Source organism: Micropterus salmoides, unplaced genomic scaffold (assembly GCF_014851395.1).
Source record: "Micropterus salmoides isolate LMB-PRFRI ecotype aquatic unplaced genomic scaffold, ASM1485139v1 Ms_hic_scaffold_4, whole genome shotgun sequence".
Lineage (NCBI taxonomy): Eukaryota > Metazoa > Chordata > Actinopteri > Centrarchiformes > Centrarchidae > Micropterus > Micropterus salmoides.
In genome coordinates this window covers 5,065,508-5,124,652 of record NW_024043372.1, presented here as the reverse complement: position 1 = coordinate 5,124,652, position 59,145 = coordinate 5,065,508, and the positions used below count along the sequence as shown (strand labels likewise).

At 39.5% G+C, this 59,145-nt stretch overlaps 3 protein-coding genes across 6 annotated transcripts; 1 reads left to right on the top strand and 2 right to left on the bottom strand.

The window, feature by feature from the left end:
• Nucleotides 1-70: 70 nt before the first annotated feature.
• LOC119885797 (odorant receptor 131-2-like) lies at nucleotides 71-2,769 on the bottom strand. Its single transcript, XM_038696024.1, has 2 exons — nucleotides 2,620-2,769; nucleotides 71-838 (listed from the first exon to the last, which is right to left on the bottom strand). The coding sequence occupies exons 1-2, from the start codon at nucleotides 2,767-2,769 to the stop codon at nucleotides 71-73; spliced, it is 918 nt and encodes a 305-aa protein (XP_038551952.1).
• An 8,707-nt stretch (nucleotides 2,770-11,476) lies between these two features.
• matn4 (matrilin 4) lies at nucleotides 11,477-40,094 on the bottom strand. Of its 4 annotated transcripts, XM_038697208.1 has the most exons (17): nucleotides 39,805-40,093; nucleotides 26,517-26,639; nucleotides 24,735-24,910; nucleotides 23,641-23,799; nucleotides 23,326-23,557; nucleotides 21,748-21,870; nucleotides 20,972-21,094; nucleotides 20,362-20,484; nucleotides 18,294-18,416; nucleotides 17,559-17,681; nucleotides 16,971-17,093; nucleotides 15,673-15,770; nucleotides 15,310-15,441; nucleotides 14,989-15,172; nucleotides 14,681-14,833; nucleotides 13,481-13,585; nucleotides 11,477-12,604 (listed from the first exon to the last, which is right to left on the bottom strand). In XM_038697208.1, exons 2-17 carry the CDS (start codon nucleotides 26,590-26,592, stop codon nucleotides 12,546-12,548), a joined length of 2,112 nt encoding a protein of 703 aa, XP_038553136.1. In that variant the 5' UTR covers nucleotides 26,593-26,639; nucleotides 39,805-40,093; the 3' UTR covers nucleotides 11,477-12,545. The 4 variants fall into 4 exon arrangements, with proteins under 4 accessions (XP_038553136.1, XP_038553138.1, XP_038553137.1 ...); XM_038697210.1 differs by lacking the exon at nucleotides 20,362-20,484 and having other exon boundaries at nucleotides 39,805-40,094; XM_038697209.1 differs by lacking the exon at nucleotides 18,294-18,416.
• rbpjl (recombination signal binding protein for immunoglobulin kappa J region-like) lies at nucleotides 34,744-58,877 on the top strand. The gene is made up of 12 exons (XM_038697212.1): nucleotides 34,744-35,200; nucleotides 39,710-39,857; nucleotides 44,902-45,036; nucleotides 45,329-45,399; nucleotides 45,575-45,690; nucleotides 47,343-47,517; nucleotides 48,061-48,198; nucleotides 50,016-50,128; nucleotides 52,919-53,059; nucleotides 53,257-53,412; nucleotides 53,847-53,950; nucleotides 58,195-58,877. Exons 1-12 carry the CDS (start codon nucleotides 35,140-35,142, stop codon nucleotides 58,493-58,495), a joined length of 1,659 nt encoding a protein of 552 aa, XP_038553140.1. The 5' UTR covers nucleotides 34,744-35,139; the 3' UTR covers nucleotides 58,496-58,877.
• The last annotated feature ends 268 nt before the right edge of the window (nucleotides 58,878-59,145 follow it).

Here is a 59,145-nt window from a genome sequence, read left to right as displayed (position 1 = left end):
CCAAAAATGCAGTTTTTAACTTAATGGAACTGAGTGAAAGCCGACTGTATTGTAATCCGTGAACTGATGCTCACTGTGGGCTGAATTTACATAACAGATACCTTTTCAAGTACCTCCTGAAAGTCTTGTCTCGTATGCCATAGATGATTGGACTAATGGATCGTGGCAGGATCTGTATAATAATATAACAAGCAAAGAGGGAGTCTGGGTAATTCTTAGGGAACCATTGCTGTAGCCCATATTTTAACAGGGGTTCTGCATAAGTTGCCATACACAACAGCACCTGAAAACCATGGAGGAGGATTGTGTTTCTGGCCTTTTTAGCGTCTTTGCTAGCTGTTTTTGCAGTGAACAGGATATTGAAGTAAGTGTAAAAGATAACAAACCAAACTATCACTAGATACACAATATAGGTAATATCTCTTTTCTTGATTATGAGGGGATTTGGAAAGGCAGTTTCCCTGAGGCAGAACACTTTGGAATTAAAAAAGTCCAGTGGCTCTATGGCCAAAGTGATGAACAGATCAGGAAGAACAGATAACATGCTTGTCGCCCAGATTAAACCAATCAGCATTATCGTTCTCTTGACAGTGCAGATCTGCACGTGGCGAAGGGGGACGCAGATGGCGATGTAGCACTCCACCGCCATGCAGGCCAGGTTCAGAGGGGTGTTTTCAGTGGCGAAAAGAGCAATCAGGATGAAGGTGCAACAGATGGAGACATTTATTTTGTAGAGGATGTAGCTGATGATGAACAGGATGATGGTCAGCGTCACTTGGATCATGTCGTTGACCACCAAGTGAAAAAACAGGATATACCGAGGATTCATGTAGAAGATCTGAAAGGGTGAGAAGAAAAGCACTCAGGACTGCAAATGTTCATGTTTCCAAATATCAGCTTGATAACATGACATTGTATATTGCTATTGTGTTTTAAAATGATAGATAGTGTGGTAGTTGTTACAGAATATTCTTGGGGGGCTTAATTGATGTAACAGGAAAAGTTAGGACAGCTTAGAGTCATTAACTGACCCTACAAGTTTTCACTGACCTTCCAGTTCTAGTTATTTCTCTCATGTAAGTGTCCTTGTTAGGGAGACAACAGTTAGACTGATAAGGCAGAGACAGTAGATCAGGCATCAGGCTAGCAGATATCAATGTTCTCTGGGAATCTTACAAGGTTGAGTCTTATAAGAATGTTTACAAGAACTTACTGACTCCACAGATTAGAGTACAACTCATGAATAGTAATAGATTCCAATATGACGAAGCAATGGCGTCTAAACATCAGATAGATGTGTTGTTTTGGTTAAGGCTAGCTAAAGATGACCTAAGAGGGAAAACCTACAGGCACTAGGGGGAAGACGGAAACATAAAAGGGACCAAAAGATGTCATGCTTCAGATTTTTTGGCCCATACTGTAGTACTGAGCAGTTCATTTCAAAGTTGAATTGCTTCAGATTTTTGTGCATCACATGGTTATAATAAAATATATTCTTTAAAGTAAAATTTAAAAGAAATAAGATACAGTTACAGTAACTTGGTAGTGAGTTTTTGAGTTTGCAGAAATTTGTTCCTCTTTTCAATTTAAATAAAAAAGTAACACACAACACTGCTAATACTGGCAATAATGTGTGTGTTCGTTCTGGTTGGAGAAGCAGCAGTGGGTGATGCAACATATCCTAGATAAATTTTTCTGCCGTCCTTTTTTCCAGGGATCAGTATCAATATGATAGATCATATTGCCTAAAACAAACTCAATCAAATTCACTGCACTGTTTCACTGTACTGTATTTTGTCTAGCTCAACCTGCTAGTGTTGCGAAGCTGCTCTCCTTCATCAGCAGGCCTCTACAGTGCGAGAATCTTACCACAAATGTCAGTGAAAGTAAGACTGTTTGTGCATGTCAAAGATTATTTTGCATTGGCATAATACACAGATATATTAAGCTCAGATGCCAACAAATCTGTTATCGAATCTGTCTTCTCACTTTCTTAATAGAAAAGAGCCGAACACAAAACATTCAGCTAGCAGCTTCTCATTGTAGCTGGCGCTCATCGTCGCTTTCGCCATTAAAAAAGAGAAATGTCAGTGGTAGCAGATCACATCAGCTTTCACTAATTAATCTTTTACATTTCTTCAGTAACTGACGCTTTTATCCAAAGCGACTTACAATTACTATATAAATGTCAGAGGTCGCACGCCTCTGGAGCAACTAGGGGTTAAGTGTCTTGCTCAGGGAGACATTGGTAGATGTGTCACAGTGGGAAGTTGAACACGGGTCTCTCACACCAAAGACATGCATCTTATCCACTGCACCATCACCACCAAAGATTATTTAGTGAATCTAATTCACCTAGTTAAACTTTCACTTATAGCATAAGACCTCCACTATTTGGATTAAGTAGTTGTTAAAATTTAGGTTATTCAAATGTGCCAGCTATATATATATATATATATATAATTTAGCAGTAAATATCTTCTGCTATGTAAATATGAGTATTGAGCCGGATCGGGAACAGACCAAAACAAACTGGACATCACTAATTTAAATATTTCTTTCTATTTCTTTTTTTAAATGCATTATACGTGTTTGCCGGCAATTTAAGGGATGTCATACCTGGTGTTTGCGGAAGGTGTGAATGAGGCCTGCATTAATGTAGTTGATGGAGATCCCGAGAACCACAACAATCACATTCTTGGTCACAGCTTTTGTGAAGGAGTCTCGATACTGTATAACCATCGTCACATTGGCCGATGAGTCGTTCATCTTTTGAAGATCTAACAAAGCAGAAATTGTTGGCAGTAATTATTGAGTATATGGAACTGCTTTATTGATCCACATATAAGACAGTCATGTGCAGTCCTCAAATTTAAGGCCAGAAAGTTATTATTAAAACTAATACATTCACCTGATACGTTTAACCAAAGCGATTTACAAGTGCTAAATATATCAAAGGACACAGGTCTCCCATACATATGTAATGTCTATGTAACTATTGTTATAAATATTTTATTTTATGAACAATATTATGATAAAAACAACACATAGCGTCTCTTAAATGGACAAAAAAGTTTTAGTTTTAATTTGTTCCTCTTAAACAGGGAAAAATTGTGCATTTAAAAATTGTTGTTTAAACATATACAAACACATAATCATAATTATATTCCCTTAAAGCATCACTTCACATTACTGTGCATTATGATTTGTGGCACAGGGCCCCAGCAGTGAGTCTGAGATGAACACTATTTAAACTGGATCGTGACAATTTAGACAGTTTTTTTTTTGTCTACTCATTTACAGTATTTCTATTTGTATTAACTATAAATATTCAAATTGACCTACTATATATTTGTACTACCAAAACATCTAAAGCAGCTGTTGTGGTGAGCTGAAGGTGGTGAATGTTCATTTCTTTCCAACAGTAGGAAAAAGAAGCACTAAACTCAGGATTGGGGCGTCAACTTAATAGATAAAAATCAATGTATTGTTATTTGAAATTGAAGTGAATGCGTTTAAAATCATGTAGCATGTATGTAACATGTAGGATGAAAAAGAACATGAGGTGTACTCATTAAATCCTATTCACTGTGTCTGCGTCCTTTCTAAACAAAAAACAAGCTGATTAAGAATTTAAAAGTATATCATATTTACATTTGGTAAAAGTTTATTATTTAATTAGATGATCAGGCTTAAATATAATCATCAGTTGTGGCATTCAATGTCCTTTAAACAGCTTGTACATTTCTGTAGAATTAGCTTTAATTTGTTTATGATTCATCCAAACTTGTTATTGCTTTATCCAGCAGACTCAAAATGTTCTGGGAATCTGCATGAGAGAATTAGTATATAACTATATAAGTACTCTACGTCTGACTCACATGTTTAAGTAATCAAAATATAAGGCTTGAGTTGCTCATTTCCTTCAATTATTTATTTAAAACAAAACAAAGAACAACAAGGCTGTCAAACTAAACGTGAGGTCAAAGACTGAGAGAGTCAGTCCTCTCTCGTTAGTGTCCGCCTGTAGGTTTAGACAAAGAGGACCTCTTCGGACACACCTCTTCCTCTTTCCACAGCTGACCAAAATCTAAGTTAATCAGAACAGCTAAATACATAAACAATTAATAAATCCAAATGACCATTCTCAAAATAAATCAAACTAAATTATAAAATAATTAAATAGAAGAAATTGGCTCCAACATTCCGGCCCCTAATTGCTTAAATCTTAAACGTAGCAATTACAACTCAAATACAGCCAATTTTAAAAGCATTTAAGTAATTTTTTATACTAACTGAAATCACAATTTTTGTTTTCATAATACAGTACCAAGAACAGTAAAATGCAAAGCTTTCAAATAACATAAGCGAGCTGATTAAAAGGTAACGTCATCGTTTCAGTACTGCATAAGTTTCTACTGTGACACATTTTAAGCCATATGACTGCACAGTACTTACCGTAGTTCCTGCATTTAGACCACAGGGAGAGAGAGAGCAAAGACTTTATATGTGGTTTGGCTGGCAATAACTCAAGGACTCAGAGGTGTGCGTATGCGGACATCATTTAGATAATGTGTGTATTTGTGTATGTACATGCGTTTAGAAGTATGAATTAGTTAACGTACAAACCTGCAAAAATTATCATCATTAACGTTATTGTCCACAATGTAAAAATTTGCCCTCAGTTTCACCATTAGACATGCCATGAAAACATACATATGATAATGCATACGTAAAAGAGTAAAGACATAATGCAAGAAACATGTCTTAATTATACATTCATTAAAAACTACAGCAAAGTCTCGTGCACATTGCCCTGTACATAGTAGGATTGTAGTTTTATTTAGAATCAGAATCAGCTTTATTTGCCAGGTATGTGTACACATAGAAGGAATTTGAATCTGGATTGCTCAGGATGTGCTTACTTATACAACAATACAATAATAAAATCAAACACAGGCTACAGTATAGAGAACACATATATACATACTATAAACAAAAACGATATAGACAGATTGAGACAATAGTGCAATGAACCGAGTGCAGGTGGATGAGATATACAGGTACACATACACATACATGTACACAGTGCAATGGAGCATAGTTTTGGTTTACTGTTGGACGGTCGATTGGTCCACCACTTTGGTTCAGACTGATACTTTTATTTCAAATGTGTGATTTTGTGACTTACTTAAAAATAGAGTAATAGAAACGGTAAGCTCTTACCATTCTTGTAAAATTTTGTTTTAAACACCTATTCAAGGCATATCCAAAGTTAATTAAATGCAGTTCTTGAACCATTTGGAGTAAATGCATGGTTTTCCAAAAGATAACACTCTGATGTGTCTAACCCAAAAGTCAGAATCACTGTAAGTGCTACTGGAATTGATTAATATAAGTTTAAACACACTAAAACTAATTTATTTTTCATTTCCCTGCAGACAACTATAGCTGGGACTTATTAGCTGGAAAACACTGTGGGGCCACAGCATAAAGCCTTGCCTAGTCCAATTTAAAATTTTATACCAATACCATGAAAAGTGATTATTTTACACAGGTTTTTCTAAGGGTATGTCTTTGCGTATTTTTTTCAAAAACAGCTCCGCCCCTTGGCGGCAAGCGGGTGCTGCTGCGTCACGCCATAGATTGGCACAGATGTGTTTTTTTGTTAGTAGATCGTGAACTTCCTACTTAAAGCTAAAGTTATTTTCAGAATTTCATTGGCTACACGAATGGCCAGTCATAGGCACAATTGATTACAAGTAGCTCGGCCTACCCACAAAATAATAGGGGCTGGTCCTTTCTTACAGCATGGGCTCTCGTTGGCTAGTCATAGTTTTCAATCACGTGACATGCAAGTTGACCTGGAGGGCAAAACAACGGACCAACATAGTGGCTCAAAAGCAGTCAAAATTTATTTGGATCACCTTTCAACTTAAGAAAAAGAAAGATATGAACACAAACTGCAAGTGTTGGGCATATCCGATCCGTATAACGTTACAGCATCAGCTGCCACATTTCTACCGTTAAAAATCGCCAGGTCCCTCCCGCCGCTTGACTGCAGTAATGTTTATTTTTACCTTGTGGGGAATCCCTCACAGGCCTCGATTAGTGCATCCGAAATCACAACAACCATCCAGCATTTCCAGCAACTCAAAGTAACAGTATATCACTTGCTTTTTGGTTGGCGGGCAGCGGAAACGTCTTTTTAGCCCTCCAAGGAAACGTTTTCCTTGGAATGTGACGTCACATTCCAAGGAAACGTTTTCCTTGGAATGTGACGTCACGTGAAAAATTTGGTAGGCTGTGAAAGGGACATGTGAGCTCCTATTGGGTCGAATTAGCTGTCAGTCAACAGGTCAGATTTCATTTGTTTACATTCAAATTGGAGTTATTAAGGTTATAATGACATATTAGCCGCACGATGACGCAGCAGTCCCTGGGTATTTATTGATGGAATAATGTGTTTTAGACTAAATACAGATTGGATCATCTGGACCTTTGACAATGTAACAAGACTATTTTTGTTGGAATATAATCGATCGGTGGATTAAGTTTCTATGAGGCTTCATAGGTGAGTCGCGGCAATTTTGATTGTACTGGTTGGCCTGACAGAATCGCTGATTGTACCCGCTGTGGTGATTATATACTGAAATGGTTTGCACTGGTCGAATCACAAGGATTTTAGCTTTCAAATGGTGTATCATATGACGTTAGAAGTTGTGGGCACATAACGAGAGCTGTCATGAGGACCTCTTACCACCAGCAATGTTAAGAGGTTTTCACGTAAAGTTACGTTACAACAGCACCAAACTGCAGCCAAACAACTGGGTGTAGCTTAAACTGAACGCTTGCTTTCTATGCGTTCTACTGGCCTATAATTTAGCTAAAAATGGTGGTAGTGTCACTGATTTTTGCGCTGCAGACCTTGCACACCGCTGTTCTTTTCTTCCTACCGTCATCGACAACAATTGTTGAAGGTCTGTGTTGTACTACACGTAACTGTCTTTTTCTAGTATTTATTTAAAAAATCAGGTCATTTTCAAGTCATCTGTCTCAAGTCTAAGTCAAGTCTCAAGTCATAAACACGAAATCAAAGTCCAGTCGAGTCTTTTGTCTGTTTTAGTCAAGCAAGTCTCAAGTCTTCAAATTTGCGACTCAAGTCTGACCTCTCCTATATAATAATGTCTTTATCAGTGGTTAAATGTTTAACAGCTCATATTGTACAATATGCTATCGCCCCCAAATTAAAACAACCAGGTTTTATAGTATAAGATGGACAGAGATTATGCCTCTCTCTCTAGACTTGGCTCTGTCTGGTAAAATATTTTGTTATGACTGCTCTGCTTCCTGGAACTCTTTTTTTTTTTTCTGTTAAGAAACTGAAATTGTGACTTTCTCAGTTTAGCAGATCAACCCCACACTTCCTACAAGATTGCACTTGCTTAGAAAAACTCACTGTAAGCAAGACATTGCACTTTCCACAGGAAGGACTTTTGGGACCTTCTGACATTTTCAATAATCCTCCGTGTATTCAGGAGGTGAGTCATGCTGCAGGACACAGAATGAGCAACCATCTCATCAAAGCCTCATTAGGGCCTATAAGTAAAGGTCACACACACTGGGGGTAGCTTGTTGTGTAGCATCCAGCATGCAGGTACACACACAAACACACAGCATCAAAGGGATTTATTAGATATGTCTTCTGAGAGAGTTTCTCATCATTGTTATTAAAATAATCTGCTATTAGAAGGAGCTAGAGCTGTAATATTAAAGATTATTTACTTGAAATGACACTTTAGTAAATGAAAACAAGTTGCAGTATACTCAATGGAGAAAAGGTGATTAAGTTCACTGACATTAACAAGGTTCTTTTTAAAAACAAAAAATATTCTCTGTGGACAGATTAACTGGCAATGCTTAAGGAGAATAGCTTTGTTCCAACCGTGTCTGACTTGGTTGCTCTTTTATAACCTTTTACAATGAAAACTGATTCAAAGTTTGTTTGTGATGATTACACAACTTTACCGTGAAGTTGTTGCATCACTTAAAGCCACAAGGAAAGATTTCTGTTTGAAACATTTATAGCAACATAAATTTAATCAAACTTACAATTGAATTAGTTTATCTGTTCTCTAAACCCATCTATTATTTAAAGCTAATACAATTAGCTGGTTAATCAGTAGTCATTTGGTAGAAAGTAATTTACATTGTTTAAGTAACATGAGGAAAAACTCACTTGTTCCACTTTGTTCAATATTGTCAGGTTTTCTCAGTCTTCTATGATTGTAAACAGAATATATTTAAGTTTTAGGTTCTAAATATCAACTTAGGCTCTGGGAAATTGCGCCTTTTTTTATTTTTTTAAATGATTTAATGGATATACACTATATTGACAAAACTTTTAGGACACCAGATTATTGAATTCAGGTGTTCCAATCACTTCCATGGCCACATGTGTATAAGATCAAGAACCTAGACAAGCAGATTGCTTCTACAAACATTTGTGAAAGAATGGGTCGCTCTCAGGAGTTCAGTGAATAACTGGTACTGTGATAGGTTGCCACCTGTGCAAATCCATTCGTGAAATTTCCTTACTACTAAATATTGTGTGCAGAAGTCTCCAACTTTCTGCAGAGTCAATAGCTACAGACCTCCAAACGTTGCGTGGCCTTCGGATTAGCTCAAGAACAGTGCGTAGAGCGCTTCATGGAATGGGTTTCCATGGCCGAGCAGCTGCATCCAAGCCTTACATCACCAAGTGCAATGCAAAGCGTCGGATGCAGGGGTGTAAAGCATGTCGCCACTGGACACTAGTGCGGTGGAGTCGTGTTCTCTGGAGTGACGAATCACGCTTCTCTGTCTGGCAATTTGATGGACATGTCTGGGTTTGGCTGTTGCCAGGGGAACAGTACTTGCCTGACTGCATTGTGACAAGTGTAAAGTTTGGTGGAGGGGGCATCATGGTGTGGGGTTGTTTTTCAGGGGTTGGGCTTGGCCCCTTGGTTCCAGTGACAGGAACTGTTGATGCTTTAGCATACCAAGACATTTTGGACAATTTCATGTCCCCAACTAATTGGAAACAGTTTGGGGACGCCTCTTCCTGTTCCAACACGACTGCGCACCAGTGCACAAAGCGAGCTCCATAAAGACCTGGATGAGCGAGTTTGGTGTGTCCTGACCCCAACCCAATAGAACACCTTCATATTAAACCCTACAGATTAAGAATGGGATGTCAGTAACCTTCATGCGCATGTAAAGGCAGGCGTCCCAAAACTTTTTGCAATATAGTGCATATAACTGAAAACTGAATTTTTACGACATAGATAAAGAAACTGTATTTTACCCAATACCCAATGTGCTTAAAAAAGTCAGTATCGGCTGATAATGATCTGATGTATCTGATCAGTGAATAACAAAAATGCAGCTTAATCATAATGAAGATACTGATAAATTGCAGCCCATTTACCAGTTTGAGTAAACATTGTTAAACTTGTCATGTTTGTTCAAAAGAAAGAAAGAAACCACTGGAACAAACATGTTTTGCATCAGTCTACTGAGAAAATGTGCAGAAGGTCACTGTCAGTAATGACGCTCTTTGTTTGAAGGCAGTAACTGATCCCCATGGAGCTGCTCTTTAATCACAGAGAATGGAAATCCACAAGGAATTAGCTTTGTTCCTCCTTGTATGTCTGCTTAACCTTTCAAAAACAAAACTTACTGTTGATTCACTGAGAGCAAACTTTTGTCATCAGGGTGTTATAAGCCTAACAAAGAAAAGTTTAGTGAAAATGTTTTGAATTCCTCACAGCTGCTCAGCCAGTAACTCCTGTTTTTAAATCCCTTTACACCGAGTTAAATGAAAGCCTGAACACCCCTCTCATAGGCAGACCTAGTTGATGAAATAATATGTGTGCTCTTTAGTGTTATTATTAGACATTCTGTGGACTTTTGTAAGAAATAAATTATAGCGTATTGTTGGTAATACTTAATTATGCAAATATCTCATGGTGTAGCTTACTGTTGTAAACACTCTTCCAGTTTGAAGGTACTCTTTGGTAGTAAAAAGGTTTAGAGTTTGTTTTTCAGAAAGCAGTTGTATGGAACACTTCAGACCCAATATTTTCTGACTGCGCTTTGTGGGTATTGATGGATTACTATTATGCACAGGACCAGAGCTTGAAATTTACAGTCTTTTTTTGGAAAGTCACACAGTTCAGTAGCAGGGATGTGCTGATCATGTTTTTATTTATTTTGCTCCTGAACATTGCCTTTTAACATTCAGTATGTGCCAAATCCAATTTTTTCTTCTTTTTTTTTAACAACATATAACTTTTTTTAGGGGTTCATAATTTACAAAGCCATTTCCTGAAATTGACTAAGTAATGTGGTCACAATGGGCTATAATAACTATGGAATATAGAGAAAATTAGAGTCGGTGGACAACAATGTAAAATTTGTCTACCAGAAAACCTTCAGCTCAATATATATATATATATATATATATATATATATATATATATATATATATATATATATATATATATATATAAGTTTCCAACTATGTATGAACATTGAATTAATATTTACTTGAGATTAAATGTTGCTTTTCATTTAAGAACATCCCTAGGAAACTTATTTGAAATTATTATTACTCCATTCATGTTTTATCATATTTCTGACTCTCCTGTGTTTGTGAATTAAGCTTGTCTCAGTGAATCATGATGGTAGACAAGTTTTCCACACTATAGCAACAGATCAATCATCAATAGAAATATTACACTGTTGTGGTGTCTCAAAATTAAGAATGCACAAAAATTAAGTTTTTCTTCCCCTGGATTCACTATCCGATACCAGCGCTCTCTTTTTCCCACATTTATAATCTAACTGTGTGGAACTTTTTGAAATCCTTTCGATGTAAGTAAAGCCAGCTGTGCGCCATGACTTAATAAAAACATAGAATTTTGTAATGACATTAATGAGAAAAAAGTTTCAATTGTGGATTTGTCGTGTCTGGTCTATACCTGAGCTGCTTATTAAGATCAACTTTGACCCAATATCGATCCAGCAGATTGGATTGCTGCTAAATAAATAGTTAAAAAGTGGCTCCCGATGGTCTTGGGGTTAAGCACATTGGGTATCGGATGTGGGAAGATCCACATAAAATACAGTTCCTTCATCAATGTCTGTCAAAAATTCAGTTTTCAGTTATGTATATCCATTAAGGCGCTCAGCATGAACCACAAAGTCCAGCCAGGAACATTTGTTCGATTGTCATTTCCCACCTCTCTCTCTCCCCTCATTTCCAATCATCTCTCTCTCTCTACTGTTGAAGCTTCTAATAAAGGCATAAAATTAGGCCCCAACTATTACTATGGTAACTATTTATTTGAATATTCCAACTGAAAACAAATCGAAAAAAGGAAACCGGAAATGTAAAACACTCTTTTCCCAAAAACAACCCGTCACTCACAAGTGAAAAGTTCACTGTTTTATTGCCTTCTGTGATGTACTACAGGGATTCATCAGACAAATACAAAAAGCTATTAGAAAATATACAAAAACATACAGGCATTCAAATATGAAGGGGTTTACATTTGTGGTGGTCTTTTTTTATTTTTTATACGAAACTATCAGAGTAAGACGATCTACCATAATTAAGGTGATCATTGTTTGACATACAGTGCCCTGTGAGGCCTCTTGTTCTGTATTAGTCTAATGTAAGTAGATTTTAACAAACTGGTCAGGGAAAGCTGATGATTTAACTGACCACTTTCAGATAGACGGAAGGATTTCCTGCCAAAAATATCATGTGAACTACTTGTTTTTTTTTTTACTGTATGTACAGTCAGCCATGTTAAGGGCACTGTAAGAAAAAATCCACAAAGTGCAGAGTGAAGAACAAATTAGATTTACGAACGTGAGGCCAATTCATCACATTTTCTCTTTCAACAACAGACCACAGCTTTAGTGAACAGTGGAACTTCTTATCTTCCCTTTTTTTTTCAACAATATACTCAACACTGTAATCAAAACTAGTTTCTACAAGCAAGCAAGTAATTATTTTGTATGAAAATGACCCAAGCCAATTTTATATTGGGAGTGGTAATAACACTTTATTTATTTGCTATTCTACTGTGGTACTTAAAAAAAACAAACCCCTCTGCTATAAATACATCATATTTAACAAACCGTACAAAACTGATCAAGTATAAACAGGGCGCTAAGACGAATGGTGTGTGACTATGAATGAACACTGTGTGATGAAAACTGCTACTCATGTTCTCACTGAATAATATTGTGTGTTAATATCTACAGTACACTGATTACGTCTAGTTTACAAAGTTTGTTGGCACATGTACACTGTAGTTACACACCCAGGCGTAAAATGTAGAATCCTTCTGTTTTATAAAAGGCTGCTTTATTGAAGGCTGCAAAGGCTTTGTGAAAAGACACTTTGGTTTTGTCCTTTGATTGGAAGGGTTTCCTCCTCACTCTGTTATTCTTTCTCTGCGGCGTCCTGCTCGCTCACTGTGACGACCAGATCACTTCCGGGAGAGGAGCTGGTTCTCCAACTGCTCCAGGCGAGCAGTCATACCAGACAGTAGACAGTTGATTAAGGAATAATGATGATATGCATGTATTAATAAATACAGGTCAGAAATACATCCATCAGAATTTTGTGTCAAATATTTGTTGTTGTTGTTTTTGAATCGATGTTTTAAAGTAATATCTGATAGATTAACAAAGTTTTTATTAAAGGATGAGGTTTCCACATTTTTCTGCTTGTGAGCAAATTACATAAATATACCAAAATTAATAACTGTTTACCCTGCGGCTCTCAGCTGCAAGCTCATTGGTACCTAACGAAGACATAAATCTTTATAAATAAAAATAAAAATATATAGTTTTTTTTTTTAAAAAGCTCACTTATTTATTGGTCGCTGTAGTTTTTAACAAACATTACTCAAACAGGAAGATATAGTGTTTGTTGGGGACTATTTTCAGTGGCGGATGAATCTACATTTAGTGCTCTAGTGAGCATCTGGAGCAGCAGGAAACATGTGGGATTGAGTCAGATTAAACGGTGTGCGTGTTCATGGTGATGATCGATCATATCACTAAGTACAACAATGGAGCTCTGTGGCTCACAGGGAGAGGAAATATCAGATTTTTAGAGACATTCACTGCTGGTTTCAAGGGTTTTGTTGACAATTAGACAAATCTTGAATATTGGTGGCTTTATCCTTTAAGTTTTCCCTTATTTGTTTGTTATGTGGAGGCTCTTGGAACAGATGTAGGGAGAATTTGGGACTAATCTAAGCTATGGGTTTTCAACGTACCTTGCTTGACAGACTGACTCCAGTCAAAAGTTCGATCTAACCCTATAGTTACACATCTGTAACATACATTCTCTTTGCCTTAAAGCTGAATTAATCATGTATATTTTTTTTAAATATTACCACTTCATTAAGGATATGTTTCAGTGCGAGCTGCTCCAGGCTGTTCATGGTGGCCTGCTGGAACTCCACCAGACTCTCGCAGGCACATGGGTCCTTCACCTCGATCTCCCCCTGACTCTCCTCTGCAAAAGGACGCAGAGAGAGGAGAACATCAGTAAACAAACACCTTCACTTTATCTGTTTATATTGTGTGACATTTTCCCACAACAGGCTTTAAACATACAGTTATTACTTAAAGGAGAAATATATTTAAGGCTTATAAAACAGCCCATCAACAGTATTTGAAATATTTAGCTTTAGTTTCCTTGGACCACCTAAAAACTTTAAAATTCATGCTTTTAAAACAACAAACTAAACCTCTAGCTGTTTCACTTCTTTGTTAATGGTTTGTTATATTTTTGCTATTATATTTTATTAATGCTTTAGATTTAACATTCTTTAACTGTCATGTCTAAACATGGAGAAGCCGCGTTTTTATGCACCATATATCTAGAAACTACTCCAACCAAACTGCCTATAATTGAACCAAATTGGAGGCTTTTGATTTAAATCTTACACTGCACTGTAACTTTTAATGTCCAGTTTTGTCCTGTTTTTTTTTTTATTATTTAAATACTTTTTATATTGCCCTATGTAGCTTTTATGTTTTATGTAAAGCACTATGAATTAGTTTGTGGTTGAAATGTGCTACACAAATAAACTTGCCTTGCATTTTGTCAGCAGATGGAGCCAAAGACATCATTACAGTGTCTTGACAGCACACACATGCTGAACACACTCTAGTTTTACTGACTCATCTTTGAAATGTTACTTTGTGTTAAGTCTGTTAAAAACACCCTCCTGTAGGTCATAGCCATGGACCTGCACAGTGTGGTGCAGTAAGATCAATATTCAATTAATCAGAATTTAATAAATCATGATGTATTTTTAATCCAATCGTAATTTTATTGCAAAATCTTTATCTGCACGCTAACTAGTATCTAAGTTGTAGACTTTAAAGTTGCACAAATATGAAATTCCCCATGTTTCTTTAATAATGCAGTATTTGAGAAATAAAATTGTTAATTGAAAAAAATGCCGTTTCCATTACACAGACAAGAAAACTAGGGTCTGCTGGTCAAACATTAAGCTGAGGATGAACTGTGTGGCGTACAGCAACTGTGACCTGCAGACAAAGTCCTGTACTTTATTTAATGTCGGGTCCAGAGTGTTTGTACCTGGGCAGACATTGAGTTTGAGGTTCTCTGCGATGGTGCTGATGGCAGTGAAGTCGGTGGTGTAATAGAAATGCTTCTCCACAGGCTCAGATGAAATCTCACGGAGCTCATCTTCCACAGCTTTTCCAACACCCACAGCGTACATGGTGATGCCTGCATGCATGCACAGAAACATACATCACAAATGCATTAAATGTCAGCTTTAGTCTACATGGACTGTAATCAGAAGCCATCATTTAGATCAAGATAACAAACTGTAGATGTGGTTTGACCCTCACGCTTGTGGATCCCACCAGAATGAGTCTTACCGGCTTCTTTGGCCTTCTTGGCGTACTCTGTGATGTCGTCCTGAGAGCGTCCGTCTGTGAAGACCAGTCCGATTCGGGGGATGTTGCGGCTGGAAGGACGAGCGCCCTCTGCCTCTGAGAAGCTGTTCTCCACCATGTGTTTTAGGGCCAGACCTGTCATCGTACCTTTCTCCATGTAGTCAACCTAAACGAGGACAGTAAAAACAGTTCAAGAGCCGAGTGCTGCAACTGAAACAGTTGATCCATAATGTGCTGCAGGCATTTCTTTCACTATGGACACTCAGTACAACTGAAGATCACTTGTTTGTGGAGCTACTTCACCTTCATGACAGCAGCTTTGATCTCGTCAGCAGTGTGGTACATGTTGAGTGGGAACTCTGTCCTGACCCGGCTGGAGTACTGAATCAGACCAACTCTGGTGCCGTGAGCCGACACGTCCAGGGAGTCCACAACCTGGAGCACAGCAGGAGGTGAGGGGTTTTCTTCAGACACAATTGCAGGTGACACAAGGCACAGGTAGCCTACTTTCTTAGCTTGCTTCCATTTTTTTGTTTTTGTGTTTATTGCTCAGTGTAGGGATTGATAATTCTGCATACTTTTAGAGTTGTATAAATTATAGTTTAATTTTTTTCAGTGTAATACACAATGACATAAAATTACTGTAGTTATGGAAACATGCCCCACCTGGTTAACAAACTTTTTGACCAGCTCGAAATTTTGAGGGCGGACGCTCTTGGAGCCGTCGATCAGAAGCACCAGGTCGATGTTTGCAGACTTGCAGGCTGAAAGAGAGAGAGAGACAAGAAAGACAGACGGGAGGCGGAGAATGAAAACACATTCCAAATATTTTCTCTTTAGAATTTAGAGATGCTATTTCTGTCGTGCAGCTCAATAAGATAATGACATATATTTGGTCGAGTCATTTAGAACCTGTAAAATGAATGTACATATCTTGATGTCAGTACATGGAAATGTACGGGATTCTGATCAGAAATGTTTTTTTTAAGTTTCCGTAAGCTGTTTTTAAATAAAGTAGTTTAGTTAGTCAACATATTGAATATTAAACTGTCAAATGCTGATTTCAGGATTGCCCTCTGAAATCCAGTTACAAGTCGGGCTTCAATTTGTACTTTTGAGCAAATCAGCCCATTTGAGAAAATTAAAATCTTTCCAACTAAAAGCTTTTTAGCTCTTGTATTTATGGAGACAGTTCTATAACTTGTGCTAAATCTGAAAAATGGCAGATATGTCCTCAGTATAAAGAATCAGCAGGCGGATATATCAGTTTTACCTAAGTATTCAGACATAGTGACAAAACTAGATGTTTTGTTCCCTGTTTTTTTGGTTACCAAGGACACTGGAGCAGGAGTCTGTAAGTATAAATCTTGACGACACGATAAATGAGGTTGTACTGCTGCAAATCTCCATATGGAGGTGCTGTATGACAGTTACTGGCAGGCACTTTGGGTTTTTCTCAGCATCCCTAGAGGAAAGCAAAATCCAACAGAAGGTTCTTCCAGACATAACTGAGCTGCTTTTAACATCAGCATGAGATATGGTTTATTTTCACACACATCTTTATTTCGTCTCATTAGAAATTACCCCTTTCCTTTCTTATTCTAATCCTGATCTCAGCTCTTGGTTTTTTCTGTTCAGTGGAGGTCATCTGATCATGACATGACCTGACTCCTGACTCATTACAGATCGGATTACGGTGCTGACCTCCTGCTCCGGCCGTTGCACCTGCAACATTTCTGTTGGGTCCTGCAGGAGCCCCAGGATGTCAGTCCCATGGTGAGTTTCTCCTGACAAAGATGTTTGTTATGACCCCGACTAATGACAAAGTGTATAATAAGGTCTGCGTTAAAGAACCGTGAACCTGTCCTGTCATGCCCACAGTGGTGAACTGTGTTGAGTTTCTACCTCAGCGACTGTTCGGATGATTTTTGTGATACAGATAATTCATCAGAGAGTCGACTTACTGCCGCAACTCTTGCCGTCCTCCTGCAGCAGTTGTCCCTCTGGACAGATACAGTAATAAGATCCTGGAGTGCTCACACACCGGTGCTCACAGCCATGCTCCACTGTGTTACACAGGTCCATGTCTGCAAATACACAGTCAATAAACACAGATTACATATAAATTACACCTGTAGAAATGGAAAGCGGTGGTGGAAACTAAATATACACACTTACACAAGTACTGTACTGCTTTTGAAGGATTGGTACTTTACTATTTATCTTTTAACATGCAGAAGCTCACAAAATGTTACTTCTGTTGTATAAAAAATATTGTCTGATATGTTTCTAAAAAACAGCCTAGTTTCAGGCTCAGTGGCACAACTAGTTTATTTAATTTTTTTTTTTAATGCCACAGCCTCATTGATGTTACAGATACACATGCAATTATGAATGCACAGCCACACATGTTGGTCAAACACCTCGCCCTTCCTAGATCTAAAAACAATATTGATTAAAATACCTGAATTACATTTTAAATCGGGGATAAAACAGTGAGAACCCACATAAGATAAGGATATGATGATGTAGAAAGATTTTGTGTCACTGACTTGTGCAGGTCTTCTTGTCTTTGTTGAGTTTGAATCCTTTGTTGCAATCACAGGTGAAGACGCCAGGAGCGCTGATACAGATTTGTTCACAGTCATGCTTTCCCTCGGCACACAGGTCAATGGCTAAATAACAGAAAACACAAACGCACAAAGTTATTTCCCATAGTAATTAAGGGAACAGTGGAAAATTGTGTTTGAGTTGTTTTTTCTTTCTTTCTGTGTGTATGTTGCTCTACGTGTCTTCGGAAGAACAAGTGAAGCCAGAGGATCATGTAAATAAGAAATATACAACTGACCACCTATTTGAGAGACATAAATAAATTAAATAATCTGTTCATTGTTTTTTAGATTAAGTGAAGTCCCTGAGTCCAAAGTGAAGTCTTCAAACTTCTTAATTACTCCGATCAACAGTCCAAAGACCCGAACGGATTTTATTTACAATGACATGAAACAGAAGCAGAAATCTTCACATTTAAAAAGCTTGAAGCAGCAACTATTTTGTGTTTTTACTTGAGATTGACATTAACGATCATCAAATCATTAAATCGATTAATTCAAGCACTTAAAATAAATACCGCTTCTTAACCCACGTCATGTGAATGTAGAGGACAGGCTGCAGCAGGATGGATGTACCAGGAGCGATTTCCTTTCGCTGTGTGTGTGTGTGTGTGTGTGTGTGTGTGTGTGTGTGTGTACAGCTGTATATGTGTGTATTTGTGCGAGGGCCTGACTAACGTGTGCAGGTCTTCTTGTCCTCATTGAGAGTGTATCCTTTGTTGCAGTCGCAGGTGAAGACGCCCGGCGCGCTGACGCAGATTTGTTCACAGTCATGTTTCCCCTCAGCGCACAGGTCAATGGCTAAATAACACACACACATTGGGTTAAATTGTGTGTTTTTCCACTTTTTTTATGCAAACTTTTTTGTGCATTTAAATAAACATCCATTAATATCTGAATTAAAAGGCTTTTTTTAGTTGTTAGATCTGTGTTAGATGTTGAGAAGAGTTCTCCGGTAAACAGTCAAAGCCAGATATACCCATAAATGGTCAATATCTATTGATAAAACACTTTGTTAGGTCATGGGGATTATTACATTCATTTGGATTCTTTTACAATAGTAAGCATAAATTTCAGAGGAACAACGTTATTATTAATAATATAAATAATAATTTAGTGACTTATACATACATCATTGTGTTTTTAACCTTTAAATAATGTTGTGTTTTCAAATAAGTAAGTTTTAAACCAGCTGTTGAAACATCCAAGAACAGCTGAACCAGCAGGCATGTAACAATGTGTTATTTCACTTCAATCCTGTGGCATTTGGGTTAAACAGACAACACAGTTACAAGATTTGGTCCTTTGCTTTGAACATTTGTATGGCTATAAGGGAATAGCAAGTCGTTGGTTATCTAAAGGCTGTCTTCATTTTGCAGTTTTCTGTTAACAAATTCTCTTGTGGTGTAACTGCCTCTGAATTTATTTACTTGGCTGCATGCATTAATGTTGGAGACTTGCTTTCCCATTCACACCACATGCTTGTTTGTGAGTTAGTTAGGTGTGTGAGAGAGACTGTAGTTATGTTCTTTTGTTGCTGCATTTTAAATGATGTCCCAGCTAATATGGATTTGAAATTGTTTTGGGCTTCCAGTAGTAGGAGTAAACTCTAGTTAATAGTTTTCTCCTGGATTTTGCTCCAAGGACTGTTGAAAGTTTAGTTCTTAACAGTTAATGACACTAGCAATCACTATTACACCCACTCTGTAAAAAGTCATTAATATCAATATTTCAAAACATAAGCTACAACTGTAGTTTGTTTCAACTGTTTAATCACCAAAATAAGTGAATGCTCGTGGCAGGCAACAGTAAAAATACTGATGCTTTATGATATCTCTCAAACTAAGATCTGACAGTTACACCAAAAACACAATTTCACCAAGTCAGATGGTGACTGAAAGAACTGCAAAGCATCATGATGGAACAAAACAATTAATTTAGCCCAAAGAATGACATGACATTAAGTGATTTGGTATTCTTAGCCTTTGCCTGTTCTTTATCTGTGCTTATTTTTCATATTGAGACACCTTTTCTTGTATTGTTGTGTGAGTAATATAGTAAAAAAGAAAGTTTAGCAACAGTGCCATTTTAATTGCCATCCTGTGACAACTCCTCCTCAGACTGGACAGAGAAAAGGCAAGCGCACATGAGTTGGTCCCGACAAAGAATGAAACTGTGCAGCATTCTTTGTAGCTGTGGTTGGGAAGTTAGTTATGTTTTGTGAGTCAGCGAAGCTCAACAAGGAAATACTTCCAAATGTATTCCCATTTCAAAATCAATCACCCGCTAACTGGTGTTTGCACGCAGAGATGTAAAATGTTTGCTTTTACGGTTTTATGGTGAAATATAACAGATGACTCATAGACTTATATACTGTAAGTTTTCTGACACATCTGTGAAAAGGCTCAGTAAACTGCAGCCACCATCTTGGGGCAGGAGATAGTATAGACTAGCAGTGACCACAAAATTTAACTATTTAGCAGGTAGATTCTCCCTCCAGTGCCCCTACATAACATTAAAATTAGCCAGAATTAGCCAGAATATTGCAGTTTGGGGAAGGTTCAATGATCCTACTTGAGTCATGCGTGTGTGTGTGTGAGCAGGCAATGTTAGGAAGGTTTAACTGTAATAAAACATTGTAATAAAATCTGATCCTCACCTCCAGCAGCCGTCAGCAGGGTTGTCTTTTTATAAGTGTCATCAGTAACAATGGCAGTGAGTTTCGTCTCATGCATGTACTACTTACCCTTGCAGGTCTTGCCGTCGTCCAGCAGCCTGTATCCCTCGTTACAGCGGCAGTGATAGCCATTGAGCACACTCACACACTCATGATCGCAACTGTGGTTCCCAAATGAACAGTAGTCGATCACTGAGGGGAGGAAAGCAGCGAGGCGGTAAGCAGCAGAGCAAACAGCAGCAACATGTGTGGGATTGCATCTATGTTCCCTCCGTCTCACAGTAAATCTCACAAGCCAAGATCCTCACTGAAGCAATATTTGTTTTGTTCACTTTGCCAGTTCAGAATTACTACTAAAGTTAGGGTTGTGTGTAAAGGAAGTCTTTAAGATTAAAGACTTTGAACTATGTATTTTATTGAGACAAACAGGAGCAGCAGGAGGAACATAGTGCAATCCTGGACTCAGCTTCAAGAATCAGCAGCTTGTGAAGGTCAGAATCCAGTTCAAGCCGATTTCAAGCCGAACACACATATTAATGTAAAGCCAGGAGCCATCAGCAGTTCTTACTGTGTTGTGTGAAATCATGTAATGTATGTTTGTAGCATTACAGTTTCTACACGAGTTTGTGTGCATTTATTTTTCTGCATATATATATGTGTGTGTGTGAGAGAGACTAACTTGAGCAGGTCTTCTTGTCGTTATTCAGTTTGAATCCTTTGTTGCAGTCGCAGGTGAAGGAACCAGGAGAGCTGATGCAGATTTGTTCACAGTCGTTTTTCCCCTCAGCACACAGATCTATGGCTGAAACACACATGCAAGCAATTTATTGGGTACCTCTATTTCTTATTAAATAATTACCATTAATTGTGGATTCATGAATCCTTTTCACCTTTTGCATGCAAGCATCTGAAGTCAATAAGCCCTTGTTTCTCCACTGCCAGGATAAATTTAACTTCCATCATCCCTGTTTTAAGTCATGTCTATTTTCATGTTTCTTGGTGCTTAAATTAGATCTTTAGCCAAATTAATAATTAATTGTGTTTTGCCATTCTGATGAGTATTTTATATAGTTTAGGTTTTCAAAGGCATGAGAGAGAAGTAAGGCACATGTCATTACTATTTACTGAGGTGCTTAACCCTTATCATCTAATTACCACAATTTGCTTCAAACATCTGTGGTACTTCTTCTCTTTGTCATAACCCAGTCAGCTCTGAACACACATTATAACTCCAGGATTTACCTGAGTTTTCCTCAGTGTCAAAGTAATCCTGTCATCCACGGATACAGTGCAAACAGGAACTGCTACCAGCTGATTCAGTCTACTTTTACTGGTGCCAATTTACCCAAACGTAAACAATTATATGCTAAAGAAAATGTGGCTCGAGTTGTGACAGCTGTCTCCATTTGGTCTAAGGTGGCCACACAGTGCGTGACCTTCGTCATCTTCTGTTACCTGCACATGTTTTCCCATCGATATTCAGAGTGTATCCGGGCAGACAGAGGCAGTGGTAGGAGCCCGGGGAGCTCTCACAGATGTGCTCACAGCCGTGCTCCGACTCCAGACACAGATCCACACCTGCAGCAGAGATGGTATCAGCGTCCAGCTACATGGTCATTATCAGCTTCTTACTATGATTGACGTGGTTCTACATGGACATACACTTTTCTGGCAAAGTCGGAAGCATTTTGGTTCTAACATTACAGATTTTTGTATTTGTGTTTTTTTTTTTTTTCACTTTCTTTCACTGGTTTGAAGGGTTTGGGCGGGTCTCAGTTGGAAAAAGGCTCTGTTATACTTATGTGCACATTTGACATTTGAATCCAAATCTGATGAGTTGTTGTTTGTTCATGTGGTCCTGCAGCAGAGACGAGGAGCTACAGAGGTCTAGTAGGCTCACTTCTTTCCAACTCCACACCAGCAGATTTTTTCTTCAGCCCCAACTGACGCCGACTCCAGTGACATCACATGAGGACAACACTTTCAACAGACTCGGATGTGTAAAAAATTTCCCCTTTAATGTTATGAAGAAATACTTTGATTTGAAACCAAGTTTTGAGAGGCTTCATCAACAAAAAGATTATTTGTAATTGTGATAACCATAATTTTCAAATCCATTTAGCAGCAAAACAGCAGCAGGTTTTATTCCCACACCAAAAACTCTTTGGTACAAACATAAAGTGTTATGCTTTTAAAATGAATTTCTTAATTTATTCTTTCATTTTCATTCACTGTCTTAAACATTTTCTGTCTGCCTTTACTCTTCTTTTCCATCTCCCGCTATGGTAAGCCAGGGATTTTATTATTCTTTTTTTTTTACAAAAGCAGTCCAGTCTAGAATAATAGCAGCATACAGGGAAATATCTTGCACTTATGGGATTTGGGGAGACTGTTATGAAAAAGTATTAGGTTCTGTGGGGTTAGATGGGCATGGTGATTTTTTTCTATTCAGGCCAGACATTAATAATGCTTTTAATTACATAGAGAATCTGATGTTGCCCCAGATGAAGCCAACGGCCTGAAATTTCAAATCCAGAGACTTGGCTGCAGGTTTTTACTTGTCTTATGTTAAGGTGACTTCAAATAAAAGTTTCCAGGCGTAAAATGTGAAGTTCTTTAATAGTTTCAGATGGAGATTTTATCAAAGAAAAGTATGACGTTAAATGAATGAATCCTGTCATAGGTCAGGTACTTCATGAGCTTTGGTTTTATCTGTTTCCAATGTGGGAGAGTAAAATTATTTAATCTTGTACAATGTTTGCTCATTTCGCATTCTGTAGTCACATGAAACACTTTCTGACAGGAAATAATGTAATAAAACCTGAAATTAGAACTCATCCAAACCAAGTCAAAGTAAACCACAAGCCAGATGTCGTTTTCATCTTGGTTCGTGGATGGCATGTTTGTCTTAACAGCCACTTTTATAGGCAACCAACCACGTTTTAAAGGTCCTGTTGTGAGTGAAAAATGGTTTTAGCAAATAGGATAATTAAAATACCAAATGTATACTTATTTCCTGTCCTGCAGTCTTACCGCAGAGCTTGTCTTGGAACTGCAGTCCAAACTGGTGAATGAGATCGAAGGACTCCACCAGGAAGACGTGGTCTTCGAAGGGTGGGGACGCCATGGCCCTAAGTGATGCCATGTCGGCTCTGGCCACCCCCACAGCGTAGATCTCGATGCCTTTCTCTCTGGCCTCAGCTGCCACCTCTGCCACGCGGTCCTGAGGACGTCCATCTGTCACGATCACGGCCACGTTGGGGACCTGAGGAGGAGAAAACCTCAGGGTCACAGCTAAGGTATGGTAGGGAGGTGTTTCACCAGAACAGGTAACTTGTGTTGCATTACCTTTGGCCTGTCTCCCGCCTCGTGGGTAAAGGCTTCGTTCATCACATATTTGATGGCGAGTCCGGTCATGGTACCCTGAGCGAGGGGAATGATCTTATTTATGCCTTTCACCATGGTGTCCAGCTTGGCGTGGGTATTCAGAGAGAACTCAGTGCGGACCTGAGGACAAAAGAGGAGACAGGCAACACTGAGCAACAGCAGAAAGTATGCTAGTTTACATCCTCACCTTTATCATTAAACTACACTGAATTAGCAGAAGGAAGAGGAAGCAGTGAGAATAGCAAAACCACCAAAGAAAGGTGACTAAAAATGAAACGGTGTGAAGTACTCCCTCTGATCTGAGTACATTTGTCTGGAAGACTGATAGATTTTTAGTCAGAGGGTGCATTTTGATGTAGCTATATGTGATTATTGTTGGTTTAAGATGTTTAATGTAAAACTGTTAATCCTAATAATAATAATATCAAAACTTTATTTACTGTATATAGCATATTTCACACAACAAGAACACAATGTGCTGCATTAAAAATGTAAAATACACACAAAAAGATGCATGCAAGAAATAAAAACAAGACAAAATAAAGTTTTAAAATGAAGTTAATACATTTCATACTGTTGGTGAAGTTAAAATATAGTTCATATTTCAAGGTAAACGCCAGTTTGAAAAGATGAGTTTCATCTTGTCTAAAGTTACCATTTTATATCTGCACTGCAAACAAAATACTAAAAGACAACAGTCAGCATAGTTTAAGTAGATAATAAAGAAGAGGAGGGACAGAAGGATGAGGATGACAAATGCTAAAGATCATTTAAACAAGACTGCAGCCATTGTTAGCAGCCATGTGAGGATGTACTCAAAGCAATGCTAACGTTGGCTAATTAGCACTAAAACACAAGGGCTGAGGCTGATGGGGAATGTCTGCAGGTAGTTTTGTCATAAACCAAAGTATTTTGAAAACGGAAACATGGAAATTTTGACCTAATAACAGCACTAGATGTTCACGGCAATCTCTCCAGTAGAAGTAAACAACATTGTTAAAGAATAAATAAAGAACATGTATGAAGGTCCGGATGCTGTGCTCCTGCTGTTGTACCTGGCTGGAGTACTGAACCACTCCCACTCTGGTGGCGTTGAGTCCAATGTCCAGGGTGTTAAGGATGTCGATCATGAACTTCCTCATGGTCTCAAACTCGTGTGGCCTGACGCTGCGAGAGCTGTCGATGAGGAAGACCAGATCCACCGGGCCAGACTTACATTTCTGCTCGGGACCTGGGAGAAGGAATAAAAATATTCACCTGGGAGGTTTAAAATAAGTCTTGAGCTAAAATGTTGTATTTTCATTTGGGTTTCTGATAGAGGAGAGGAATAAAGAAAACAGTAGGGATGTTTAGCGAGTTGATCCCCTGTTGTTTCCTAAATTAGTTCTTTTCTATGGGAAACCACTTTGAACATGTGATGACCCAACCTGCCTTTAAAGATCACTATGTCAAGTGAAACTAATTATTAAAAGAAAAACATTTCACTCTTGGTTTAACATTTTAAATTCAGAAAAACGTCTTTGTTCATACCTACGCCACTAGTTACGTTACCAATCACAATGTTCTCTTTCAAAAAGTTTGTGTGATATTTAAGGATAAGACCCCAACAAATGCACTTTCCTCCTGTTTGACTAATGTTTCTTAAAAACTGGAGTGAGCTGTTATTGAGGTTTTTTGTTTTTTTAAATGAAACTTTATATTTGTGAGCTGTCTTCGAAGATTTACATCTTCAGTTGTAACTAATGTGCTTCAGTTTGAGCGCCACAGGCAGAGTAGGGAAGTATTGAGAGACGTTTCAAACTGACAACGGATATGTGGGACATATTGTCAATATGTTAATGTAAAATAACAACAGCTGTATCCTATAAAAAAGCAATATAGTGTCTCATTAAGCAACATGTATGGAATAATGTGACATCTTCATTCTGTCTTCTACAATACTACACGTGGGAGAGTAATTTTCTTTGTGAATTTGCAAATGTCTGGGTGTGTTTTTTTTTTTTTTTTTAGGCCTTTGTACTCTGGTATAACGTTCACATTATTTACCACCTGAACTCACTTCTCCATGACTTCAGCTGCCACAAGGCACCTGCTTTTATCCTTAAATCTTCACTGTGAACGCACTCCCATGTTGTAACATCATCTCGGTTCAAAAACAGCAGTCATGAGTGAGGTATGAGGTGAGCCTGTGTTTGCGGTCGCTTTATGAGCTGGAAAGGACTTGTTTGATTAATGCACATCCAGGATTACTTCACAAAGGCTGCACTTCAACTAAAAGTCATAGTAGACTCATAGTGTCATAGTGTAAAAGTAGGCATTTGGGATTGTTGTGGAATCCATCTTTAGTTTCAAACAGACATGAGCAATCGCTCGTAACATCTTATAAATATGTCCACTTCACTTCATAAAATGTAAACCACATGCTCTCAAGTCTGATATGTTCAAAAACATAAGTGGCTTTAAGTAAAGTCATGATTCACGTGCGTATGGGAAGAGTCCTGTTCAGGACTCACGGCTTGTAAGTAGAAAGTTTCTGAAAGTTTAAAATTTGTGATATTTGCGGTGTTTAATAATTTTAACGCCAAAAAATGTTGTTTTAAAAATGGGTCTGTTTTGTTTTTATTTTGTTAGGAAGGAAAAAGGAAAAGTCCATCTCTGTGGTCAGTTCGTCTCCTGAAACAGTGTTCTCACAATTTAAACCACTTGAATACCTGATACATTGTCCGCCCAAATGAACTTTTGTTACAGGAGGCATATGTCCACTATTTGGGAGGAGGGTAACAAAAACACTGTCTTTCTTTTATCTTTATCCTTTATCTCCTTTTTGTCACACTGACCTGCTTTTGGCCTGGCGGTGGCGAGGACGGCCAGGCTCAGCAGAGTGAAGCCACATAGTGCTCTGAGCTGTTTCATCCTGATGATCTAGCAGACCGGTGTCTCACAGCTGGACTGGACTGGAACTGGATGAAACGGTGAGGAGGGAGAGCAGAGAGAAATGCAAAAGTGGTTATTTGTTTTAACATGATTGGTACTATGAGAGGAACTGGATTTATGGTAACTCCTGCTGAAATGTCCTTCAGGAAGACACAGAGTCCAGCCCCGGCTGATTTGCACTTATTTAGTGTCCAGACATCAAGGTCAAAAAGGCACCACATTTGGTGGAAAATGACATTTTATTAGATATAAATATTAGAAATAACCGTGTTTATGTCTTAGTGACTGCGCTCTATAGCGGCAAGTGACTTGTGGGTCAGGAATATGGGAATACACTGATATTGTTATTGAGGTCTGCAGAGGAAGGAAGTCTGGGAGAGATCTGTTTCCTGCTGACGGTCAGTAGTCTCTTTTATCCATGACCACAAGCGTTCCACAACAACTTCCCCACAACTAAGTAGATATTTTAACTCTAACCATGATTTTTTTTTTCTCTACAGCTACCAAGTGATCGTTCGTACCAAGTGCCTAAATCATCCAAACCTTAACCATAACGGTGTCCAGTCAGAAGAAGCTTTTATTGTTGAAACAGCAGTATGTTAGAATTTTGTAAGCCGCTGTCAAATGTCATCCTGTCGATAGTGGCGTCACATCAGAAAATGCTCATGTATCTTTATGGAGGGCAAACAACTTATTTGCTGTGTAATTTGGAAGACTATTTGGGAGTCTGAGGGCAGAGGAAATTTTGTTATTGATTCATTTAGGGTATTAAAAGTGAGGCTGTCAAACATTATTGTGTTATCATGCATCAACAAAAAAAAAAAATGAGACAAGGAGTACATATAGACCAGAATACTCTGTATTTTATTGTGCTAACTCTAGCAGTTGTGGTCCTGTGTTTTTCCCTTTGAGCTTTCACATGACAGCACAAATATGTTCTGATGCGAAGGCTGTCATTTGATAACCAATCAACTTACTGGCATTTTTCAACTTAGAAATATAGCTAAAATTCGATCTATGTTAACTTTTAAGGACACCGAGACCATTTTACACGCCTTCATCTCATCACGCCTGGATTATTGCAACAGCCTTTTCACCTGTTTAACCCAAAAATCTATTGATCGACTCCAGACTGTCCAGAACTCAGCTGCCAGGCTTTTAACCAGAACAAAGAAATATGACCACATTACTCCTATTTTAGCTTCATTACACTGGCTCCCAGTATATTTTAATATTGACTTTAAAATTCTATTGATCACTTTTAAAGCTCTTCATGGCCTCTCGCCTTGTTATATTTCTGACCTTTTAGTCCCATACGCACCAGCACGTACCTTGAGATCCTCGGGCAGAGGTCTGTTGTCTGTTCCAGAGTCTCGACTGAAAACTAAAGGGGACAGAGCGTTTGCTGTCAGGGCCCCGAGGCTCTGGAACAGCCTGCCCGAGGAAATCAGGTCGGCTGAGTCAGTGAACTCTTTTAAGTCCCTTCTTAAAACATACTTTTATAGGAGAGCTTTTCCCGATCTTATATGACTTTATTTTATCCCTTTTATTTTATTGTATTTTACTAATTTTATATTAAATTTTCATGCTCTTATCTTTATTTTTTTTTATTTTTTTTTTTTTTTTGTATTATTCTTTACACTTGTTAAAGCACTTTGTAACTTGTTTTTGAAAAGTGCTCTACAAATAAGGATTATTATTATTATTATTATTATTTCTACGTTCTGTAATCGCTCACCACATGGTAGAAACTCCCGTAACTTCCCGTCATGTGTGTGTGTGTGTGTGTGTGTGTGTGTGTGTTTGTAAAGTGATGATAATGTCGATGATGGGCGTGTGTTGCAGAGGGACATTCCAGTCTTGCCCCATCGTAAAACACTCGTCTGCGAACACCTGGATAAGGTGCACAGCAAGTCCTGCTAATAGACGGGTGTGAGTAAACACACACACGGTCCCTAATCTGCCTGTGTGTCTGTCAGTATCCCTGTAGGCTATCAGGTCTACCAGCAGCAGCAGCAGAGAGATAATGATAATGTTGGCGAAGTGTTTATGCTCAGGGCACACGGTCAATTCAAACAGGCTCCATGAAAGCCACCTCTCTTCCTCAGGTCCATGGAGAGGGGTCCTTCAGGCGTTTATCTCTGTCTGACTGGCAGCCAGAGCATATGGTCATCACTGGCTCAGGTCTGAGTAACGAGTCAACAGATGTGGACGAGCACAAAGGCTCTTTTCTCTGTTTGTCTCGTTGTCTTTCTTTGTGGCTCTCGCTATCTCGCTCTCTGCCCACTTTCTCTCATCACGCTCATCCACATATTTTCATGAGCATCTCTGTAGAGAACGTAGGGTCAGCCAAACATGTGGAGCACATTACTCATGCTTTTACTATTACTTTACTTTTAAGAGTAGGCTGCAGTAATGCCCTGTGCAGAATGTGTTCTCCATGGGCTTAAGTTTAGCTGATTCCTATTCTTGATTCCTCTAACTTGCTTCACATGAAGTACATTAGGCTTTATGTAACAGATCTTACAGCCCTGAAGGGTTACTTGAACACTATGGACCCATTGTCCCCACCCATCAAATCAGGTGGCTCTCCTGAACAATTTAAAAAGCACCTGAAATATCCTTTTTATATGTCTTTTTATACCAGGGTTGTGTGTCCCATGGTATCATATGTGCATGTTTATATGTTTTTGTCATTACATTCGGAAAGAAGCACATGTCTTTACATGAACTAACATAAAGCCCAACCCTAAATCAAATACCAGTTTTAATGTAGCCCACATCGCACAGGACCAATAGTGTGGTGTACTCGTACCAACCAACAGAACGCCACTTTAAAACAAAATCCGCATTATGCATGTCTAATTTCTCTTGCAAGGATAAATGAACAAAAATGCACAGACGCCTACGCTCACTCTCACGTGCCAAAATATGTCATGGTCTGTGTAATGTCCAAAGTGGAAGGAAGGAGTGGGAAGAAGAGACGGCTTGTGATGGAAGTGAGGAGATGGGAAACAAAGTATGAAACCTAACTGGTTATCCTGGCAGCCCAGGGGTTAAGGCTCCAATCATGGATCACATCCAGGCAGATCTTTGTTGAATGTCATTCCAATTTCTGTCTCCCCTCTCTGTCTTTGCTCAGCTGCCAACTATCTAATGAAGGCATGATATGCAAAAAAAAAACTAACCTAACTAAAGAGATAAATTAGTCTGGGACTTTGGGCCTCCCCTCAAACAAAGCTTGGAATAAGGTGCCCCCTCCTCATACCTCAGTTTCTGGATGCCTATGGGATCGTGTCATTTGATCTCATAGACACTCAACAACTGAGCCAAGATAACTTCTGACCACACCAACAACATAAAAAACTGTCTGTCCTGTGGCGTTATTAGCTTTTGACTCTGGGAAAGTGGGAAAAACAGCTGAATTCCCAAAGCATCTTTATCTCTGTTTAACCAGATCACACACATTAAGGGCATGTGATCTCCTTTTGATAACTAATGTAATAACTTTTCACTGAGCCTTCAGGGCAACACAGGGTTATAAATCAAATCATATTAGCCTGAGATTATCATTTTTAATACTGCATATACCACAAATACATACCACAGATATATAATGTAGCATTGTTTATCTGATTAGATGGCCTCCACTTACAGTACACAGCAGCTTTATAGGACTTTGTACCTTGACAAGATTGAGTTTATGCAGTTTAATCTTTAGTGTAATTACTTTCTAGATATTCTATTAACTGCACAAACTATTAGTGGCTTACTGTATTCTGAAAATACACATCATGCATGTTCTTCAAAGGAACACTGATAAAAAGAGTTGGTGAAATCATGAAATTAAAATGCACCAAAAGCTTACGTTCACACACCCAGAGACACTTTAATGTATCAACTGATTTCAGAGTTTGGTTTGTTTGAGACTGTGTGTGTGGGACAAAGACTCCTCAGTATGGCAGCAGCCTTCTCCCCCACACCTCCTCCCCCAACTCCCTTTTCCTGTGTTCCTCACCGGCCGCTCACCTCACAATCTACTACCATCCTGCTGCTGCTGAGCACGTGCAGTAACCCCCCCCCCCTCAGCAAGCCTCAGCGCGGGTCACAGACCAACATATGTTCTATAATTATACACAAAGAGAATCATTCAGCTCAGACCAAATATTTTCTTGTTAAACATTTCATTGACTGGATGCAGTTGAAGGCTGTGCAGCGCGCCTGTGTGTTTCTTACTTAACAGTTAAATATAGAAGTGGAGATCCTATTTCCTTCAATTAACACTTTAAACAAATTAAAACAGTGTCAGCTCTCTTTCCAGCTTTGGGGATACAGTTTATTCACCATAAAAATGTGTAATGTGAACTTTTATAGACATTTTATTCACAGAACTAAATTGTATTGTGTAACCACTGCGTGAAATTATAGGATAATTAACTGAATGACCTTGTTACTGATGTCGAATCTGAAAAGAAATGTGCTTTAAACATAAAAGCGGGTAAATGCATGTCAGGGAGCAGTTTGATGCCACATACAGCACTGAAGTGTTAACCAAGCGCACAGTTTACAGAGGTAGTTGTTAAAAAAGGAGTCAAAGGGCAGCAGTAGTTGTTGACGTTGGCATGAATGTGAGATTACCACGACAAATGAAACAGTGGCTTTTTCTTAAAAGGTCTTTTCAAGTTCAGGCAGTAAAAATAAACCGTTGGATTTCCTCCAGTCGGATTTTTGTTGCAGTGGAAATTCAGAAGGAGATTGAAGCTAAAAATGCTTTCCAGCCTTCATACGACCATCAGCTGTGTGAAGCTGAAGTAGCTGATGCAGGATGAAAAAATAAAAACATATAACTTATACTCTTAAAATATCACAAGTAAAACTGATGTGATGTGATGTTGTTATTACATGTATATATTAAATTAATATTACCACTGATACCACTGAAGCAGTATTTTAATGTTACAGCTAATTTAAACTACTTCATATATTGTTGTATAGTTTTTTTTTCTGCTATCTAATTAATAAATTGATCATGTTTTGTTTGTCAAATCTTAATTAAAAAAAGTAAGTAGTTACTCGAGGTGTTAATGTTTCCATCGTTAATGTTACATAGTTAAGTGTAAAGTAGCATGAAGTTAAAACGTAAGTAAGTCCTTGAGTAAATGTTACTTTTCACGACTGCTGTCTGAAACATTAAAATGAAATTCTACGTCCAAATCCCGGATGTTTTTAGAGACATCTGTCCTTCCCTTCACCCTGAGTCTAGTTTAACATGTTAGGCTTGAGTTTTTTATAATGCAGCCTTCCACCCATGCACTGTTCACTTCTGTTAGTCTGAACAAAACAAAACAAGAACTGTTAACAATTAAATCAAGAAGCTGCTACTTAAACAACAGCATTACATGACACACTAACAAGTATAAATGTCAGGCCTGGGTTTCCTGTTACTGCTGCCCCCTATGGAGCAGGACATGTTGCATGCATTTTCCAGATGTCCGGTGTATCGGCCCCTGACGTCCACTCAAGCTACAGTTAGCGGACAGGAGGAACTCTCACTTGAGCCCAGCATCACTCTGTGTGGCTTCTGCAGAACCGATTGCACTGATAAACAAACTGCTTTAGGTGTGACGTAACAATTCATCTAATTAATCAGTTTAAACGTGTGTCAGAGGAGGACTGGGCTACAACTAATGATGATTATCGATTCATCATTTTCTCTATAAAATGTGAGAAAAAGATGAAAATGTATAATTATATTGATTATCAGATTATTAGATACCAGTCCAAAACCCAAAGATGCTCAATTTACTGTTACACATGACCAAATAACAGCAAGTCCTCAAATTTGACAAGCTTAAATTCAAAGAATTTTGTTATTTTGTTATGATGACTGAAAAGATTAATGATTAGAGCTTCTGAGGCTCAAATAGTGGATTAATTGACTAAACATTTAAGCTCTAGAGGAGGATGGTCAATCTCTCTACTGGATGTCTGATATTTGTCTTCTTAACATAAATACTATTCTGATTTCGGGTATGATCACCTCATCACTATTCTTGAGTAGCAATGAGTGACTCCATCATTTTAATATGCAATCAAAACTAATCCAAGTGTCTCACAGAGTTATTGTATCTCAAGAGACTTACTGGTAAAATAAGAGGAATAAAAACCTCTTTAGACTTAATTGGAAATGCAATGTTTTCCTCTGGCCTCACGATCTTCCTCCCTGATTGAATGTGCAGCTAAACAAATTTGATTGAACACAAGAGTTATAAATTCGGAAGTTTGGAAGTACTGTACAATCCGGGCCAAGGCAGAGGTAGAGACGTAACATATTTCAGTCAGAACAGATTTGTTTTCAGCTCCGTTTGGATCAGTCATTGTCCGGACTCTCCAAAGTCTGTCCATCGCTGCTCGATTGAGTTTGACTTATGTGACTTCAAACTGTTCCTCTGGCATCTCACGTCAACTCAACAAAGCTCTTTCACAGCCTTTCTGAACAGTAATAATTTCACCACTGGTCACAGTTGGCAGTAAAAAACACTACCTGTAGCGCGTATCACGCATGTAGTTTTGGTCACCATGACACGGACTGTCTAATAGAAAACACAGGCATCTTGTTGAGTCCTGCTGTTTGTTTTCATCAGATTGTAATGTTTTAAGCAGCCTCTGACTGTTTAACACCGAGACACTGCAGGGTACGTCCGCCTGCAAGATAAAGGTGTTTCTTTGTTTAAACACTGTTGCCTTGGAAGTAAAGGTTTGGTTTATAGTTTTCCTCTTCCTCAGCTAGTATTTTATCAGCTTGAAGTTCAACATTTTCCTCTCTTGCAGAGAGTTAGGCAATACGACTGATTCCACTGTCAAGTCTGTCTCTTCAATATGAAGAAACCACAAACAGATGCTTTACTTACAACAAAATCCACCTAGTAGCACCTCTAAACCGCCATTTCACAGGACTCTTTCTTGGTCTTGGGACCAGCTGCCCAGCAGAGACTCCCAAGACGTTGCTAGTCCCAACGAAGAAATAGTCTGACACATAACTCCACATGAAACAGTGATTTTGTCATTTTTTTTGTTTAATGTGATACTATGTCACTTTTGAAGGAAGAAATATCAAACTCTTTATGTTTTTAAAAGATATGAAACATGTTTTGTGTTTTCAGTCCACTGACCTTATGACTCTTCTGTGCTTTGTCATGCCTAACATTTACCATTATCCTGTAATTGCCACTTGTGGCTACATTGGCAGCTGTTACAAAATTACATGGTCTTGCTTTAAAGCGCCTTTGTTTAGAATTATCATGTGATTATAACATCTTTCAAATTTCTATGATGACAAATGTTTGGCATGAAATTTAAAAAAATGAGACAATCCTGGTGAAAACGTGTGCAGTTTATGCGTTGTTTCATTCATTCATCCTACTAATCCTACACATAGCAGTGGTTCATACCTGTATACATTAACTACTGCACACTGATAAGCGTGTCAGAGGGGAGTTTTTGTGTATCTACAGTATGTCATACAGCAGACTGTTTTACATTTCGGTGACTTAGTTATAAATAAGAACAATAAATAGGAAAGACTAGTGGTAAACCACAAGAAAAATAACATGGTTTTTATTTTAGATTTAGATCTAGATTTAAACAAAAGGTTACAGAAATGTCAGCCAGCACATATTTGCAGTGTTTGCTAAAGAGAAAGGTGTGTGTGGGAAACCTGCAGGTGAGCAACAGGTGATTATCTCCCTATCCACACAAACCACAAACCCTCTTCTGACCGACACAGTAACGTACACACACATACACACACACCAAGACCAGTGGTGAGATAACACATCCGGCATGGAGTGCAAACATGAACCCACGTGCACACAGAGATAACTTTAAATATGTATTTTCCACAAAAGCCTCCCTCACTGCAGATCGACTGTAAGGTGACAGGGCGACGTGGTGCTTACTGGTTAAGTTGGTTGGAAACTGCGAGGTAACTGCATCACTGCTGCATATCCATCTGGATGGATGGAAATCTTCTGCACAATCAACCAGAATGAGAAGAACAACAGGAGGAGCTTAACTAACAACTTCAGGTCAGATCCCAGAACAATGGAATTTTTCAGGTCATTATTTATTTTTTTGTGTTTGTGAGACATTTTAAATCACAATGCACTGTGTTCATTCAGATTTGTTTGTTAATTACATTTGGGATGTGTTTACACAGATAGTGGACCCAACACCAAGGGGATGTCAGTTTCAATAGACCATCAAGCTGCAATACTAAGCCAAGTTGATGTTTAGTCGAGAGCTGCATAAATTGAATTATACAGCTGTTAAGACTTACGAAAGGCATTGTTTAATCCTACATAACAATATCTGCCAACTATGCATTAGTTTGTCCAACTACATCTACATCACTCATGGATTGTTGTACAGCTCTGTCATATACAAAGATATCTTCCACAGTTAACGCTGCAGTTATATTGAAAGCAGTTGTTAAAGCAGAGCGACTATGGACCCGAGGAACTCCTAATGTCAGCAGAGGCCACGCCCATCATGGATGAGTTGGACACTGGGGAAGATGTCAGGAAAGGTGAGCAGAAGATGAGTTTGCCATCTTTTTGATCCAATTAGTTATTCATGACGAATGTGACATCAAGCAGCAACAAACAACTGTGATAAATTAAGCAACTTCAGAGGGAAGTAGAGATTTCCTGGAAATTATATTTTAACACGAAGAGTCTCTTCAGCCATGCTAGCAGCAGTCTGTGCTTAGACACAGTGGTGCTTTGAGCTAAATGTTAATATGCAGCTGATTAGCAAAGATAATGTTAACCTGTGTAACCCAAAAAACAAAGAACTGCTCACAAACCATCCAGAAATATGAACCAGAGATTAAACAGTCATCAATCATGCAACTCCTGATGCCAAATAACCCACCGCCGCGACCTCCTGCCGGGGTTGCGACCCTGCGGCTGAGAGATGGTGACGGGTGACAGATATTTGACCCTGTTGTTGACATCTTGGTGGAAAGTTTCTAAACCTCGGTTTGACAGAGGTGTAGGACGAATTAACTTAAGGCCTACTTAATAAAATATTTTAGATGTATTAGTACACTCAAGTGTTTCATAAAATACTCAATGTGCACAGTGTCTACACTTGTGCTCTGCTGAATGTGTTTTGGGGGGCTGTGCAGATTTGGAGTGAACAATATGCTTCTGTTTAACACATTCTCCTAACTCCTAACTTGTCACACATGGACGCTTGGTAAAGACCCCTCAAGCATCTCCTTTTAAAAAACTCTGTACCCCCATAGCTTAGTATTTGCACGTGCAAGGCTCCATAGTCAAGTTAGCAATAATAAATCTCCAACATCGGGCGAAATAAAACAGATGATTAACGTTGTGAAAGAGTTTGGCTAGGTTTAGGCAACAAAACCACTTGTTTAGGTTTAGGATAACATTGTGATTTGGGTTAAAATAAGTATGTTAGTTACATCAGTTAAGCTACGTTAAGTATCGACTATTTCTTTCACACGGGAAACGAACACGTATCCCCTTCCAACCACCCAGACTTCCTCGCTACACTGATTTTCACCGGGCCTGCTTGTAGCGACCAATGAAGCTAAAGGGCTTTTGAGTGCATTAAAAACTGATGCCATGGGGTCTTGACAAAGCCTCTGTATGTGAAAACTTGGGATTGAGACCGGGTTGTCCTGTTAAATCATCCTGTTCTGTAGTTGGATAGCATTCTGTATAATACCCTGCTATTTCACATTAACACAAATGCTTTTCTTTCTCTGTGTTATCATAATAGGAAAGGCTTTGACTTGGTTAGATAGTCAAGCACTTAAAAACTGGTGCTGCTAATGCTCTACATAGATAGATATTTCTGCTACACAAAATAAAAGTTTATATATTCAGATTTTCGTTCAGGTTTTTCTTTTTCTCAAAGGCATCATTTCTGTCCGTCAGTTAAATAACTTTGCTGTCAGGTGTCACAAGCCAAGAAAAGGCCGAGAACGTCTAGACCAAGTCCTCACACAAGGGAAATATTGTGATTTTGTCACCTCTTGTGAGCACATCTGACATCTGAAATCACTTGAGTGTCGTTGTGTATAATTAAAAATGCCCCTCTCCTCCGGTTAAAAGGAAAACATTTAGATTAAAGCAGCAGGTGAAGGAGGGAGATGTGTGTAGAAAGAAGGGGGGAGACAGGTAGGTTACATAATATATAAGTAGTTTCTCTGTAAGTTTGAGTGACAACCTGGATTAACTCTGAGATGATAACATCTCAGCTCAGCGGTTCAGACGTTAGAAAGAGAGAAGGAGAGACCAGATGTTCATTTATACTGTGGCAGCATATTGAGAGAAATATGGCAGGAGGGTAGCGAGGAGTAGCTGTGTGCAGTGAGACAGGCAGGGAGGTTGTGGTTGGTGCTGTAGGTGGTTTGGGTTTTGAGTGACAGCTGGAGCCCATACTGAGATGAAGACACAGCACTTCTTGTTAGTAGCTTTAGACTGGAACCAGATGTTGACTCTGCTACTGTTCGCCTGCCTGTCTTCCTCACCAACTTCCTGCATGACTGACTGACTCTCTTACTGACTGACTGCTTGATTATCTGTTTACTGACTGTATACCTACCTGGGCCAGGTTTCACAAAGATGGACTTTCCTTAATAGCCGCCAGACTTCAGATAGATGTCTAAATTCATCTGTTGCACAAAGCTATCTAGTTCTTTACTGTCTTAAAAATGGCAAATTTGTCATGGATTCTGGGTAACTTACCAAAATAAGAAACATGGTTGGCCGAGCAACCACGTCAAACCTTTGAAGCTTTAAAGACAATTTAACTTAGTGGCCAAACTGTGTAATTACAACTTCCGGGTCTGTCACATGATGCACACTCATCCAAACAGACATTTTCCCATTGATGTAGATTGTAAAAGAAGTTCCTATAAATCTTCCCCCGTGAAATGACTCGTTTCACTATCAGAATTTTATCCATTCGGTCCGATAACATTTAGAAATCATTTTATCCCCATTCAAGTTACAGGAGGGCTAAACTGGAAGTTAGCTGCTCGGCAGGCAGAAGACTCTGATGGGCTTTTTTACGGGCTGCACGATGCGGAAGCTATGGGGAAGATCTGCGTAATTTTCTACAATGGAAGTTGTACTTTTTTGGCTTCTTGCACCACTGGGCAACTTTCATAGGAATTAACAGGGTCCCTCCTCTGGCTCTGTATCCAGTTCTCCTGTTACATCCATGTTAAACCACTGCGCTCCCTTCAGAAAATGTCTTAACTATACAAAAAGAAGCATAGAGTCTCAACATATTTCAGACGTGTAGCTGAGCTGAGATGTTGGAGCTTCTTGTGGCTTCTGATAACAGTAAAGCTCAGGATAATTTCTTCCTCGCTGTTGTATATTTTCAACAGGTTACTGCGCTCTCTAAAAACTCTTCCCCTTCTCATTACTCATTCCCACAACATCGTTAACAAAACTCTTTGTTGTTTGGTGCCACTGGAGAGCAGATGTCACTGGCCGTGTAAAAATCATCGCATTAAGTGTTTTTTTCCATCCATCTGTTCAACAAGTTTGTTTGGGTATAGAAGAGCAGAAACACCAGAATATCACAAAAATAGTTTATACAACTGGCAAAAGTGGAAATAAAAGCAAAATGCGAATGGAAACAGAGTCAGAGAACAAATGAAGCAGTGACTGAAAACATCAGATCTGTGTGGAGCGATGAGGAGGCTGGAACCTTCCTCACATCAATGCATCAAACGAACAGAAAAGTCTTCTTTTCATCATGTATTTCCATCGTTTGAGCTTTGACCGGGGCTATTTTAATGACGTCCTCTTCTTCTGTGATGGTTTAATGACACTGACTAGATGCTTATCTGGATGCATCAGCTCCTAATTTTTACATAACAGGAATTTGTTTCAAATGTGCACAAACTTTGGGTGTGGTTCATAGTTAGCCTAGAGGTAGGATGGCAAATTATTTAAGCTCAAGATAAGTGCAACAAGAGCAAAATGAAGTCTGGCGTAACACTACAACTAACTGTATCATGACTGGATGGATTTCAGTCCATCGGCCTGTATGACTGTCGGTCTTACTGGCTGACTTGCTGCCTGTATAGGTGTCAGCCTGCCTCTTTGACTTTACAGTCTACCTTGTCTCTCTGCTCAGTCTGGCTGCTTAGTCTGCCTCAATGCAGCCCTTTCGACCGCCTGCACAGAGCATCACCTCCAGGCAACCAGTGTGAACCCAGAACATCACTCACTCACTCATTCACATCTATTTAAAAACCTGCAAACACCACCATTGATTTTTCTGACTTAATGCTAATTAGAAGTTAAGGACTAAAAGATGACAGGACATTTTATTGTCTCTGGCTTTCTTCAATGAAATACATGCACTGAAGCATGCAAAATGTTAAGACTTCAACTTCTCGCTTTATAGTGCACAAATGGACCAATCAGAGTAGCAATGATAAATGCTTTTACAACAATCCACATATGTTTTTAAGTCCATCAGAGTGCAAATATTTATTATAAATATCACTGGACTCTCCAACAAAACATAAAAAGTTAGACAACTTAAAACAAAAAGCTAAAGATCAACATGCTTATTATTTCCTGGAAGCAAACAAATGTTTTGTCTGTAGGATTTCAGAGAATAATAAAAATGCTGATCATAATTTGCCAGATATATTCACTTTGCTATCAGTTAAGACAAAGAAAAGCAGCAAATCATCACATTTTAAGAGTTGGAATTAATAATGGTTTGACATTTTGCTTAAAAATGTACTGATTTAGTTGCTGACTAATATTGTCTTGATGGACTCATTTGAGCTCTATTGACATCCTTATTATCTACACCATAATTATAAATGCTCAGTGTATAATTTGCTGCCACAGTATTAATACTACCACCCTGCTTCTGTTTCAGTTAAAATGTAGACTAGTTTAAATGGTGCACCGTTTAATTTTCTGTTAATATCCGTTCACTTAGGCTACTTGTAAATTGAGCCACTGTCTCAATTAATGATCTTTATGAACCGATCTAACAGTTTAGTCTCTTTTAATCAATCTAGAAACATCTACCAACCAGCCAGGATACTCCCAGGCAGACACCACCCTGTTGTACCCCCCTCCGCTGTCCCCCGACCCCGTCAGCCCGCTGACTCACCTGGGGACGCTGCTGGCTGGACACAACGCAACGAGGACCGGCGAATGGGACAGGTAAGGCAGGCAAACCAGCTGGGTATTCAACCTCCGCAAGAAAAAGTCCCGTAACAAGCACACACAGAGACACACACCCGGGTGAGCAAAGGTGAGGTATGTTCTAAGTTGTACTTTATCCCAAACTTTATCCCCACCGTGCCGTGAGGAATGAGCGCTTGGACGTGAAAATGCGTTCAGGGCGGTGGGGTCACTCTGCCTCCTCTCCTCGGTTTTACTCACTGATGGAATGAGGTGGCGGAGGGGTGGTGTGTAGGTATTAAAATGGCAGGAGGAGAAGTATTCGTGAGGGCAGAGACCCCACCCCTCTGTCTTTGAAACCCGAACAACGGGGAGCGAGAAAACCGAGATTCTTCAGGCTGCTGGAGAGGTTTGGAGAAGTGGGGCCGTTGCGCATAGCGCGCGGCGTGGCGCACGAGTCAGGGAGGCATCACTGATGAGTCTTCAGTTTTATTGTCAAACATTTAAATCCGTTAAAATTTTACATCCAAAAACATTTAGAATCTTACATTTTTGCTCAAATACGGTGTTCAAACTTTTTTTGTGAGATCTCCACAAACTTAAAATATTACATTTAGTTATATTTTCACTAAAATCTCTCCAGAAGTTTTACATTTAACCTCTAAAGGAGACATAATGTTTGTATGTTTAATTAGGCTAGATGTCCCAGTAGTTTTATGTTAATTTATTGTTCTTTTTGTATTAATTGACAGTGTGTATTGAAAGTGTGCTGGTGAACTGTCACAAGTCATTATTTCAGAATGGAACACAAAACATGCAAACATAGACAGACAAAAGAAAATGCAGTTTTAAATGTTGTATTTCAAGTTCTGCACACTTTATCCTGTCAGAAACGTTATGATCCAACATCTTTTGTATGAGATACACACCTGGTTTATGTGTGTGTGGTAGTATTTAAGCTTTCACCAGAGGTTTAACCTGCAGTCTAAACACTAAACGCCTCGTCTGAACAACTTTCCTTTTGTCTGTTTTTACAGCACTGACACCTGTTGAGTCGTGCTCACTAACAAAACTAATGGTGATTGTAGTCATTACAACTTTCAGCTGCTTCTACCAGAACAACCTCTGGACCAGGAGATGCACTTTCTGAGGTGAACGTGCATTCCTCTCCACCCCCTCCCTGATTTCTCCTTCTGTCCATTCTTTGTTCCCGGTGCGAAATGCCAGAGAGTCTGAGCTCCTGACACACTGACCTTTGACCTTTGAAGAGGGAAAGATCTAATTTAGACTCATGCTGGCACCCTAGTGATTGCTTACACACACGCACACATACACACACACACACACACACACACACATACAGCCAGTCAAGTGTGAACCCTGGACTGTGAACTGCGGAGAGAGGCATACCGGGTCAGTGGGATCCCCCTCATATATGAACAAAACATTCAGTATGCAGCTCCCCACTTCCCTCCCTTACAAGGAGCAGCCTGCTCTCCTCTGAATACATGCACTATTGTATGAGGGCAGGAACTAGGTGAGGGTCACAGTTTTGTATGGAGATAGACAAATCATGAATTTGCTGATCGTTTTTTTTTGCTGAGACAGATACAAAACATGTTCAGTCCTTCACGTGGATCCAAATGAAGGCCACCAGGAAGAGTGTAGCTTACTTTGCAGAACGCAGGAACATGCTTGCTGTATTTCGACCACAAGTTGAGTGTGCAAAGGAAACGTACACATGAAGAGGAGGGTTGTGTGACTGAAGGACAGATGATAGTTTTCCCTTTGTGTTGGGAGAGTTTAGTTTGCAGGCTCATGTTTTTATCAGTGTTTAGTACTCAGCTTTTCAGATGCAACCAAAGTGTCAGATTTAATAATCCCCCCATTTCATTTTTTAAACAATATCTTCTGCATGAAAAAAACCTAAGATGTTCTTATAAAGAGGAACAGATCAGCAGTGCAAAACACCAATGCGAAAATGCTCTGTTGTTGTCGTAGCAGAAGAAGCTGTGTGAAGCTGTTTCTCCCTGCTGAACACTTTAAAGATATTTCTACAAACGTTTCTAAAACTGGCTGCAGCCGTGTGTTGTGTCAGGTCAACAGCCTTATCAACACATCCGCTGATCAGTTTGATTCTGCCCACCCTGAAGAATGAAAGATATTTTTTGTTGGGATTTTATGAGCAGAGAAAAACACGGATCCGTGTAGTTTCTTTTTGACCCTCTTAGCCTCTGCCTGAGCGTCTGATCAGTCGTGTCTTGACTGTGGTGTTATTGGGTTGTCCTTGTTAAAGCCAGCACCCTGCTGCTTTAGAGAGTCGCCTGGCTCTTCTCTTCCTGACACTCACATGAAGGCTGGAGTCTTTTTCTTTCTGTAGTCGTGCCTTGTCATTTGTCTTGCAGCAACTATTTCATATTCATATATATTTCTATTTGTAAAGTTTTAAATTTGTAAAATAAAAAATAATTAGTTTTTATTTTGAAGGGACTTTGAAAAGGGCCACAGGTTCAATATTCTGCAGCGAGTTTAAATTTTCATGTTTTCCATTGAAAATGGTTTAAAGAAATTCTTAGACGTTTTAAGAAATACACTTATTCTCTTTCTTGCTGAGAGTTAGATGTTCAGATGAATACCACTCTCACAGTAAATAAGAACTACAGCCAGTTAGCTTAGCTTAGCATAAAGACTGGAAACAGGGGGAAACAGCTAGCCTGCCTCTGTCCAAAGGTGAGAAACCTACCAGCACCTCTAAACCTCTCTAATGAACACGTTATATTGTTTGTTATACCCGTACAAAAACTAAAGTGTAAGAACAAGTTGTGTTTTATCATTCATGCTCGTGTGCCCGACTAATTTTAAGCATGTTCCCTTAAATGTTGGACATTTCATTTTAAAAACAGCTTATCAGATAATCTTTTAATATTGCTTTGAAGATTTCTGTTTCATGCTCTCACATCTTCTGGTTCATACTGCACGTTGTCACAAATGTTTGTTTTTTTTTTGTTGTCATGAGCCACAAAATTCTGCTACATCTTTTCACCCTCTTCTTCCTCTCCTCCTCTCGTGTCAACAGTCTTCATTATGAGGTAGCATTCCAGACTCCGGGCCCCGGGGCAGTAATCCTCATTACAACCTTACTGCAGAGAGAAAACACAGCTAATGTGACAGCTGCTGCACGGGGCCACTCAGCCCGTTAATGTTTCTGCTCTTTCAGCCACTCACCTGCTGTTCAATTAACCATGTGAAATCTAATCACACAGATGAGTTTGCAGACCGAAAAAGTGACAAACAACTTTAAATTAATTGCTCTAATTGAAGAATGAATTAATGATTTTTACCACATTTCCAACAAGTGAAAACAGAATTCGAGCCAGTTGACACATGCACACGTTTGTTATTACAGTTTTTGTTTTTGTTTCCAAAGTTTTTTTTGTCTCATGGTTAGGTTGCAACCTACCAGCTTACTCGCTTTTCACTTTGTTTTACTACGTAAGTGAATTAAAGGAAATCTAGAAAGAAGGAAGTTGTTGTTGCTTTTTGGTTTAGAATTTAATTGCTAATGCACAAATATATAAAAACTATACTGCACCAATGAGTGAAAGCATTGTTCAAATGTTTTGAACAGATCTTTAAAATAACATAAATATCCACATCCTAAGTCAGTAAACTGACTTGATATTCCCTGAACTGATATTTTGTTTAGTTTGTTCTTGCCAATGCTTACCCACTGTTGACTTTGCTTTGGTCAAAACACAAAATGAACAAAATGCTAATCACAGGCAAGACGACTTTTGAATGAAGCAAGCAAACAAATGATAGGGAAAAAATAATTAAATCGATCTGAACAAATAAATTGACCATATTATTTTGTGAAATCAGAATAAATTCGTATTTTTATTCCAACAGTTTAACACAAACAATTTAATATTATTTAAATACAAAAATGTGAATTTGGTAGATTTGGTATGTTGTGTGAAATGATTTTGTATCTTCTGTGACATCACTCGCAGTGCACAAGTACCAGAACACTTTCAAGATTTAAGAATAACTCTTCCATTGTGTAATGTGTCAGTAATGCAGTGTTACCATATACCTGCATCTTGGAAACTATCTTTGGCACATCTTTATTTATGTCTCACGGCTTCGGAGTCCATTATGAAGATGGATGGCTGAAGATGATAACTCTGTGTTTAGTCTGAGGAACTTAATGTCCTTGTGAAGAAAACTGAGAACAGGCTACAGACAGGCCTGTTTCTTTATGCAGGGTGTTCAGGCCGAAGTCTAGTTTACTAACGTGCCGGCCTGTGTTCTTTACAAGGAAACAAGAGTTTTCTCACCACTTCAATCACATCTACTTGTTCTGACGCAGCAGAGTGACAGTGTGGTAGTTTATGACGCCATCTACAAGTCTGATAGATATGCCACTTTAATACAGACAATGCGGCAGCCTCACTAAATTGTTTCAGTGAAATTCATCAAATGAGCTCGAGAAAGTACAGGTGGTAGAGGTGTAAATTATAAATCAGCAAGCTAAGTGATTATATCATTGTTTAAATTCACTTCAGTACGTACAATAGTAAGTAAACTTAACTTTCATATGGCGCCGATTCTGTCTGTCTTCACTTCAGTTGTACGTTTGTGGTCAAAAATGTTCAGTTCAGGACAAAACTAGCCTTTAAGTGCTGCACATACAGTTAATAACTTAGCAGCTGACTATTTGTGACAGTTATTTATGACATTATGATTGTTTCTGTGGCTTTCACTGTCTTTTAATAAGCTTTTAACAAGAAACTGCCATGCTCGCTCCGTCACCAGTGATGAGCTCCTCTGCTGCTGATTCAGTCAGAGGTGATTTGGTGATTTAGTAAAGACAGTTCACTTTAAAGGTATCAAGTATTAAAGATTTGTTCATGCATATACTGTGCTCCTCTGCTGGGTAGCTTTGGTCTGCTGTCAACCATTTAACAACTTACCTCTTTTATATTTGTGGTATTTAGAGACCGCAGAGGATTTATTTCCTTTGCAGTACCACAGTTGGCCGCGGAAACAGATTAACCCATGTTTTGATTTGTCCAATCAGGGGACTGGACCTGGGGTTTCAAGGCTGTCAGTTACTGGGAACAACAAGGGAACCAGGAAGAGAACCTCACGCAGACCAGAGTGTCACCATCCTGCACGCCAAGGTCGCGCAGAAGTCCTACGGCAACGAGAAAAGGTTCGGTGATACTTCTGCCGAGCTTTAGCTGAATAAACGTGCAATAAAGTCAAAATACACTCATAGCTCAATGTCGAACCCCGCTGACTCTTCCACTCCTTACAAGAGTTAAGAGGGGAACAGTCGAGATTCATGATCTTTGGCTGATTTCCTGTAGTGAAGTTTTAGTTTTCGTGCCAAAGTGCTGTTTCAGAGCTGCTCAGAAAAAGCTTTTATTAAATATAAACACCACACAGATCATCTTCATGTGCATAATATTGTATTTAAGTCTGTACTGTTACATTACCCACAGGTTCTTCTGCCCGCCTCCTTGTGTTTACATCAGCGGTCATGGATGGAGAGTCATGCAGGACCATCTGAAAGGTAAAGAAACAAAAATTCTGTCAGTTTTAGAAATGCCTCATCTTCCTCTTTTTACCTTCCCCACCCCATGCTTTTTCCTTCCTTCCTCTGTTCCTCTCTTGCCCCCCCCCCCATTCATCCCTCCATTGTAATTAATTCTTCTCGTTTCGGCTCTCTTCCTGTCGTCTCCCTCCAGAGGCTGGCTATGGGGACTCTGTGTATCGGGTGTGTGGTTACATGTGTCTGGACAGCTCCAGTCAGTCTCAGGCAGACACATTCAAACTGCTCTTCGATTACCAGCCAAACTCCAGGGTGAGACAACTGTGTGTGGGATTTCTCTGATCCAATGCCATGTGCATACCTATCTGACTGCCTTTGTCGACACAGTCCCGTCTGTCAGTCAAATTCCTTCAGTGACAGAGACGCCAATTTTCGGGAAGTTTAAACTGGCCCTTGTCCTAGATAAATTATCCCCTAAATTCCTCTCCAAGCAGCCGGAGTTCTGCTGTATCCATAATCCTTCTTAGTCCTTGGCAGCGGATAAATCAGGTCAATATTTATATGGTAGTAGATTTGTAAAATTTATAATGTTCACACATTAGCAGTATAAACCAACATTAAATGTTTTACTGTAAAAACCAAATTAACTTTTTTTAAAGTTGCTCCCACTCTCTTCCCCCCCACTTCTGGTTGGTGTAAAGTCTTTTTTTGACACAAAGAAAATTCAGCATGTCAGTCATTCATTTGTAAACAGGTCCAATGGCCACAAAAGGGCAGAAATGAATCAGTCAGTGTGCTTCAAAAGTGTTCTTGTCAAAAAGTGTCTCCTGCACACCCTTCTGACAGGAGGCTGGGTCCGACAATTTTGGCAAACAATCCAACAATCAGACACACAATGTGAGAGAAAGAAAGCAGAATCTGAACTTCATGCTCTCTTTCTTAATATTCCACACATGTACTTTTTCATGTGTATAAACGAGTGCAAAACCATTAATTACTGTCTGAAAATGTGCTCTACGGTCCTCATTTAAACAATCCGTCATGTCTCGACTTCAAGCGTGGCCTCTCAGGACAGCTATGTTGTACAAGTGCATTTGCTTCAAGCGCCCTTTATGGCCTTCACCGATGCAACATTGTGTGATGATGTGCACATGGTGGAAGGCCACACAAAATTATGAAAAATGATCTGTAAAGCAACACACTTTCATCCAACGTGCAACAAACACACGTGAAAGACTTGGAGAAAGAGAGAATGGAGTCATTTCCACATTCCTCAGTCTGTGCAGGTTTGTTGGAAACTGTCTTTATGTGTGGATTGTCCTGTCCTTGTAGGGTTCAGCTAGTCTTCAGGCTTATCCCAAGCTTGCCACTGAAAAGACGTGAGTTTTTTTTTTGTGTGCAATCAGAGCAGTGTCAAAGATGAGTGAGTGATGGAATCCCGCACTGCTGCTGAACTCAGACCTCTACCTTGTTGCATCTGAGCGTGAGACAGCTCTGTGTGTTTTACCCAGACGAGACAATCACCTCTTTTATTACAGGCGACTGTTGACTTGACAAACAACAGAAAAACTACACTGCTGTAAACACTGTGTGTGTGTGTGTGTGTGTGTGTGTGTGTGTTCATTGGCCTCTTTTGTTATTTACCGGCTGAGGAAGAACACAAGCAACAGGGCTGTATAAGACATCTTTCAAATACAGAGAAGGGTGGAGTAAAAATCACCAGGACACTTGCTTTAATGAATCACAAACGTTCAGAGATTGCAAGATTTTTTAAACAACTTCATCTGCAAAATATTTGTGTCTCCATCTTCTGACACTTTAGTGCATCTGAACATGGATTAAATATTCTAAACATGCTTCATCTCCGCTCTGTGTTTTGAATAAAGTTTCAGTCCAGCTGTAGTTTTCCAGACACGTCCTGCTCTCTGTCACTCACACTCTCTCTCTGTCTTCCTACTCATCAGCTGTTTGCCTGTGCCAAGTCCCTGTTCATCTCTGATCAGGACAAGAGGAAGCATTTCTGCCTGCTGCTGCGACTCTTCTTGGGCAACAGACAGGAAGTGGGTTCCTTCCACAGCAGGATGATCAAGGTCATCTCCAAACCCTCCCAGAAGAGACAGTCCATGAAGAACGCCGACCGTGAGTCACATTGTTGTACATTTTACACATTTTTCCTCTTTTTCAAAAACCTAAACAGCAGTTTAGATTTCCTATTAAGTAGCTTTTCTTTCATCCTCTTGTGCTTCAAAGTAAAATGAGTAACAACTGAAGACGAGAACAAGATTTTAACCAACAGAGAGAGGACATTTGGGGAAGTGAGCACATTTTGGCCGGTCCTCACAACTTCAAAGGGTAGTTTGAAGGTTAAGACTAGGTTTTAAGGGTTATAATTAGTTTTAGGTTAGGGTCAGGATCGTAGTTGTGGTGGTTAACGTTAGGGTAAGGGTCCAGGGAATGCCTTTATGTAAATGACGGTCCTTACAAAGAAACAAGAATGTGTGTGTGTGAGTGCATGTCTCACAGGTTGCAAGTGACGCATCAAACCAATAAAATGCACATTCCTGCCGGGGGCTTAAGTCTGAGTCCCTGTTCTGTGTTGTACAGTGTTTCTTTATATGTGTGTGTGAATGTGGTGAATCTTTACAGCATCTCTCTGTTTGTTGTGTGTCTGTGTGTCTTCAGTGTGTATCTCCTCATGCTCCAGAGTAGCTTTGTTCAACCGTTTACGCTCACAGACGGTCAGCACTCGTTACCTCTCGGTGGACAGAGGAGCTTTCATAGCCAGCGCCAGACAGTGGACAGCCTTCACCATCACCCTGGGTAAGTGTACGGTGTGTGTGTGTTTACAGCTTCTTAGTCTTTACTTATTCCACACTGTGGATGGACAGTCTATCCATGACTTGAATGTTTGACTTTAAATAAAAAACAATCCAGGTATCTAATTTCCTGATTGACTCCACACTAAATCGTGTTTTTGTGCTTTACACATGGGTTTTTGTTGGCATATGGTGTTAATACATGTGATTTTCCAGCAATTGTGTGTAAAGAAAAGGCATTTTCTGCTCTAAATAAACTGTTTCTGCTTTCATTTAAAAGTTTAGTTCAGCCAAATTTGCCGAGTAGCTCTGATTACCAGCTTCACGTTTCTGTCCATGCTACGCTGAGCGGTGGTCACACTATGTAGCCACGAGGCCTCCTACAGTCGCAGCTCCTTACAATAATTTCTTATACACCTTGTGATACACTTGTGACCTGTGATGGATGGACCTCTTCTCTTCCAAGAAAATGTATAAATGGTGGATTAAGACAATTTCAGACAATTTTAGATTTCTTTAGATGGAGGCACTCTATGCCACAGCTGTGAACCTGATAGTTGATAATTCCTTCATATATCTGACATCTATTCATCTGTGTAACCAAAGTGATCAAGAGGGGTGGAGTCAACATCAGGAGTTCACAGAAACAGGGATGACCACTGGCATCAAATGTTTTAGTGACTCACTACATGGCTTCTCTCACCGCTCGGCCACCCTGCATAAATACAGTCACTGTGCGAGCAGTTATTCACCAGCGTTTCCCTCAAACAGGTCTGGAAAAGCCTGTCTAAAGATCTCTGAGGTTATTTATTTAATGTGCACGGACCTCCCAGCACCAAAACCTAAACGTCAGTCATTTATCCGCCTGCGCTCTGTCCTCTCTGGTATCACCACACACACACAGTCGTGTTCCCGTCACTTACCATAACTCTAACCACTACCTGCCTAAACTTAACCCTTACATTAAACCTCCTCTCTTCTTTAATCATTTACGTTTAAGGGGACTTGCATTTTGTCCCCATAAGGAAGGCGAATTGTGTAAACAGATTTATGTCCTAACATCATTAATATTACCAACTTACTAGTGTTGTAGTCAAGACCGGCCAAACCGAGACCAAGACCAGAATTTATCGAGACCGAGACAAGACCAAGACTTTTAGGGGCTGAGACCAAGTCAAGAGCGAGACTTAGTCAAGACCAAGACCAGTTCCCCACATTACATGACACACAATAAAAGGTGGAACGAGGTCCTAGGTACTTCTCAAAGTGATCTGAAAAGGATCCTCATTCCCATTAAAACGCCGACATACAAACATGGAAATCAACGTAAGCATCTTTATTCAACACTCCTTTTGCATGTTTACCATCGCCGGGAGGAGTGACAGTCGTTATGGTAACAACACTTTTTTAATTAGGGTTATTTGTTGCATTTGAAGCAATACGTTTTACTTCCAATCAAAGCCAGAGTCCTCAATGTCAATGAGTCCGAGACAAAACCAAGACCATCAAAAAGTGGTCTAAAGACCAGTCTCAAGACAAAGACCAGTATTGAGTACTACAACACTACCGTTTACACACACACAGTCTCTATTTGTCTTTATTCATCTGATGGTAGAAAAGTTAGTCATATTAAAAGCATAAAATGATTTAAGAAGATTGTAATGATTTAAAATACAGAGATCTAAACTACAAAGTGTGTGTAAGTGTGTGTGTGTGTGTGTGTGTGTGTGTGTGTGTGTGTGTGTTGCATTGGGAGTTTGTAAATTTATGTAGATGAATATTCATGTGTAGTTGTGTGTGTGTGTGTGTGTGTGTGTGTAGTGGAGGACCACCGTGCTGACCAAGGGGACTTTGTGCTGAGCGAAGGCTTCATCTGTTACGGCTGTGTGGTCCAGTTAGTGTGCACCGAGTCTGGAGTAGCTCTGCCGCCCATGGTAACACACACACACACACACACGTTATACACACGATTCATTCCCTTAATCATCAAAACTACATGGCTCTGTGATTGGCCTTACCTCTGAGTTGTTGGAGGTCATCTTAGAGAAGAGAAAAGTGCCAAACTAAAGCATGTCATGGATCTTGTATACCTCCCACTCCACAGTGTCCTTAGGACACGTAGCAGTTCCTTTAATGGCCAACTGAAGATGCCCCAGTGGTCTACTGAACAGCTCAGACGGTCTTTTATCCCAACAGCAATTAGATTTCTTTATAAATATATCTGATTTTTGATATATGGTCATATTTGTAGCACTCTCCCAGCTCTAATCAAGATTCAGAAGGCTTTTAATGGATGCATCATTTCTGACAGTCTGTCAGTCCACCACTTCCAGACTGAAATATATCAACAACTGTTAGATGGACCGCTTTGGTGTCGCCTTTCACAACATTGCATCATTTTAAGATAATATAACCAACATATGATTACAGATCTTACTATTGTGCCACACAACCTAAACTCCAACATAGTCGCTCAGGTTTTTAATCCTGAGGTCTTCCAATCAACAGCTGTTAAAAAAAAAGATTGATATGATTGAATGTGTCTTTTATTTTGGATTTATGTGCAAGACAAAGTTAATAATCTGTCTGACTACTGAAATAAAAAAGATCCTGAAAAGTTCAGCAGTGATTAACTCAAGCTGAATAACTGAATCTCCCTCGCAGCTCAGCTCAGGAAATTAAAACAATAACAATAAGGGATTTAGAAAAGCCTGCTAATTTACTGAGAATATGTGTTTTACTCCCCGTGTCTCTAAGAATACACCCTGATAAATTAGCCTTGAGCAAGACACAAAATTCCCACCACCTCAAAGGTTTCTGTTATTCAGCAAAGGATTACCAGAGTTGGGTTTTCGTCCTTTTTGAAGAAAAATCCTGTGATCACCCAGAAGAAAATGTATCTCTCTTAACTTAATTTGCGTGTGTGGCGCAGCACTGATGCAGGGAAAGTTGATCTTTCCTGTCAAGAAGTAATAAAAGTAGTGGTGACCTTGCAACACTTTCATCCAGAACAATCCCTTCATGACTGCGTGTTTAAATCTCGGGTGTAACTTAAGGTAAGCTCACCGCTCTGTCCTGTTTGTATTACAGATGTGCGTCTGTGCCATGGTCTGTGCAGGTGTTACATAACCTGCTAATCCCAAAAATGCTGATATTGTTGAGCCCGTCCTCCAGTTTAAAATATATTTAGACAAACCTCTTCGCAGAATCCTTCACAATTTGCTGAGCACTCTTTCTCCGAACCTCCTCAACTGCTGTCATAACAACCTCAGCAGCTTCCCGGTGGTAGATGGTTAAGGTATATCTACACACTACACATCTATATGTTTATGTAGTTGAGGCCTTTTGCTGCATAGTTTGTTTGAAGATAGAGAAACCTCCTGCCTTCCTGCTGAGTCGTTTGCGTGAGTAGCTTGGCTCCGTTGTTTGGTTGTGGTCGGCGTTCAGGCGCTGAAGAGGCGAAGGTAGATGTACAGACCAAAAAGTTCAGCAGCATCAGCAGCTGTGGAAAGGCTTAAATATGAGAACAAAGAGTTTTAATATTCTGTGTGCGGTGCAGTAAAGGGTGTGTTTGAATGTGTTAATGTTTAGGATTGGGGCTCAAGGCCTGCAGAAGTAGTTCACTGTGGAACCTCCAGTGATGCTCAGACCACCAGAGTACTTCATTAAAATCCCATCTCTGAACCGCTCGCTAGCTTTGTCAGCTTACAGGCAGCTGTGTTGTTTGATTTAAAGCATTTAGCTTTCTCAGTACTGTACATTTATAAGACCCTTTGTTATTTTATGCAGCCAACATCTGTATCTTTTGACATGACTGTTGATCATAAACAACCTCTCTTCCTCTTTATCTAATGTGTGCAGCTTTGTTCACACAGAGAGCTGCAAGATTACACTCAATTAAAGGCATAGTTTCTTAGTTTTTAAAGCTTTGTTATTGCCATCAAGAGGCCCAGGAGTTATGTTATAGTAAGGATACAGTACGATCTGTCAGTCAAACTCACACAAGAATCTATTAAGTATGTACAAACCTGGAAGTAAGAAGCTCCCCTCTTGATCTGGAATCAGTTTTGTGGCAATAGTTTTTCTTATAAAGCAAATGATATACCATATAACTGCAGTATCCCCCAGGTTTGCTTCCTGTCAGGGACCTTTGTTGCTTGTCATACTCCCGTCTCTCTCCCCATGTTTCGTGTTTGCCTTTATTGTAGCAGCTGTCTAATAAAAGGAGCCCAAACATCCCTCTAATAGCAGATGATGTCCCCTGACTTTTCCTGTAGTGCCACCAGCAGGACATTTAAATTTGTCTACTTTGTTTAATGACCAAATACCTGCAAGACTTATATTTCCATCAGCCTCAGCTGTACTTAGCAAATAAAAGCATGCTAACACATCCAGCTGGGATGGTGAACGTGGTAACAGCGCACCTTTGTTGTCGTTGTGAGCGTGTTAGCGTGCAGAGGTTTGCATTTTCTCACAGCACCATCACGTGCAGCCTCACAGAGCTGCTAGCATGGTTGTAGACTCTCAGTCTTGTCAAGATGAATTTATGTTTCAGGAGAAACTGAAATACATGTCTGAAATCTAAGAGCTCCCCTCGATAATCCCGATACAATAACAGAACATTTCACCTGGATTGTTCAAAGGAAATTATATTTGGAGATCTCAAAATGGTTTTGAAGAAGCTTATAGATTTTGCTTCTCCATCATCTTGTTCACGTCTACAGGTTATCCGTAAGGTTAACAAGCAGCACGCCATCTTAGACGTGGACGAGCCGGTTTCTCAGCTCCACAAGTGTGCCTTCCAGTTCAAAGACAGTCCACATGCATACCTGTGTTTATCCAATGACACCATCATACAGCACCAGGTGAGACTCCCTCTCTCTCTCTCCCTCTTTCTGTCCTTTCCTTTTCATTCTGTTGCAGTTTCTATCTCCACTCTGTCCTTCTCTGTCGTCCCTCTCCTAATGCATCCCTGCTGAAACTAAGCCCCTCCTCCCTCTCTCACTCTTTCTTCCTCTGCCCCTCCTTTCAAACGTCTCCTCCATCCTCTCCTACCTTCCAGGCCCCGTCCTGTGTCAAAGACCCCAGCAGAGTGGTGCTGAACGACGGAGCCTGCTGGACCATCATCGGAGTGGAAGCAGTGGAGTTCACTTTTAATCAGGGTGTGGCCTGCATCCAGACACCAGTCACTCCTTTTCCTGTTATCACTGGGTTAGAGGTGAGCTGGAGTAGCAGACGGGTACTAAGACAGACCTACATACAGGGACTCACAGACGCTCTCTCTGTGGTTCTTGTATCTGTTGTAAATCAAAGTGGGAGGAACAGATGCTGCTAACTGGGAATTCACATCAAATACATGAGTGATGACATTAAATTCACTGAGAGATTGATTCACTGCAACACTGGGGACACTGATTTATCATTACAGATAAAAGGTAATAAATTCAGAATATAAAGAGCAGGAGGTTTGTGTGATTTAAATAGCTGCTTGTGGAGAGTACGCTTCACTTGTATTTTCTAATGATTTCAGTATAACTCACTTGACATACAGTAGATAATCCATCATCCACCATCATTATTCATCATTAGGTGGCAATTTGATGTGGTAAAGTGAGCAGTGTGGCTACAGAACATGTGTGCGTGTTTCTGCAGGTGAATGGTGGAGGACATGTTGCCATGTTGGAGATCCAAGGAGAAAACTTCAGCCCTCATCTCAAAGTCTGGTTTGGCAACAGCGAGGCAGAGACCATGTTCAAGTGAGTGATCAGGAGAGAGAAAGACAGCGTGTGAGAGGAGATTTATTAAGGTCAACAGATGGTAAAAGTGTGAGCAGGTAAGATGGAGAGAGTCGAAAAGAAGCGAAGAGAGGTCGGACCAGCAAAGAGGACATTAAGAGGCTGGTGAAGGGATGAAGAGGAGAAGAGACTGGAGATTTTAATTCACTTCAAAGCATTTGGCATTTTCAGAACTACTGTATCTGGAGCTAACAGAGCTTTTAGTTGACGCACAGCAATAAACCTTTGGAAGCCAAGAACAGACATAAAGCTCCTCAAGTATCAAATTGAATTGATGTGTCTGTGTTAGGTTTTTTAAACTTCTTCTAAAGAAATTGACCCAGAAACCAAAAAGGAGACAGATCTATTAACAAGCACTATATAGTACAATTTCACCTGCAGACACTCCACTGACCAACAATTGTCATTATACTTTTATTGGCCTGCTGCTCTGTTTGCCTGGTTGCCTTTTATGAGCTGGTGAAAAGCTGGGCGGCAACGTGGGGAAAATACTTTTATTTAAACATCTCGTTCACATATTGCAATATCTTTTCATGAACAAAAAACAGTGAAGACTGGTGAAACATTATGTGCATTATTTTTTGTTTGAGTTCAAAGTCAGTCTCATTTGTTCTTTACATTTAAAAATTGACCCTCGGTCAACTTTTTTAGATATGTCAGGTGTTCGCATGAGTGGCTTCTGTTTTTAGGTGGATTTTTGCTTCAACTATCAACTTGAGAAGCTGTATTTTTAATTTATGACTGTTTCGTGCCATTCGCTCTCATGCTGCTTTACCACAGAAGCACCAGGTGCAGAGGTGAGCTGCACAAAGGGCAAATTAAAGTTCTAGTCTGCTCAGGTCTGTGAAGATGGCTGCACATAAAAGGTGGCCTAAGTAAGAATGTTGTTTTATGAAGCATTAAGTGGCACGTTCACCCCAAATATTACGTAACCAAGCAGTTTAACCCAAATTATATTTCATTTGACTCAGAATTTGAAAGCAGTTATTTAGCTCTTTGTTGCGGAATTTCGATAAGCACAACAGACTTGCAGCGATGCCTGTCTTAATGATAACTGTGGTATGTTTTAGGAAAAGATATTTTTTGTTATATAACTCACCTGCATAAATCAGTAAATATGCAGCAAAAACAATAAAAAATCTAGCAACATGTCAAAATGTTGTCCCTGTCGGGAAACTTTGCTTGGACTGCTGAACAACAATAATACATGTATTTACACATTTTATCCAAAAGCAGCCCGTCATTATTAAAACACAAAAAGTGCTGCCATCTGATCCACTCATTCACAATAATAAACACCTTTAACGCAATCATTCGTAACTCACCACAAAAATTTGAAATGGCAAAACAGCTAGCCTGGCTCTGTCCAGTGGTGACAAAATCTACCTGCCAGCAGCTATAAAGTTCACTAATTAATCTGTTATATCGTCTTCTGTTTGTTTTTCTCATATCTTGTTCTACAAAAACTAAAATGCGAAAAGGCTTGCTTCCCCCCCTGTTTCCAGTCTTTAAGCTAAGCTAAGCTAACAGGAGTTTTGCTCTAGCTTCAACAAAGCAAAAAATGTTAAAACATTCCTTTCAATACTCTGGGTCGGCACTAATGATTCTTTTCATTATCAGTTAATCTGCTGTTTGTTTTCTTAATGAGACAATTAATCACTTGATCTATAAAATACCAGAAAATAGTGAAAGATGTCTATCCCAGTATCCAGAGTTCAGGGTGACACCTTCAAATGTTTTGTTTTGTCCACCCAACAGTCCAAAACCCTGAAGTATTCAGTTTACACAATATACAACAAAGGACGTCCTCAAATTGAATAAAGGATTGTCAAAATAGCTGCTGATGAATTTTCAGTCGAACCGTCTAGCCGATCAATCAACTAATTGTTTCAGTGCCTTTATTCAGTTTCACTTTTTTATTCTGCTTGAAAGAGTTTTGTTGTGGCTTCGTTTAGGAAAAGTGTCTCCTCATTTGTTCAGGACAAAATTCTGAACTTCATTTGAGAAACATGGCGGAGAGTTTCCTCTACAAGTTTGACAAAAAATGTTCCCGACAGTCATGACATTCAATTTCTGAACTCTGCTATTTACCTGTATTCATTCGTTTTGAGAGACCAAGCCAAGACTGGACCTGAGAAGCACAGAGGGGCTTATGTTATATTCAAATATGACTTGGAGGAATTCAGCTTGGCTTCCAGGGAACAATCCTCTCTCTAACTCTTGCGTGGGAGTCTGTAAGTTACAGAAGGGCGAAGCAGAAACTCGACATTCAGGCTTCCCCTCACAGAATCTCATATGACGCATCCCGAAGCAAAACAACCTCTCTGACGTCAGAATCCACCTCAGACCCCACACCTAAAGTGCTGAGGCATCATCGTAAGCCAGAAGCTCGCCACGAGCTTCTGCAAATATTCCTCCCATCACCAGCAGCTCGGCAGGGTAGAGGAAAGCCTTATTTATATAACAGTCATCCACAATGTGCTGTTTGTGCGAGAAGCTGCTGCCAATTAGGAACATGATCCCTCGTGCCACGCAGGCCAGAGGTGTAGAATAGGTCTGAATAAAATACCTTTTATAAAAGGGCATTCAGGTTTGCTGCTGCTCCCTAATACTTCACATCAACCACAGAATTGTGTTTAGTCTCTGACATAATCGCATTATTATCGACCTCCACAGTTCATTTTTCAGTCATTTTTGTTGCTCTTCAGAAAAGTCTCAGACAAGCCAAAAAAAGTGCAGATTATTGAAAATAATCCTCTTTTGATTTTTTCTTTCTCTTTTTTTTTTCTCCTTTATATATACGTTGTTAAACATATCGTCTATTTGGTTTAGTTTATAGCAGAATGTATGTGTACAGTATAAATTAAGTTTAACTGCTTTTTTTCTCTATTTGGAGCATTTTAAATGTACCATTTTTTGCTTTCTGCCTCAAGGTTCAATCTTTTTTAATTAAAAGTTGACATGGTGGTGGATTATGTTAGCAAACAGTTGCCTGTTCACACATCCAGCAGACACACAGAGAACATCAGCATTCATTTAGAGACATGTTTCTGGCCACCTGGCAAGTCCTACATTTTTATCTCCTGTTTGGTCTCCACCAGCTACTGAGAAAAAAACAGCTAGTTGCTAACTTAGTCTGTCTAGTGTTTGGTGTTGGGCAGGTACATACTAGGCTTGGGCAGTATCACAGTATTGCAGTATACCAGGGTATTTAGAAATCTCAACGGTATGACTTTCAATATGTCACAAATTTAGGAGTTTTTTGGGTTTAGTCCCGATGATAAAGATGAGCCAGCTAACAGGATGAAGCTGTGTGCACCTAATCTCTATTTAGCCCACTGATGTGTCAGTATCTGCTGCAGTGTTATGTGAGGTCAGAAGGGCGCTTATTCCCTGTCTATTCCCTGTATTACTAGTTACTGTCATTCCAGAGTAGGTTAATTAGTTATATTACTTTATTACTGCCACTGAATTGTAATGCTTTACATTACTTTTGCGTTACTCTTGTGTTACTTTCACTGCTATTTAATGGGCGCATTATTCTGAGTTCTACTAATGTGCTTGAGTGTGAGTTAAATCCGTGGATTGGGTGGGTCTTTGTTAACCTTCTGATTAATAGCGGGGGGGATTTTACGCCTGATTCATCAGGGGAGCTACCATAATGTTAAGAGGAGCCAAGCTCCCCCGTAGTTTTCACCCTGCCTGCAATCTCGACCGTCGGATTACCGCAACAGGAAATAAAGTTACTCGTTTACTCATGGAGTAAGCAAGACTTGTCTAAGTCTAACAACATATTAGACACACGGCACTGTAGGCTAGATGTCATACCTGCTACAGTGACTTCTATCACAAGCAGATCAGCTTTTCCTGTTTGGTTTTAACACAAATACCCTCATATACTGTACACACCACAGTGAAATGTCAGGAAAGTATGAAAAAATAGATACTACAGAAGCCTAGTACAGCTGCCTGCTGCTGGAAACAACACAGATGAAAGTGCTGAGACTGAACCAGGACAGCAAAGAAACCAAAACATTGAGCTAAAAGACACCATAACTGGGGAACTGCATAGTCAGGTGGTAATTCTGTGTGGGTGTGTCAGTATTAACAGTCCTTTTCACATAGAAGTAGTCTTGTGATCTATTGTTAATATAAAATATTAATTAAATAAATCTTTACTTTCTTTTCCTTGACTTTGTCCTCAGATCTCCCAAATCTCTGCTCTGCGTCGTTCCTGACATCTCTGTGTTCAGCGACGGCTGGCGCTGTCTGCGACGCGTCATCACCGTCCCTCTGTCTCTCATCCGATTGGACGGCCTGATTTATCGCACGTCCTTCAGTTTCACCTACACCCCTGAGCTCCAGCCGCTGGCGCCTGTCCGAGGAGCTGCGGGAGGAGAGAAGAGAGAGGGAGGGATGGAGGATGGCCAGGAGGACGACGTCCTGTTAGAGACCATCCATCAGGAGTTCACCAGAGCCAATTTCCACCTCTTCATGCAGAGTTAGCGCACCTGTCCTCAGGTGAATGTTTGGAGTCTGATTATCAGGTCGAGCAAAGAACTGATTTTTGGTTTTTGATCAATGCTGGTTCAGTGTCAATGAACCATGTGCAAATGTTCTGACCCTTCCTGGACCGCAGTATTCCCTCTTTGTTAATCTTTGATCATGTTTAATGGACCTGAATATTTCATAGATATGCTGGAAAGATTTAACTGTCAACCAGATCATTTTAAGATGTCATGCAAAGTAAATTATGAACAAAAAAACACTGATTTGTCGTCCATAGTAATCAAGGCCATCGTATCAGTTCCACCAAATTATTCAGACTGAGAAAATGTGACATTCAGAGTTTGAATGCCAGCAAGAAGTGACCGACTCTGCAGACTAGTCAGTCAAACAAGACTCAGTCAATCAGTCAGTCCTCCACGTATGGAGTACATTTATGGAAACAATGGTGCTCGACTTTTTATTATTATTATTTTCTAATGTTTTTTATTAGATAGAATTGAGAGATGACAGTGATGGGAGAGAGATGCAAACAAAATTCCCCAGCTGGACTTGATCCAGTAATGTAGCGTGCTTTTGGGAGAAATGACATTAACACCAGGACTATATTCTACGCCACCGTATCAAAGTCGCCTTTTACATCCAGCTGT

Excerpts from the sequence above, each read along its gene's own strand:
- rbpjl (XM_038697212.1), top strand. The coding sequence starts at position 35,140 with ATGTCAGCAGAGGCCACGCCCATCATGGATGAGTTGGACACTGGGGAA. Across the intron at positions 53,060-53,256 it reads ACACCATCATACAGCACCAG|GCCCCGTCCTGTGTCAAAGA; the intron begins GTGAGACTCCCT and ends CCTACCTTCCAG. Across the intron at positions 53,951-58,194 it reads GAGGCAGAGACCATGTTCAA|ATCTCCCAAATCTCTGCTCT; the intron begins GTGAGTGATCAG and ends CTTTGTCCTCAG.
- LOC119885797 (XM_038696024.1), bottom strand. The coding sequence starts at position 2,769 with ATGAACGACTCATCGGCCAATGTGACGATGGTTATACAGTATCGAGAC. Across the intron at positions 839-2,619 it reads ACACCTTCCGCAAACACCAG|ATCTTCTACATGAATCCTCG; the intron begins GTATGACATCCC and ends TCACCCTTTCAG.
- matn4 (XM_038697208.1), bottom strand. The coding sequence starts at position 26,592 with ATGAAACAGCTCAGAGCACTATGTGGCTTCACTCTGCTGAGCCTGGCC. Across the intron at positions 23,558-23,640 it reads AGGCGGGAGACAGGCCAAAG|GTCCCCAACGTGGCCGTGAT; the intron begins GTAATGCAACAC and ends TCTCCTCCTCAG. Across the intron at positions 15,771-16,970 it reads GGACGGCAAGAGTTGCGGCA|CCTGCAAGTCTGCAAACATC; the intron begins GTAAGTCGACTC and ends TCTCTCTTTCAG.